The sequence below is a fragment of the Babylonia areolata genome, chromosome 25 (genome assembly GCF_041734735.1).
Source record: "Babylonia areolata isolate BAREFJ2019XMU chromosome 25, ASM4173473v1, whole genome shotgun sequence".
NCBI classification, from domain to species: Eukaryota; Metazoa; Mollusca; class Gastropoda; order Neogastropoda; family Buccinidae; genus Babylonia; species Babylonia areolata.
In genome coordinates this window covers 17,527,841-17,599,929 of record NC_134900.1, presented here as the reverse complement: position 1 = coordinate 17,599,929, position 72,089 = coordinate 17,527,841, and the positions used below count along the sequence as shown (strand labels likewise).

The 72,089-nt window shown below is 42.7% G+C and overlaps 3 protein-coding genes across 3 annotated transcripts in view; 2 read left to right on the top strand and 1 right to left on the bottom strand.

Annotated features, from left to right (window-relative positions):
- Positions 1-5,433, top strand: part of LOC143299548 (acylamino-acid-releasing enzyme-like) — a 37,187-nt gene extending 31,754 nt beyond the window's left edge. Inside the window, 2 exon segments of the mRNA XM_076612832.1 lie at positions 1,579-1,685; positions 2,784-5,433. Of these exon segments, the coding sequence (XP_076468947.1) occupies positions 1,579-1,685; positions 2,784-2,892 (216 nt within the window). The 3' untranslated portion in view covers positions 2,893-5,433.
- A 20,358-nt stretch (positions 5,434-25,791) lies between these two features.
- On the top strand, positions 25,792-39,456 carry LOC143299547 (uncharacterized). Its single transcript, XM_076612831.1, has 6 exons — positions 25,792-25,896; positions 27,234-27,336; positions 28,646-28,806; positions 29,275-29,462; positions 38,237-38,372; positions 39,293-39,456. The coding sequence occupies exons 1-6, from the start codon at positions 25,836-25,838 to the stop codon at positions 39,454-39,456; spliced, it is 813 nt and encodes a 270-aa protein (XP_076468946.1). The 5' UTR covers positions 25,792-25,835.
- On the bottom strand, positions 33,623-69,057 carry LOC143299924 (ubiquitin carboxyl-terminal hydrolase 4-like). The gene is made up of 22 exons (XM_076613460.1): positions 68,908-69,057; positions 63,929-64,056; positions 63,312-63,454; positions 61,538-61,682; positions 60,784-60,929; positions 60,159-60,214; positions 59,678-59,716; positions 58,865-59,081; positions 57,581-57,754; positions 56,750-56,908; positions 54,761-54,985; positions 53,876-53,959; positions 52,175-52,269; positions 51,800-51,871; positions 50,806-50,925; positions 49,596-49,792; positions 48,552-48,881; positions 47,178-47,248; positions 43,313-43,581; positions 42,454-42,560; positions 41,326-41,414; positions 33,623-40,534 (listed from the first exon to the last, which is right to left on the bottom strand). The coding sequence occupies exons 1-22, from the start codon at positions 68,994-68,996 to the stop codon at positions 40,361-40,363; spliced, it is 3,129 nt and encodes a 1,042-aa protein (XP_076469575.1). The 5' UTR covers positions 68,997-69,057; the 3' UTR covers positions 33,623-40,360.
- Positions 69,058-72,089: the final 3,032 nt, after the last annotated feature.

Genomic DNA, 72,089 nt, shown 5'->3' with positions numbered 1-72,089 from the left:
GTGGGGGTGGGAGGGGATCACTAATGTGTGACGTACTCTTGTTTGCCATACAGATTAGCTGGTTGTTGAAGTGGGTGCGGGGTGGGAGGGGATCACTAATGTGTGGGGTATTTGTGTTGGCTGTGCAGAGTAGATGGGTGTCTCAGGAGGGGCGGGGTGGATGAACAATGTGTGGAGTACTCCTGTTTGCCATGCTGAGTAGCTGGTTGTCAAAGTGGGGGGTGGGAAAGAGGGGTCACTAACATGTAGTAAACTGCTGTTTGCTATGCTGAGAAGCTGGTTGTCAGAGTGGGGGGTGGGAAGGGGGGGTCACTAACGTGTGGCGTACTGCTGTTTGCCGTGCAGAGTAGATGGTTGTCACAGTGGGGGGGGGAGAAAGGGAGGAAATATTATAAATTTCTTTCAGCCATTTTGCATCGTCAGTTATTTGCTGAGGAAGATAGCGGTCCTTTGGCACCTTGGTGTTGGACTTTTGACCCAGTGATCACTAAGTGATCAGGGTTCAGCACGGTATTGTGTCCTTGGGAAAGGTACTTTACTCCTGATTTCCCTCACACCACCCAAGTGTGAATGGATACCCGACTGGTGAGGGAATGTTTAAAAGCGACTGGAGAGGATTTGACCCACCTTTCCTATGTCAAGCCCTAGACACAGTGCAGGCAAATTCACTGTGTTATATGTGTGTGTGTGTGTACAGACTTTGACAATCACATGTACATCAATCTTTTTCTCTTTTAAGTATGTATGCAGTCATGTCAGTATCTGTGGTTGGTAGTATTTACTATGCTCTCATTGTTTTGTCCACAACATGAACAGCCACATCAATTTTTTTTTTTTTTTTTTTTTTTAATATCACTGGTTATCATAAGTAAGAACTGTGATAATTAAACTTCTTTTCAACAAAATTGCTAACTTTTATGACCAGCCATAGATACTGATAACTGCTAAGCTTACGCGAAAAACCAAGCAAATTGAATGCAAATGGACAAACATATTAAGTCAGATGCCCATAGCCATGTGAACTTTTGCCGGACTTTTGTCAACAGGAATTCTAAATCTTAAAAGTAAAATCAAAATAAGAAGAAAACATAACAGTGATCTTCAACCTTCCATCTGGAAAAAAAAAAAAAAAAGCAAACCAATGACCTCATTTAATAAGGAGTCAGACCTACCCAAATTTTGTTTTGTGTGTTTTTTCTTTTTTTTTAATGAAATTACACTGTCTTAATTTTGTAAGATAATCACTCTTATTTTCGTGAGCAAGTTTTGAAGATACAGGGACCTGACAAGGTAGGAAAAGTATGTTAGAAGGAGAAGACTGGTCCTGGCCTTCCTGTGCTGAGCCCTGTGAACAGTGAAGTTAGTGTCCCAGCAGTTGTAAAAGACTATGGAACCTTTCACCTTTCAAAAAACACTTTTTTTTTTTAATCAGTAACAGACATCGAGACATGCGAGAGCGATGCATGGAGCCTTTAACCCCTTTTTTTTTTTCTTTCTTTTTCTTTTTTTTTTAAATCAATGACAAACATTCTGACATGTGAGAGTGATGCATTTTTCTTCCTGGCTGTGTGTGACCAGGTGAAGACCCCAGTGATGCTTCACATTGGACTGAAGGACCTCAGGGTGCCGCCCTCACAAGGCCTGGAGTATTACAAGATGCTGAAAGCCCGCAACGTTCCTGTACAGTAAGTGACCTGCCGTGTAAAGCTGACAGAGGTACTGACAACAATGCAGAACGGACAGGGAAAACAGCTTGCAGAGAGACCCAGGCTCTGACACACAACCAACAGACCTGGAGGAAACTGGTGAACAGTTCTCCAGTGCAGCCCCCCAGTGACTGTTCACAGAGTTGAGGGAGGAGGAGAAGAAGAAGCATAAGCTGAGTTAATGCAGGGGCCAGGAGGGTTAAACAGTTCAAAGATTTGAAAGAGAACCTGACGGCTTAACATCCAAGCAGTTAAAGCATTAGACTATAAGTCTGAGGGTCCCGGGTTTGAATTTCGGTCGTAGTGCTTTGTGGGCTTTGGGTAGAGATTTTTTTCCAGTCTCTCAGGTCAACAGATGTGCAGATCTGCCAGTGCCTGTATATTGTTCATGTGTATACGCATGCATATGAATTGCACTTGTTAAAGATACTGTTGTCCATGTCAGCATTTAGGTGAGTTCTGGAAACAAGAACATGGGGAGGGGGTGAAGTCGAGAGTGTGTGTGACATTCTTTCCAAAAAAAAATCAGTGGAATCTAAAACGTCATGAAACCCACATCCAGTACAATGTGATAAGAGTTAAAAAGAGACACCAGACTTATTTTGTGATTAACATAAGACCGTTTGTTAAAAAGTTAAGAGCTAAAAGTGATATCAGGCTTATTTTCTAATTAACTTAAGACTGTTAGTGTTGCTAAACGGAAGAGTTAAAAAGTGGTATCAAGACTTATTATATGATTGACATGAAACAAAATCAGACATGTTTTGTGATTAACTTAAGACTATTTGTTAATGTTCCTGAAGTGATCAAGTTCAAAGTAATATAGGACTTATTTTTTGATGAATGTAAAACTGTCTGTTAGTATTACTAAAGTGACAGAGTTTAAAATTCAAAAGTGTTATCAGAATTATTTTGTGATTAAAGTGAGACCTTTGTTAGTTTTACGAAAGTGACAGAATTAAAATTGATATAAAACTTATTTTGTGAACAATGTAAGACCATTTGTTAGTGTTACCATTGTGCTAGTGATAGACCTCACAAAGCTGCAAGTACAGGGATTTGTTGTTGTTGTTACAGATGCCACACCTATCCAGACAGCAACCATTCCTTGGCGGAAGTGGAGGTGGAGGCAGACAGTCTGGTTCACTCCATCTTGTGGTTTGTCAAACACCTCCCCCATCAGTGAATCTGGATCACTACAGTTACCAAAGTCACCAAAGTTCATGCTTTTCATTCGTCCATTTGCACTTGAACATTTTATGTCAGAAAGAAACGTTCAGAAACAGCTGATACACATATCATATGAGTGTTAATCATGCCTGTCAGATTTTGCTGCAAGGAGGTCGTGGGATTTTTCGAGTCTTGGAAAACATGTATGAATCATGTCTCTGTGTCACAGCACAACTTTACAAATCCACATGGAAATCTTGAAACATATACATTCATTATTCACACTAGGTTACGCTAGATGTGTACAAAATAATGCCTTTGTCATCCAGGTTTATGTTGTGGGTGCTTATGGTTTGGGTGGAGGGTGGGTTGGCAAGCTTCTCTGGTGAGTGTGGGTTGGGGGGAGGGGGTTGTTACTGCTTTTTGTTGTTATTTTCAAAGACTCTCTGTGGTACAATTTTAGATTCTTTCAGCAGGAACAGGGGATGCCAGGACTCTCAGTATGAATAGTGCCCCCACCTTTTGGAAATAATGTGCTAGAAATGTCTGTCTTTTTTCTGATGCTGTGTTTGTTTCTGGCTGTGTCTTTTTTTCCTGTCATCTCTTTCTTTCTTAATTTCTGCTTTGCTGATATATTGTTTTGTGCGCAAGTCTTCCTACTTGTAGAGTGTGTGAGTTGCTGGGCGGCTTTTTTTATGCATTATATATATATAATTCTGTGTATTGTATATGTTTGTGTTAAGGTTTTTGAAATCCTCCTTCAAAAAATTGATGGAAGGGTCAATGCCAGGGGCATTTCCTAGGTTTATTTGTATGGGTACCACTGTGCTTGTGCCTGATTTTATTTTCAAGTTGTTATTTTTGTGTGTTTGGTATTTTTTCACATTGTGTGGTATGAACATATAGTTTTTCAGCCTGCTATGGCCCTGTGTGGTGAGCTTGGCTTTAAGCAATAATGATATACACAACAGGTCATGTTGTTCCACATGTGGGATATCTTCATAGTCTCTAATTTTAGTGCCAAGTGCTTTCTGAGACTCAATGCAGAGTAAACAGTATCTCTGTTTCTACTGATCCATGTGCATACACATCAACTGTAATATTATGTTCCGACATTTTTTGTGAAAACGCACTCACTCACACACACACACCTGCACACGCCCTTTAACCTTTCCCGTACGTCGTGGGTGTGAAATCACCCAGACAAGTGTTTTTGCTCTGTAACTCAAGTAATATTGAAGCCACTTCCACATAATTTCATGACTTTGTCCATAATATAGTTTACTACATATCCACTGAACATTATTTTCTTTTATACATAAACAAAGAAGTTATTAATCAATTAATGTCCCAGTACGTCGTGGGTGTGACGACACCCATACTCCCAAAGAATAAACCTTGCACGCCGTACGTCGTGGGTGTGGAGCCACCCATGCAAAGCTTGCGCGCCACGCATTGTCGACGTGACGTCACTTGGGCTCGCTACAGAGAGAGATCAGAGTGACCTTGTCTTTTGTTGATCGTATCCCGGTTCAAGTCTGCGGCAAGTTTTACTCTAAAGTTGTAACTAATTTCAGAAAACAATATTTATTGCACTAGATATCTTCAACAATATTGAATGAACTGTTTTTCTTGTAGAGAATGATCGGGAGCAACTGATTGATAGCTTTTTATCTAGTTGGAATTAAAGTGCCTTTCTAAGAACTGGATATTTTTGTAAGTCTGAAATCAATTGATCTAAAATCTAGTTGATATAGAAATTTTATTCTTATCCTAATCTGTTCAAAGTAGAGAAAACCCGACTATGGCTAAAAAAAGAAAGATAGTTGATATAGAAATTTTATTCTTATCCTAATCTGTTCAAAGTAGAGAAAACCCGACTATGGCTAAAAAAAAGAAAGAAAAAAAAATGCCAGCCAGCCAGCCAGGAATGCCGAGATCTAGGCCAAGGGAAGGGGGGGACTGATACCAGGCTGTTGCTGCTATGTTAGGGCATCTGCCTTGACCGAAAGAGGATGGGCGTGTAGCCGCTAAAAACAAAACAAAACCAACAACAAAAACAACACACACACACACACACACACAAAAAAACAAAAAAAAAAACAAAACCGTTTTTTGTAAGTAACAACACTCTCTTCTCACGGGCAAAACTTATTCACAATGCGCCTGGTCAAGCACTGGAGTAAATAGCCTACACGCACAAGTGGAAACTGCGCATGCAAGTCTGCTGAAGAAAAGTCAAATTTGCTTTACGGACAGGTGTGGGTTACTGTGCACCCACGACGTACGGCAAGGTCTTATTTCTTCAGTGAAACCATGGGTGCCTACACACCCACGACGTACAGCGAAGGGTTAGTTCGTACACAGAAACCATGGGTGCCTGCACACCCACGACGTACAGCGAAGGGTTAGTTCGTACACAGAAACCATGGGTGCCTGCACACCCACGACGTACAGCGAGGGGTCATTCCTTCTTAGAAACCATGGGTTTCTGCACACCCACGACGTACGGCGCGCAAAATTTTAGGCGACGTACGGGAAAGGTTAAGAGAGGAGAGAGCAGAATGGAGAGTGAAAGAAATGGAGAATGTGGTAAGGAAAGAAAACAAGTTGAAGCATTGATGGAATTCATAACAAAGTACAAGTGTTGCAGAAGTGATGTCATATTATTTGTTATCTCAGTCAGATACAGTATGTTTCTTGTATCAGTTTCTCGTTTTCTGGTGTATGAAATATGTATTATCCTCCTTAAGAACTAAAGTAAGCAGAAGAGATTAAAAGTATTGATTTTTTTCTATTTATTCAGTCAGAAATTACAAAACAGTAAATAGCCAGTTGCTCCATGTGTGATTAACTGGAGAGAGTGTGTGGAGGTGGAGGATTTGAGGGAAGGAGTGAAAATTGAATGAAATTTGCTGTTGTATTGTCACCTTGAAAATCTGTATTTAATTACACATACTTAACCGTGACCCAACTAGTGCAGACTCCGGCAGGGGTCTGACATTCCTGTCCTGTGCAAACTACTATCCGCCTATGCGGAGAAAACGAAACTACGGCCGATAACCCCCCAGAAGTAGGTAACCTCCCCTTTGTCCTGCTGGCTAGCGCCCTCTTTTGTATTTTACAGAGCTGTAGCTGTTTGATGGAATGAATCGATGATTAGAATTGAAGATAGATTAGTAGAAACTGATGATAATAATTTCTGGACCATTTCTACAACAAAATGATGATCATTCGGATATCATATGCACTCAAGCATGTGCATGGACACACACACGGACACACACACACACACACAGAGTTTCATCATTGTCATAATGCAGCCTCAATCAGTAGCTTTTGTATAGTCTGCCAATTTATGTTGGTGACATTCAACAACATAATCAAAGAAAGAACTTACATATCAATGCACTTACTAACATGATGTTCTACTGGTTTTTAAACAGTCAACTGAAATGAAATGGGTCTGCAATTTGATGGACGAGCAATGCTTCCTGATTAGTAAAAAAATAAATAAATAAATAAATAAAATGAAAAGTAAAGAAGCATAGCTGATACTAGATTGAATGAATAAAAGAATGTATTTTCCAGCATGCAAGTAAACATATATTCTTCATTTTTCTTGAATGATACATAATAGTATAATCAGTTTAATCTAGAAGCATCATTTTTGGTTAGGCTTTCTAAATATTTAGATTTTCTGAATATTTTGATGAAGATGAATCATAATCAACATTATTGTTGATCTTAGAACATTATCATTATGATTTGTTAACTGCTTTTTTTTTTCTTTAGTACAAACATTCTGAATAATGTTTTGAGGTGTTTTTTGTGGGTTTTTTGCCTTGCATGGTCTTCTTTTCTTCTTTTTTTCTTTCTTTCTTTTCTTTTTTTTTCTGGATGAAGAGCCATATGGTAATGATACAGACACCAACTCAGCTCACAAACTCAAGATTATAAAAAAAAATAATTAAAAAAAAAATAGTGCTGAGGATTTCCATGAAATATTTAGTAGAATTATTTAAGAAGCCATTAGTCCAGTGGTTGGTAAAATGACCCTACAATATGGTGATCCGTACAGGAAGAAGCTGGACACAAAATGTTGACCCCACAAAAACTCAGTTCTGGTGGGAACAAAGGTTACCCAAGATGCTTGCTGAGGGCATACCATCACAAAGAAACTGGATAAGAGACACAAAAGAACTAATACTATACTTTCAATACTAAGAGAAAGACTAAAAAAAAAAAATGATGACATTTAATGATGACAGTTATTGCAGCAGTATATCTCCAAAAGCAGTATATCTCCAAAAGTGTATCTGGTAGAATACCAGCCTGTTCACCCCGAGAACCTCACGCCTCGAACAACACCACCTTCCACTGAACAAAGACCTCAGCCCTGAACAACTTGACCTTATGGGTGTCACACCAAAAGGTTATTAACCTCAACCTGTTGCCCATAATTCCAATTCAAGAATGTCTGCGAGAGTGACACATGAAAGCCCTGCTGGCATGACCATCAATAAGTGAAGAAGACAACAGAGGCTGATGCAAGATAATGGTGTGAGCTCTAAAACAGCGTGAAGAAAGTGGGTGGGGAGGTAAAGGGAGAGGCGGGAGACAGCACACCCTGGAGGAGAGTCGAGCAGACAACCCTCGGATGATAACACGCACAGAAACGGCAGATGTAAAAGGGCCTTCACTCGCGAATCGGCCACAGATCGAGCTCTGCATAATATTCCATTGTCGCCAGACGATGACTGACGGATGCCAACAACTCTGAAGCACACACCTGGTACATCTCCAAAAGCTGTAGACGTTTTGTGGCGAAACGTTAACAAGGAGGTATCCCAAAGCACACACAAGACTTAGATCTTGACATTAAAAAAAAAAAAAAAGTAAAATGAAATAACCAAAAAAACAATAGTAAAAAGAAGAAACTAAATACTCATGCACACAGACGTAACTGCAACAAAAAGCGACGTTACGTCATGCTACTCTGCATCATCTTGTCGCTCGTGTTATCCTCAACAGAGCTTTTCCATGTAGAAAGTCGGTGCAGATTCAGATCCAAATAAATCCATGAAAAGATGCCCTGGAATGCTGGAAGGGGGAAAATGCTGATGTTGACAATTTACGATAGCTTTTTTCCCTTCTTCTTCTTCATTTTGTCACGTAAGAAGAGTTGGTCTCTTCAAGATGTCCAGGTAGAAATAGCTCATATCCGTAGATCTTTGAAGGTAAACAAAAGAATCCATTTATTTTTCGGGACTTCTTGCCGATAAGGGAGAGCACCAAAATCATTTCAGGCTTACCTCCCCTCCAAAGCTGATCGGCAGTTTCCAGAAGAGATGGTGGTAACGGGTATAAAGTGTCAATTCATGTGTCGATGACCGCAGTCGACAGGTAAATCAATAATCCCGCGCATGGCCATTTTTTTCACTCTATTTTTTTCTTCACTCTTGACTATCCCAGTACAAGACATTACATACTTTTTGCGTTCCTTTCTCTCTCTCTATTTGTAATTATCTTTTTTATTTAATAATAATTTAATTTGAGACTCAACATTGTGGAAATCAAGATTTCAGTTGTCCGCACATTCGCGTACACACAGACGCAGACACGGCACTTAAACGCACGCGCGCACACACACACACACACACACACACACACACCACCAACAACAACAACAAAAACTCTCTCTCTCTCTCTCTCTCTCTCTCTCTCTCTCTCTCTCACACACACACACACACACACACAACAACAACAACAACAAAAACTCACACACACACACACACACACACACACACACAACAACAACAACAACAAAAACTCACACACACACACACACACACACACACACACACGCATGCATGCACGGGCACACACAACACACGCGCGCGCATACTAATGAGCAAATTGGATGGGATGGACGGGCGGATAAAACAGCGAACAGGAAACTTCCGAGAGAAAGAACGCGTCGCTGATGAATGAAAGCGAAAAGGGCAAGGCGGCAGAATGGCTAAGACGCTCATCGTCCAATACAGTGTCCGTGAGGGGCTGGGTTCGATTCCCGCTTTAGTTCGCCCTTTCTCCTAAGTTTATCAGGAAAATATAGTGACATGTGTGAATTATTATGCAAAATTCTGTCAAACATGGTGATGTTTCAATGAGAGAAATATAACCTTCAATGCAACAGAGAGGGGAAAAAAAGTGGTGGAATGATAATTGGTTTGGTTCTGTACCAACTTGTAAAAAATATTTAAGAATTAAGAAAAACAAAAAGTTAAACAGGAAAAAATAAAACTGGTCGTCTAGTCATTCGGGTGAGACGATAAACCGAGGTCCCTGCCCTGTGGGTTGGGCACTGATAGAATAGACCCACTGCCCTGCCATGCATGTCGTAAGAGGCGACTAAGGCAGGACCACCTCACCCGGAGGATAAAGGGGTTTGCGTAGGGTTAAATACCCTGCCTGTAAAAAAAAAAAAAAAAAAAAAAAAAAAACAGTTACAGAAGCATCGACGACAAAGAACCAAAACATTCACCTGGGCAAGGAAGGGTCTCCATCCCGGAGACTTATGACGCGGTGCAGTGAAAGCCGAAAGGAAGCTGCAAGGCTGACTCCCCTTCTGACACCCAGGACAACAACACGAGTAGCCACATGGAACATCAGGACGATGTATGAAGCAGGAAGAACCATCCAAGTAGCGAGAGAGATGAAAAATTACAAGATCGGAGTGCTAGGATTTAGTGAGACAAGGTGGCTACAGTCGGGACGGATGGGACTTTCATCTGGAGAGCAACTGCTGTATTCAGGACACAAAGAGGATGGAGCCCCCCACACTGATGGTGTGGCCTTGATGCTGGCACCGGAGGCACAGGGGGCACTCATCGGCTGGGAACCTGTCAACTCCCGCATCATCACAGCCAAGTTTACCACCAAGAAGAATGACATCAGGCTGAACATCATCCAGTGCTATGCTCCCACCAGTGATGCGGAAGAAGAGAAGAAAGATTACTTCTACCAACAACTACAGACAGTGATAGACAGAAGAGGAGCCAAAGACATAACCATACTGATGGGAGATTTCAACGCCAAGATCGGAAGGGACAACACCGGCTACGAGGACACCATGGGGACACACGGACTGGGACAGATGAATGAGAATGGTGAGCGCTTTGCAGACCTGTGCGCCCTGAACCAGCTGGTGATAGGAGGAAGTATCTTCCCGCATCCACAAGGCCACATGGAGATCCCCGAACCACGTCACGGAGAACCAGATCGACCACATATGCATTAGCCGCAAGTTCAGGAGTTCATGGCAGGATGTACGAGTGATGAGAGGAGCCGATGTGTCATCAGACCTCCACCTTCTTACGACGACAGTGAGACTTCGCCTCAAGAGATTCACCAACGCCAACAACACACGGACAAGGTACAATGTTAGACTGCTCAGAAACAAGGACACACAAGCAGCATTCCAGATCAGCCTTTCCAACAGGTTCCAGCCACTACAAGAGCTGATAGAAGACGGTGAGATGGACATCGAGACACAGTGGGAACACAGCAAGAAGCTCTGGCACGACACATGTGAAGAGGTCCTTGGCAAGAAGAAAACTCGGCACAAGGAATGGTTCTCTGCCGACACCATCCACAAGCTGGAAACAAGGAAAGAGAAGAAAACTTTGCTGAACACGAGCAGAACAAGAGCAACTAAGGCAAAGGCACAGGAAGAGTACACAGCAGTGGACAGAGATGTAAAGAGGAGCATCAAGAAGGACAAGAGGGACTACATCGACGACCTGGTCAGTCAAGCAGAGGCAGCAGCCGGACAGGGGAACCTGAAGGACCTGTACCTGGTGATCAAGAAGCTGACGGGCAAGTTCCAGCAGACAGACAAGCCAGTGAAGGATAAGAATGGGAAACCACTGACAACAACCGAGGAACAGCTGAAACGAGGAACAGCTGAACACTTCAGGGAGCTGCTGAACCGCCCCGCCCCTGACGCACCACCAGACATTCCACCCGCAGAGACAGAGCTGCCCATGAGCTGCGACAAACCCTCGAAGGTAGAGATCAAGAAGGCCATCATGACTCTGAGAAATGGGAAGGCTGCAGGGCCGGACGAGATACCAGCAGAAGCCATCAAAGCAGACATGGAAAAAGCTGTCAACATGCTATACAGCCTCTTCAGCAAGATCTGGGAGAAGGAGGAGGTACCGGCCCAGTGGAAAGAAGGAATCATCATCAAGCTGCCGAAGAAAGAAGGGACTGCAGCAACTACCGAGGGATCATGCTCCTGTCAACGCCAGGCAAGGTTCTCAACAGGGTTCTACTGGAAAGGATGAAAGAGGCCGTCGACCCCAAGCTCCAAGACCAGCAGGCAGGCTTCCGCGAAACAAATCCTGTGCCGACCAGATCGCCAACCTGCGCATCATCGTGGAGCAGTCGCTGGAGTGGAACTCCCCTCTCTACATTAACTTCATATATTATGAGAAGGCCTTCGACAGTGTGGACAGAGAGACGCTGTGGAAGCTGCTGAGGCACTACGGAGTCCCAGAGAAGATCATCTCCCTCATCTGGTGCACCTACCAGGGCATGAGCTGCAGGATTGCCCACGCAGGCCAGCTGTCCGAAAGTTTCGAGGTGAAGACCGGAGTTCGACAGGGGTGCCTGCTGTCACCTTTCCTCTTCCTCCTGGTCATCGTCTGGATCATGAAGACCACTACAACAGGCAGGAACAACGGTATACAGTGGACACTCTGGACACAGCTGGACGACCTCGACTTCGCTGACGACCTGGCGCTCCTGTCACACAACCACAGCCAGATGCAGGACAAGACCACTCGCCTGGAGACCACGTCAGCCAGGACAGGGCTCAAGATCAACAAGAAGAAGACCGAGCTGATGAAGATCAACACCACTGCCAACACACCAATCACAGTCGGTGGAGAACCCATCAGGGAGGTGGAGTCTTTCGTCTACTTGGAAAGCGTGGTTGACCGACAGGGAGGCACGGACCGAGACATCACAGCCAGAATCGGCAAGGCAAGAACAGCTTTCATCATGCTCAAGAACATCTGGGCATCTGGAGCAATCAGTATGAAAACCAAACTCCGCATCTTCAACTCTAATGTGAAGTCAATTCTGCTCTACGGATGTGAGACATGGCGGACAACACAGACGATGCAGCAGAAGATTCAGACATTCTTCAACACCTGTCTGAGGTGCATCTACAAGATCCGATGGCAGGAGAAGATCCGAAACGAAGATCTGTGGGAGCGAGCGGGGCAGGAACCAGTGGCCAAGCAGATACTGCGGAGGAAGTGGGGCTGGATCGGACACACCCTCAGGAAGCCAGCGTCCAGCATCACACGCCAAGCCCTGACCTGGAACCCGCAGGGAAAGAGGAAGAGAGGCCGGCCTCGCAACAGCTGGAGGCGAGATACCGAGGCAGAGCTGAAGCAGCGAGGGACCAGCTGGACTGGAATGGCCAGAGCAGCCCAGGACAGAGTGCGATGGCGAGGGGTCGTCGGTGGCCTATGCTCCACCAGGAGCGATGGGCATAATGAATGATAAACGGCCGAGGTCCAGTGCACAGCAAGCACTTGGCGCACTGAAAAAGAACCCATGGCAACAAAAGTGTTATCATCTGGCAAAATTCCGTAGAAGAAATCCACCCTGTTATGCACACACGCACACACACACACACACACACACACACACACACACACACACACACATATATATATATATATATATATATATATATATATATATTATGCACGCACTCAAGGCCTAACCAAGCGAGTCGGGTTATTATGCATAGAGCTTCAAGAATATGCGTTACAGCAAGATGTGTCAGCAAACAGATCAGTGCTGCTGGTCAGCGGTATCTTCCTGTGGCACTGTAGCGTATACCTGTGTACGAACGCAGTGCGTGACGCCTCCTTGAGAAAGTGAAGCTGAAGTAATCTGAAAGCAATTCCGTTGAAACTCACCCCCACGATCCGTCTGATATCCTGGTTCAGTCGCTCGACCCCCCACCCCCCTGGTCCCCCTCTCCCCTCCCCCCTACCCACTCCCCCGCCCATCCCCCCCCCCCCAAAAAAAAAAAAATAAATAATAAATAAATAAATAATGATAATAATAATAATAACGATAATATAATGATAATAATAATAATATCTTTAAAAAAACATTTTTTTTATATCACCCATTCACTGCTTGTTTAACCCCAAATATTCCCATCTATCCTCCCCCCACCCCCACTCCCCGCCCCCATTCACCATCACTTCTCACCCCACCTACCACCGCCCTCTCCACTTAGGCTCGTCGGTTCACTTATTTCATGAGGAAAATGTCTGTGTACCAAATTTGTACAACTCAAAAGAATCCAAGGCTTTTTTTTTTCTTTTTTTTTTTTTTTTTTTTTTAGTTGTTGTCGTTATCATCAATGGTTAGTATGTTCGCCATACATGTCATAAGATCTTTTTTGCCCCCCCCCCCCCCCCCCCCCCCCCCATTTGGATTTGATGTCATGTTTCATGAGTGTGTGTGTGTGTGTTGGGATTTTTTTTTTTTTTTTTAAAGCTGTGGTTATCGTTATCATCAAAGGTTAGAATCTTTTTTAGTTTCCCCATTTAGATTTGATGTCGAACATGACAGTTTAATAAGCGTGTGTGTGTGTGTGTTTGTGTGTGTGCGTGTGTGTGTGTGTGTTTTGGGATTTTTTTTGATTTTTTTATTTTTTTACACGTATTACCCCTGTAACATCTAGACATACATTGGACAGAAGACAATCGGAGAAAACTGCATGGCAGCCATCAGCTAGCACGTATATACAACAGTGAGTCCGTGCAGCGTTGACAGACGCAGATATGTGTTCATTTGCCCCAGCAGTCTGTATCTCTCTGCAGCACAGAGACTGGTTTTGTTAACGTACAGTTTGTAATGCTTTCTTACCAAAGCTGACACGTACTGCCACGACAATGTTGTGTGTATCTATTCCTGCATGTGGCAGGGTTCTATATACATCAGAGAAGTCATGCAAGCTGGTTGTGCAGAGACTGTCAAACTGGGTTAGTGATGACAACGCAGGCAATTCAGAGAATCAAGAAGCCCTGACCGTCCACGATCAACGAGAAAAATAAAAAGACACAAACAAATAGATATATAGATAAATGAAATAAATAATAACGGTTCGTCGACTTCACTCCGCACTGAAGCATGAAATAAAATTATGTAGCATTTTCATGTGTCCCCACGGGGTTTCCTGAAATAAACGCGTCTTGTCTGGTCTTGTCTTGTTTCGTATGACGCAGCTATCGCAAACAGAGAGCAGCTGAACAACGTTGGTGACCTAACTCCGGAGTCACGAACGTTTCGTGTAGCTTATTCCAAAGGCTGAGAACATCAAGTCCAAATGCCCAGCAGTTCCACTGACCTCAACCCATACAGACCCAGCACATCACATCACTGGCTCCTTTTGTCCACAGGGTAAGTGTGGCGTGGACAAGACAGAATGATCCGGGAGATATGTGACAATCATATGCCTGGCGAGAATAGATGCCGCAACAGACGCTATACCTACCTACCTACAAGAGAGTCACGTACACCTGGGTTTCCATCGACGGACGGGAAAAGATATACCTATGAAGATGTCCAGAAGAACCTTGACTCAGTGACATCACTGCGAGAAAACACGTTGCTCTGGTGATGAGACCGCCCCGGTCACGTGACAGGGCAAGTTGAAGATACTTGACACAACTCGTCTCCCTCGCGACACCTGACAGAACTTGTTAACAGGGACGAGTGAGATGTTACATCCGGACGCACTCCCCGGCAGACACGCACATGTCCAGAGCACCACACGCCAAAGGAACCAGGCCTGCCTTCCAGGACTGCCCCTCACCCTGTTCACAAACCCCGTGTTGCCATGCAGCCATGCACTCACTTCCTGCATAAGCGGCCACATGATCCGAGGTTCGTGGATGTGGCAACATGGAGATGTTCCCGCGCTGAAACCTCTTCCAAAGCCTGCATCTTTTAGGGGAGCCTCTTGAGACGGCGATACAGAACCACCATTCCGCAAGAACTGGACCTGTCAGAATCACACGTTTCTGATTTTGCAGCGGCAGTTAAAAGTCGAAACGGCACAAGCTGAACTGTGGAAAACGGTGGAGAGAGGCCGCAGATTTGTCGTCAATATACTGGCTGAGGATCGCAGAGAATGGAGCGCTTGTCTTCATGCGTACAGCGACACGGGGGCTGAAGTTACCCTTAGTCCATCTATGGGCACTCATTTCTATCATGTTTGTCGGATCCACAAGCCCAAACATAAATCATTCCGATACCGGAGCTGGACCCACATCTTGCCGATTCGCGTTATTTGATTTACCAGCATGAGCACTTATTTTACATGCAGAGATATATCTACGCTTTTGTTGTTACCTAAAACGTCAAGCAATAACAACCATCTGTCGCTTTCTACTGTTTGATCACTACAGATTAAAGGATGCTTTGATTTTGTGTTGCATTTCGTGATTATGTCGTCTCTTATTGCACACTGCGTGATTCATCTTTGAAAATTGTTACTGAATTATCATTAATTGGAGAAGTTGTTGCTGATGAATCACGAGTCCAAAGTATAACTGCTTTTATCATTTTCTTTGTTTTTGTTTTACCTTTTTTTTTTCTTTTTTCTTTTTTTTTCTTCTTTTTTTTTAATGATTTGTATCGGGGCCTTTGGATTCTTTCTGAGTTGTAACCTAAGTTAACGCAAGCGATGCCATGTTAAAGTTATTGACTGAACAAGTCCTGGTGGTTTGGTCTTGTTTTTGTTTGGGGGGGTTGTTTTGTTGTTGTTTTGTTTTGTTTTGTTGTTTTTGTTTTTGTTGTTTTTTGTTGTTGTTTTTTTGTTTATTTTCGTTTTGTTTTTGTATTTTGTTTTTTTTGTTTTTTGGTAATCTTTTTATCATTCTTCTTTGTTCCTGTCCCAAAACGGACTCGATCAGAGATGCATGCAGAACCACGCATCATGTGCTTGTGTGCGACCTTCTGTAGGCGAGGGAGAGGGGAGGCTGAGGGAAGGGAGTGGGTATTCAGCCGAGACAAGGGATGTGGAATCTGTGTCAGAACTCAAGGCGATGCTTCGGGATTCGAGAAAATATAATCATGCGACTTTGTTTGATTAAAAAAAAAAACAACCATATATATATATATATATATGACAAGTCTATGGGGAAATAGGCCTAATTGTATGACATCTTTCTTTTCTCTTTTCTTCCTTTCTTTTGATTCCGTTCTGTTGGTTGTTGCCGGTGGACTGTTTGTTTGTTTTCTTTGTTTGTTTGTTTCCTCTGTCCTAAAGAGAAGCAAAAACAAAACAAAACGCAAAGACACTAGCAGGCGCACAAGTAAACCAATCAACCCACTCATACAGGTAAGCGAACATTCATGGGCAGAATACTCTCGAACAACACAAACACGTTATTATATACACAATAACACAGTTCACACACTCACGTACACGCGCGCGCGCTTGCGTCCGCACAAACAAACATACGACCATACGAGCACAAACATACAAGTATAAATACAAACACACACACACACACACAGAGTGCGCGTGCTTGTGTCTTGCAAATGGCTGTGAAAAATAGTGATTCGATCAACATTTAAAAGACTTTTTAGTGTGCAAACAGGGTTTTGGAAGGGGTGTGTGTGTGTGTGTGGTCTTTCTGTTATGAGGTTAATTTTGTTTCATTTCATTTTCATTTTACAGACTGACGGTTGGTCAGTTGTTGACTCGTATGTATGGCGACTGGTCACTGGTGGTCCAGTATGTTTTAACTGGTCTTTGATTGGCTTATATTTTTTGTCTTTTTATTTTCTCATTCGTGATTGGCTGACGATATAGTATTGCGTCTACTCTTCTTTTACCTTTTGGCCAACGAATCGCCAATGTACGTATTTTGGGGATGTTTGATCAGTGGTTGTTTTGTTTTTTTTAGCACGTTTTCTCTTTGTTTGCTGATTGGCTAATGGTTGAGCAACACCTCGCCTTCTCGTTGGGGTGTGTGAAAAATGGTCAGCCAGTATGACTTTAATGATTGGTCTATGCTTGAGTGATGCCACGCCTTTTTGTCGGTTTTTTAACCAATGGTTGATCAGTATGTTGTTTTCTCTCTCTCTCTCTCTCTCTCTCTCTCTCTCTCTCTCTTTGCTGAGTGGTCAATAGTTTACGAATGCATGTTCTCTTAGAACTTTTGATACCAGACAGATATGGCCGACACGGTATCTTCTGTTTTCTTTGATGATTCGTCGAGGCTGACTGGTTGGTTATATCCCGAAGTTTTCTCCGTTTCTTCAATTTAAAAAAAAAAAAATTCTATTTATTTTATGAACTTATTAACTGACTAGCTATTGGATCGTGGGTGCCTTGTATTTCATTTGTTGCCGGTACTGCTTCCCCCATCGCTCTCTCGCTCTCTCTCTCTCTCTCTCTCTCTCTCTCTCAAGGACAGGTTGGAAGAATGGGCCATGCCTAAAATCTTAATACTTGAATAAAAAAAACGTTTTGAGTTCTGAGTTCTCTGTGTGTGTGTGTGTGTGTGTGTGTGTGTGTGTCTGTGTGTGTGTAACGATCAGTTAACGGTTTGGATGTGCGTTGAATCTTACTATGCTTGTGTTTCGATGTTGTCTCCGTTTTTTTCTTTCTTTCTTTTTTTTTTTTTTTTTTTTTTTAATTTGTTTTGGGTTTTTTGGGGGTTTTTTTTCTTTTTTAACCAGGGGACTGACTACCATTTGGAATGCCTTCTCTTTCTTTCCAAAGTGGAACTTATTTTTCCTCAAGGGATGCGGGTGGGGGTTCTCTATTTTAAGGGGTTGGGGTGTATGGGGGGGGGCGAGGGAGTAAACACAATCTATTCTGTGGGCATGTGTCCCCGGTTGTCGTTCCTTGGCTCTCTCTCTCTCTGTCTCTGTCTCTCTCTGTCTTCACCTGTAAAGTCTCACACAGATGCACGATTAAAAGGAAACAAATGTTAGACATAATTTTGAAATAATAGGGCTAAAAAGATAGTTATCAAAGTACCAGAAGACGTTTACAAACAAACTGGTAATAATCGGATAACAATCAATGATTCTATAAGAGAGAGATTATATAAGAAAGGACATAAACAGAGAACTCACTTCCACTCCCACCCCTCCCCCACCACCAATTGTACCCCTCTCAACCAGTGTGTGTGTGTGTGTGTGCGCGCGCGTGTGTGTGTGCATGTGTGCGTGCTTTTTTATTTGTGTGTGTGTGTGTGTGTGTGTGTAATATCTACATTTGTTTCATTTGCGTAAATTTTCATTTTTCTTTTCCATAGCTAATAAGACACAAGACATAGAAAACATGTCAGTGATTATGAAGAAGAAAAAAACACACCTCGATATATCTCTCAGCTGTCTTCTACGATCATGGAAAACACACTGTTTCAGAAAAAAAAAATGAGGATGTATGTCTTTCAACAATGAAATGGATTTATATAGAAAAAATAGAAAGAAAGAAATGCTATATGCCTTCATATATGTAAAAGTGCATACTTTCATTCATACGTAGATTAATTGTTACAATGTCAGCTTTCTTACCATTATGATTTTGTTTGGTCCATCATAATTTTGTCTAGTGGCGGTTAATTAATTCACTTCCATTATGACTTTGACACTCTGCCCGCATTGCTACTAGATAAAATCGCAATTTGAATGTTTCATCTCAACATATCTTAATTAATTCGCATCCTCTGCGTGCGTGTGTGAGTGCATGCGCGCGCGCGCGTAAGAGAGAGAGACAGACAGACAGAGGGTGGGAGAGTTTTCCCTTGTTCTTTTAGTGGGGGCGGGGAGAGGGCATGAGGGGTGCTGTGGTGGTGGTGGTGGGGGGGGGGGCGTGGGGGACTGAGATCCAACTGGTATGTTGCCCGAGTTTTCCTCTCATTTTAACACACACACACACACACACACACACACACACACACACACACACACACCAACCTTACAGGCTACATGCTAACCTATTTCTGAACTATAACGGCTAATCAGAAGTAATACCAATGACGTAGGTATAGTATAATTATATACGTACCAACAATTACCAGATGGATGACACGACGTCGACATCAGGTCAGGGAACAATCATGCTGACTAAAGCTGCTTGCTGCGTGGCAGAACAAGAAATAAAATAAAATAATAATTATAAGATAAAATAAATGAAATAAAATGGAATAAAACAAAAATAAAACAAGAATAATGAAAATATAAAGTAAAGAACTAAAAGCGTTGACTCACGATTGGTCAGAGTTCCAGAATCACAGCACTGTTTGATCAAAGAATATCAAGTATAAATAAATAAATAAATAAAAACATAGAAACAAATAAATAAATAAATGAATAAACAAACAAATAAATAAATGAAATAAATAAATGAATAGATAAATAAGAACATACAAACAAACAAATAAATGAATAAATAAACAAACAAATAAATAGATTATTAAATAAATAAAAGGAAATCACAGCTCAAGTCGGACGTGTATTTCTTGAGCAAACTTGACCGATGGAAAGTTTTTGATTACTTTTTGTGCGCCAGTATTAAAAGGAAAAGAAATCACAGTTTAGTTGGATTTGTGTTCACGGCGCTAACTTGACTCATCGACTGAATGCTTATTGACTTTCTTGTGTGTCAATCAAAAAGAAGAAAGCAATCACACTTATTGGACAATGAAATTAATGTCTGATACAAAGTCATCTTCCGCTAGCGGCCAAGGAAGGATGCTACCAAATCACTATAACGCAAGGCAAGAAGTTTATGCATAACCTTTCAAGTGCCCGTCTGGAACGATCCAGAACTGTTTAGTTAACAAAGACAGTCACCATGGTAAAGGAATACAGCACAAAAGCACACTTTCCACGTCCGAATTTTACCCAATGTGAACTTAATCAAGCTCTTTAAAAAAAAAAAAAAGTATCAGTTATCAAATATATTAAAAATCCAGTCAGTGTAAAATAAACACGAACAACGCCAACAAATGAAGTATAAAATGAAAGTTTTCGTCCGTCGCTGACCTGGACACTAAAATAAACAACGAAGTGAATAATTAAACGAAGCACAAAAATGCACCACAAAACTGCAAACCCGTCACCGCCGAAGTAAACATTAAATCGCTACCAAAAAGAAATAATAAATAAATAAATAAATAAATAAATAAATCCCCTTCGCCCGATCTTAATTTCAAACGTATGCACCAGTCAGTCAAACTCTTACTGAAAGATTCGAAGCTACGGACCATCACAATGGGGGGGGGGGGGGGGGGGGGGGGGGATTCACCCCAACACTGAAAAACATTTATAAAATAAATAAATAAATTTAAAAAAACTAAACTTCACCGACACTGTAACAACAGTGAAAAAGTCATGGTTCCAACATAAAACAACAGCCTTCCACAGTCATTCCAACAGCCCCACTGAACTGGCGCAACTTCAGTGTGTAAAATGTACAGCTCCAGCACTTCCCAACCCTTCACGTTCTGCAAGGAGGTATCTATCTACCCGACGTTTGCTGCCGGCTGCCGCGGGTAGATATCTAGAGAGGAAACGGGGTGGGTTGGTGGGTTGGGCCTGGGATGGAATTGGAAGAGCTGGGACAGAAATGACGCACGGGTTGGGTCTTTGTCGCCTGCAGAAGGTTAAAATTAACATGATCTCTTCTGTGGGCTTCTCAAGTTTCACAGGTTTTTGTCGTGGTGTTTGGGTTTTTTGGGTTTTTTTCTGAATTAACGGGCGGTTTTTGTGTGATTTTGCACGGTTTTTTTTGTTTTTTTTTTTTTTTCGCCGTGAATTATATACATACAGTGACGCCCGTTTACGTCTGGTTTTGCTTTCTGGTGTTTGTTTATTCATCAGTGACAGCTGTTGGGGACTTCTTTTTCGTTGTTAGTTTTGTTGTTGTTGTTGTTGCTGCTGTTTTTTATAAGCCTATTCACACAATAATTATTTGTTTGTGATACAAACAGTATCGCTGTTCATCTAATCTTATTCATCTTTTTTTTTTAATAGTTATTTATTTACTTATTTATTTGGTTGTTTGTTTGTATATCTATTTGTCTGAGGAAAACAATAATTATTACTCTCTCTCTCTCTCTCTCTCTCTCTCTCTCTCTCTCTCTCTCTCTCTCTCTCTCTCTTCCTTCACGTGTGTGTGTGTGTGTGTGTGTGTGTGCGTGCATGTGCGTGCTTGCGCGCGTGTGTGTGTTTGTGCGTATTGACTACGCGTGTACGTGTACGCGCGCGATAGCCAGTGTACACGTGCGCGGGCGTGTGCATGTTTCTCTTTTTAGTCAAAAAAAAAGGAAAAAAAGCCCTTCTACCCTTTTTTAAGACCACAGGTTAACCTGATTAGCATGTTCCGCAGTATATAGCAGCATCGCGCAATGAATCTGTCTTCCTTTCTTTCTTTCTCTCCCCCCCCCCCCAGCCCCCTGCCCTCCACCCCCCCCACCCCACCCCGCCCTTCACCCCCCACCCCCGATCTCTCCGTCATCCGCTTGCAGTACCAGCCATCCGTGCAGGCTGACAGACACACAGACAGACAGACAGATGAAGAGATCAGATCAGCAACAATCCGCCGTTGATGCCAAACCTGTGTGATTCTTTCAACGGCTGTGACGTTGCCACGTCAGCCAACCAAAAGCTGCTTACAACTTGGGCGGGGGTGGGGGTGGGGGGTGGGGGGACGGGGGGGGGGAATTGATGAGTGAGGAGGGGGGGGGAGAGAGCGGGTTGGTGTTGATGTGAGAGGGGGAGGGGGAGGTGTGGGGGTGTGGAGAGAGAGGGGGGGGGCAGCTTTGCTGAATGCAGCTGAAGGAGGATTTTAAAAAAAAGAAAAAGAAAAAGAAAAAAAAATAAGGATAAATGAAAAACGTATCGGTTATGCCATGCTAATTTTGTGACTGTTTCTGAATGTGTGTGTGAGTGTGTTGGGGGGTGGGGGGGAAGGAGGATTGCGGGGGGGGGGGGAAGGAGAGGAGTGGGGGAAGGGGGGTCTGTCTCTCTTTCTTCTGTCCTTGTTCTTACCTCCCTCTCTGCTTCTCTGTGTGTGTGTGTGTGTGTGTGTGTGTGAGAGAGAGAGAGAGAGAGAGAGAGAGAGAGAATTAGCCTCGCACGCGTGTGAGTGTGTATATGCGCGCGCGCGTGTGTCACGGTGTGTGTGCGTGTGTGTGTCTATGTGTGTGTGTGTGTGTGTGTGTGTGTGTGTGTGTGTGTGTGTGTGTGTGTGTGTTTACATAAAAGGACAGAGGCATTCAGTCACATCGAGAAACGGGCAGGCAGACAGACAGCAATACACACAGACATACACACAGAAAGACGGATAGTCTTGTGCTGATCTGAATCTCATTCTGCTCTGATATAATCGTATGGAGGTCTGTGCGCAGGCGCGTGCGCGCGCGCACGCACACACACACACACACACACACACACACACACACACACACACACACACAGAGCGTTTCAGGGCACGTGACTCGCATGGGTGTGGTCGTTCTTTGTCAGTGTCGATTGCCTTTCTCAGTTCTCTCTGTCTCTGTTTCTGTCTCTTTCTCTGTCTCTCTCTGTCTGTCTGTCTGTCTGTCTCTCTTTCTCTCTGTCTCTCTGTCTGTGTATCTGTTGTTGACTGCGTTAAGCTCGTGATAATGACATCACTCCCTCTTTCCTGACGTTGGTTAGTTTCATTGTCTTAATTGGTGCAGCCCACTGTAATCGCGCGGCGTGGTAATACAACTCAGTGTGCTGTGAAATCCGGCTTGTTATATTAATTTTGATGTCGATTTTCATGCCGTCATTGGCTGTGAAATAGGCTTCATTCTGCTGTCGTCGTTGTTGCTGTTGTTCACTCTCTCTCTCTGTCTCTGTATCTGTCTGTCCCTGTGTGTCTGTCTGCCCCCCCCCACCCCCCTCTCTCTCTCTCTCTCTCTCTCTCTGTCTATCCCTGTCTCTCTATCTCTCTGTGTGTCTCTCTCACTCTCTGTTTATCCCTGTCTCTCTATCTCTGTCTGTCTGTCTGTCTGTCTGTCTATCCCTCAGTGTCTCTCTATCTCTGTCTGTCTGTCTGTCTGTCTGTCTCTATCTATCTATCTATCTATCTCTCCAGAAGTGACCTTGAAGAGAAAGGCAGATACATTCCATCACATGTGAGATCAATAACGTAGCTGAAATCACGAGTTCGAAATGAGCCTAGACACACCGGCAGACACACAGACAGAGAAAGATACATGGAGAGACAGAGAAGAGAAGAGAGACAGAGACAGATAGAAACACACAGAAACAGGGACACACACACACACACACACACACACACACAGAGAGAGAGAGAGAGAGAGAGAGAGAGAGAGAGAGAGAGAGAGAAACATCACTGGTTTTGCTTCTTCTTTTTTTCTTTTCACATACTTCGAAAAAATTTTTTACTCGCACACTTATTAACTAACCAATGTCTGTTGTTGTTGTTGTTTTTTCATGCTGTTTTGCTTTTTAAGATGTTTAACTGTAGATTCTGTGGGCTGCAATATTTGAAGAAACTCTGTCTCAGTTAATTACAATCACTCCGGATTAAGTGGGATATGACAAGACCACCCCCCCACCCCTCACCGTCTCTAAGGCTCTCTCTGTCCCTTCTCTTTTCTTATATAAGCCGTGGAATATGACCTGTGAACGCCTTTATTTGTAATGTGTTTTTTCTTTCTTTCTTTCTTTCTTTCTCTTTATCCCAGGACTGGGATTACCATATTCCAAACAGTGAAAGATTTAGCTTCTATAGAACTTTTGGACATACGCATGATGTTAAACAGTACTTGGTATGTAACATGGACATGTATTTGAAGTATGTAACAACAAGATTTAGGTTAGGCGTGTCAGACTTAGCTACACATTACTATAGATACAGAGATTTTACTGACAATGATTTAATTTGCCCACTATGTAAAGAAGACAAAGAAGACGAGGTACATTTTGTTTTTCGTTGTCCAGCTCTTTGTAGAATTAGAGAAAAATATATACCACCTAAGTACTATCGACAGCCATGTTTATTCAAACTGAGTTTATTATTGTCATCCACGAGACATGCTGATATATGGAATCTGGCACTGTTTTTACACCAGGCATTTAAATTTCGGGATATCGTGACATCTTAAGATGCTGTACTTCATTGCAGCGTTTATGTAATATGTGTACTTATTATGGTTGGTTATATATTTTCATTTTGTTTGTTATTACTTATATTGTCACTTACCCCTTCATAAGGGGCCTAGGCCTATTAATGAATAAATAATCTGAATCTGAATCTGAATCTCTGTCCCTTCTCTTTTCTTATATAAGCCGTGGAATATGACCTGTGAACGCCTTTATTTGTAATGTGTTTTTTCTTTCTTTCTTTCTTTCTTTCTCTTTATCCAAAGGGGCTGGATGTGGGGGGAAAAAAATCAAACTATCCTCTTAAAACAAAGTTCGTTTCTTTTTTGTTGTTGTTGTTGTCGTTTCTGTCTGTCTGTCTGTCTATCGATTTGCCTGTTTCTGTCTCTCTCTCTCTCTCTCTCTCTCTCTCTCTCTCTCTCATTTCATCTTTCTTTTCTCTCTCCCCTCTCGCCCCCCCCCTCCCCTCCCCCTGTCTCTTTTCCTCTCTTCTGATATGAATTTTCTCTATTTATGCTTGTGTGTTTCTTTTCTTCTTTTTTTTCTTATTCAGTGATTTATTTATTCAATTTTGTACGCCAGGGCTGGGTGGACTTGAAAAAGCATTCTTGTCATTATGCTTATCTCAATACCCTGGAAAAATAAAATTTCGTTCGTTCGTTCGTTCGTTCTCTCTCTCTCGATTACTTTATATCATTTAGTTTTCTTTCTCAGTGCGGGGAAGGGCCATATCTCACCAGTTGTCACGTGCACAGAGAGAGAGAGAGAGAGAGAGAGAGAGAGAAATCTGATCCTCGTGTCGACGACACAGGCTGCGGAGGGACACAAGAAAATAGTGCGCTTCGCGTGCGCATGTGCCATTTGTCAATCATAAACACACGCGCGCGCGCGCGCGCAAGCACGCACACACACACCCTCACACACACACACACACACACACACACACACACACACACACACACACACACACACGCTTGGTACACACACATGAGCCAAAGGCTTGTTGAACTGGCGACCGAACACAGCTTGACACAACACATGCCAATTTCTCTACTACTGACAGGTTGGGAGAGAACAACAGTCAACTCTTGTCTACCACATAAACTTCGGCCTTCTTTTTCTCTCATCATCGCTGCAGTTCTGTTTTTGTTGTTGTTGTTTTTTAACTGAAGAAGAAGAAAAATCATTACGTTTGGTTCGATTAGTTTGACTTTTTTTTTTTTTTTTTCTTTTTTTTTTTTCAATTGTTTTTGTCAGTTTCATATTCTTTCATTTTTATAGCACCCGGGGCAACGAAGTAGGTCTACTGACTGATGAGTGTTTATCTTCATTATCAGGTTAATGTTTGCTGAGCTCTCTCTCTCTCTCTCTCTCTCTCTCTCTCAGTCTCTCTCTGTCTTTTAATTTCGCTATTGATTGATTTGTCATAGACGGAGTGTTTTAGTGAGAGAAAAATTCCTCGACTACTGACGCCGCCCGCCTTGCTTTTCAAGTTCACCAGCTAGCTAAACTGTCGCCGCGGCAGAAATCGAATCATTCGTGTGTTGAGCTTGTGCTTTTCTACTGCATACAAAAAGAACGTGGAATGAAGAAAAAGTTCAATGTTGGATGTGCGAGTTGATGAACTGGAGAATAATAATATTATTATTATCGACAACTGAGCGGCCCAGACAACAGGTTGGAGAGCAGGGGAGATAATAACCATAATATCGTGGTTCCAGGTTAATTATGATGCCGTTGCATAGCCACTACATGATGTACGGTTACGAGTTCGGCAGTTATCATCCAGGTGAGATATAACATGTACTGGATTGGATTGTTGTTCGTCCTGTGGTTTTTGTTGTTGTTGTTGTTTGTTTGTTTGTTGTTTTTTGGTGGGGTGTTTTTTTTGTTTGTTTGTTGTTGTTTGGTTGGTTGTTTTTTTTACGTTTGTTTGTATGTGGGGGGGGGGGGAGGAGGGGGGGAGGGCGTGGAGGTGTGAGAGGGGGAAGCGGCACAGAGGAGGTGATGTGTGTGTGTGTGTGTGTGCGCGCGTGCGTGCGTGTGTCTGTGTGCCTGTATCTGTATGTCTGTCTGTGTCGCTCTGTGTGTCTGTGACTGTGCGCGCATATTCGTGTTCTCGGCTGCATTTATTTTGTGTTTTTATAGTGGAGCCGAGTGGGATGTATGTGTGTGTGTGTGTGCGCGCGCGCGCGTATATGTGTGTGTGTTTGTGTCCGTCTGTGTCTGTGTCTTGTGTGTGTGTGTGCGCGCGCGCATGAGTGTATGTACTCTCTACGTTTTTCGTTTGCCTTGGCAGCGAGGGGGGGGGGGGGGTGTATGTGTGTGTGTGTGTGTGTGTGTGTGTAAGTGCATAATTTATATGTATCAAAGAGAGAGAGAGAGTCCACGTGCCAAGACCACCACCATTAGAATTAGCTTAGATTTTTTTTTTGGACACATATAAACACCCCCTAAACACACACAGACACACACACACACACACACACACACACACACACACACACATATATATATATATATATATATATATATATATATATGCCCGTCGATGATATACATATATATATATATATCCATATAATCGAAACAAATCTTCTACTACAAACAGATATGATTTTAAAACAAGGGTCCAAGAGTTAAAGCGTTTCTAAAATCACAGCCAAATGAAAGAAAGACAAAAAAACCACCCAACTAATTAACTGTTCCAACACTAAGGAAAAAAAAAAAAAGAACTGATAGAAAAATAAAACATGCGGCAAGCGACATGAGTGAAGGGGTACAATGTCAATACTATGTTTTTTTTCAAGAAATCAGAAATGTCGATCAGCACAGTCAATAATATGGAAATTAATCTGAATTGTCGATCTGTTATCGATATGTTCGACCATCGCCTTTCACCCAACGCTTTGATCAACTAACTTTTGGCCACAAACCACTTTTTGCCCAGAGGACTAGTCCGGCGGATCGTTATGTTGATGTTCTTGTTGCGTGTTTTTTGGTATGTTGTTGTTCTTGTTGTTGTTGTTGATTATCTATTCTAGCTGGTGTGTGTGTGTGTGTGTGTGTGTGTGTGTGTGTGTGTGTGTGTGTGTGTGTGTGTGTGTGTGTGTTCTCTGCCTTCAGGGAGCAATGGGGGGGACTTCTGCTTTGACCCGACACGGAACAACACACGATGGTGTTCACATGGCTGCTGTGGTGCCCGGGATACCCAGTGCTGTCATGCCAAGTGAGTCTGTGTGTGTCAGTGTGTCAGTGTGTGTGTGTGTGTGTGTGTTGTGTTGTGTTGTTTGTGTTGTGTGTGTTGTGTTGTGCGTTCTGGTGTGTGTGTGTGGTGTGGTGTGGTGTGGTGTGTTGTGGTGTGTGTTGTGGTGTGGTGTGTGTTGTGTTGAGTGTTGTGGTGTGGGTGTGTGTTGTGTTGTGTTGTGTTGTGTGTGTTGTGTGTTGTGTTGTGGTGTGTGTTGTGTTGTGTTGTGGTGTGTGTGTGTGTGTGTGCAGTGTGTGTGTGTGTGTGTCAGTGTGTGTGTGTGTGGTGTGGTGTGTGTGTGTGTTGTGGTGTGTGTGTGTGTTGTGGTGTGTGTGTGTTTTGTTGTGTTGTGTGTGTGTGTGTGTGTTGTGGTGTGTGCGTGTTGTGTTGTATCAGTTGTGGTTGTGTGTGTGTGTGTGTGTGTGTGTGTGTGTGTGTGTCTGTGCCCAGGATACCCGGTGCTCTCATGCCAACTGTAACAACGATTAGACGCTCACGGAATTTGATTTTTCCAGTCAAATTTGGGAGAAAGGGTGAGTGCCCGGTGATATTCGAACCCAGACCCTCAGGGACTCTCCGGCTGCAGTGGCGTTGGCAGATGAGCGTCTTCCCCCCATTCTGACCCCCTCCCCTCCCCCTCGCCGCGGCCCCCCTCTCCCCCTCTCCCTCCCCCCCCCCTCGCCCCCCCACCCCACCCCCCACCCCCACACACACAAACACACACTACCACTACTACCCCTAGAACTGCTGCTGCTATTATTACGACCTTACTGTTTACTGATTAGCTTGTTTAGTTGGCGCAGGCTACTAGTATTTGCTTTATTTACTACTACTACTGCTGCTGCTGCTCAGTCTACTGCTGCTGCTTCCATTACTGCTGTTGCTGCTACTACTACTACTACTACTACTACTACTTTTGTTGTAGCTTGTTTTGTGGGTAGATTTACTACTACTCAGTACAACTATTACCACTACTGTACCACGACGATGACTGCTGCTGATCATGTACTCTTTACTGGTTGCTCAGCTGCTTAAAATTGATCGCTCCGGGCGATCGAATGATTGACTACCTTTACTACTGCTTACTACTACTGACTACCACTACAACCACCCTCACCACAACTGATGACTATGATTGCCTCAAAGCATGTACAAATTGACCGATTGCTTGCTTAGAATTGATCGCTCCGGCGCGGGCGATCGTCGGATTCTGTGATTGATTCCGACTAATCGATCAGTCGATGACTGTACTAACGATGGACGGACGTCTTTTTGTGTGCTGCTCCCACAGCATGGCGCTAATCGTGGGCGTGTCTGTGCTGACTCTGCTCTTCATCTGCTCCGTGGTGGCTGCCTGTTGCTGCTGCTGCCTGCGTCGGCACCTCTCCGCCGCCAAGCCCGACCCGGTGCTGGACCTGCAGCAGCCTCCTCCCCCGTATATTCCTCCTCCCGGTAAGTTCTGTGGCGGTCACGGTCCCAGGCCAGGCCCCTCAAGTTGTGGCCCTGAACTGAATTGGTGGGACAATTTGACCCCAAAATAATTGGTCGTTAAACTCAACTGTGTGTGTGTGTGTGTGTGTGTGTGTGTGTGTGTGTGTGTGTGTGTGTGTGTGTGTGTGTGTGTGTGTGTGTGTGTGTGATTATATTCTAATCAAGTTTACATTCTTTCTTAACTACACCGCAACTGATCTCTGCAGTGTGCTGGTGTGCCAGTGCCACGCACGTGTGTCACGGTAAGTGTGTGCGCGCTCACGGTATCTATCTGACGGTCTATCTTAATGCATCTATCTGTCTATCTATCTGTCTGTCTACATTTGTTTGTTTGTGCTGCACATCATCAGTCATAGACGAATAGTCAATTTCTGTACCTGTGTATTGAATACAAACCACTCTCCAATCTTATCATTCTAATCCACACAGGGGAGGCAACCGGAGGAATCATCACAGATAGTTGCAGCGAAGTCCACCACCACCCTCACCACCACCACCACCATCACCACAGCACCCCCACCACCACGGACCAGTCCCCACCCCCACCCCTACCCCCACCCCAGTACCCCAATCAGAGTTATCCCCCTGGATGCTACGCTCCGCCGGCCTACAGCGAGGTGCAACAACACAACTGCTCCACTTCATCTTCCTCCAATTCCTCTTCCTCCTCCTCCTCCTCCTCCTCTTCCTCCTCCACTTGCTGCCCGGCCTATTCCATTCCCATGCCCCCGCCCCCTTACTACAGCCGTGAAGAAGAACGTGGGGGGCACGACAACAAGGCGTTTGACGCTCCTGTCTGAAGTTGAACCATCCCGGCCCGTCCGTCTGGAACTCCCTGCCTGCAACAGCAGCAGAGGCTCCCTCCTTGGTAGCTTTCAAGAGGGAGCTGAACAAGATCACAGTTTAGTCCCCCTCCCCCCCCCCCCCCAACCCTACCCCCCCCCCCCCCCCCCCCCCCCCCCCCCCCCCTTTTTTTTTTTTTTTTTTTTTTCCTCCGGAGGGACGCTGCTAGTGACGGTGGGAGGGAATATGTATACATGTTCTTTCTCATTGTCACCCCCTCCGGTAGGAAGATAGGTCTACTTAGGTTATGACTAGGTTTTTACGCCTCTGCGCACACAGGTCATTAATAGTCAGTAATGACGGCTGACCTTCCAATTTGAAGAAGATTGAAGATTGAAGACTGACCAGACTCCGTGTTTTGCAAGTAAAGCGCTTAGGGTTTGGGGTGGGGGTGGGCCGGGGTGGGGTGGGGATGGCGGTAGGTTGTCCGAGGACGGATAGGCGCTATGTATCAATGATGATGATAATGATAGGCTAATAACGATCAAGAACAAACAATAAATATGTTCACCAATGCGCTTACATTTGAAATTACGCGTCTGACCGAGGATTGCCAGTGGCGCTACTGATGTATGTACCCACACCAATAATGAGGATAATTATATGATTATGATAGCAACAACAACAGCAGCAGCAACTGACAACAATGATAACAAATGGAGCACTTCAGAAGCTGAGTGATATAGTAACAGGGCATCAGAGGGAAGGACTGGTACTGAGATAAGTAAGTATGAGTTCATCTTCTCTATATCGTCGTCGGTGGAAGTTAAGCCTCGCACTTGAGGTTTTGTTCATCAGTGGAGCGGGCAGTACATGTAAGGTTTCGACACTACGTACAGGAAAGAAGCTAGAGAAACAAGTATATATATATATATATATATATATATATATATATGTATTGTATTGTATTGCTCTTTATTGTCACAACACATTTGTCTGTGTGAAAATCGGGCTGCTCTCCCCAGGGAGAGCGCGTCGCTACACTGAGAGCGCCACCCATTTTTCAGTGTTGTTGTTGTTGCTGTATTTTTCCTGCCTGCAGATTTTCATTTGTTTTTACTTTCGATATCTATATATATATATATATATATATATATATATATACCGGGCGCAGCACAATCTTGGTCAAAACATTCAGTGTGTCTGTGTTGTGTGTGTTTACGGCTCATCACCGCAACTGCTCTTTATTCATCCGCCCATAACAAAGGGACGTAACCCAAAGTTGGACCCTCACTCACTAATATTTCGCCGACATAATAAGGCAAGGGTGTGCATCTTTTTTTTTTTTTTAAATGATATATGGTGGACACATTTATTCGCTAATTATGAGTTGATCAATTCATTTGTTTATGATTTGTTTACTAATTTATTTACATACGATGTTTGTTGTTTCTACATTGAAATGTGAATGCCACAAGGGTGGGCTTCTTTCAACATCAAGTGGTGGACACTTTTGTTTATTAGTTGTTTATTTATTTCTTTATGATGCTTTTTTTTTTTTTTTTTTTTTCACTGTCACATGAACACAAGGATGAGCATCTTTTCTCAACAATGTCTGGTGGAAATTTATGTGTGTGACAAGTCTTTTTTTTTTTTTATTCATTCATTATTTCAATATTTGTTTATCTATTTACTTTTTAATTCACTTATGTGTGTGTGTGTTGTTTTTTTTCTGTTGTTTTTTTTTCCACAGACACATGAACTCAATAGTGGACATATTCTGTCATCAATAGTGTACACATTTTGTTTGTGTATCTTCTTATCTGCCTGGTCTAAGTGACTGAACGAATGCATTTCTTTTTAAAGAAAATTACACAACAGGAGGAAGGCCAACGTGAAGCTCTGGATTTGCAATATGTTGTACACAAATTATATCTAAATTATGATGCCATATGTGAGAAAGCTTGGGGGAGGTAATGGGGATGGAGATGGTGGTGGGAGAGGGAGGGTGGCGGTGGTGGTGGATCCAAAATGGAATTTGACGTTGTATTCGTGATTTCCATTACTGCAACCAACCAAACGCACAATGTGGATGACTTTTTCTCTTTTCTCAAGCCTTCATTTAATTTTTTTTTTTAAACAATGATTAACCTCTGCAATTAAATGAGGCAGTGAGTTCTTGTGGCTTTGGATGGATTGTTTTGAAGTTGTTGGGGTTTTTTTGTTTGTTTGTTTGTTTTTTTGTTGTTGTTTTTTGTCCTAGCGATTTCTGCCACTTCAGAAAGATTATCTGTACATTTGGAGCTGTAAGGGAACATTCTTCAGAATCAAACAGTGGGGAAAATGGGTTTATGGAAGTGTGATAAAAATGTAGCACAGTATCTGTTTTAATGGTTTTCTGCCCAAACTGTCCTATTTTGAGATTGCAATGCTTTTCTTGCTCGTCTTCCACAATGCTCCTGTACTTCTAGTAATTTTCCATTTCTGTGAAAATGTACATCAGGATATTTGTATGAATCAGTAGCATCTATTGATCTAGAGTGCTCTGTCCATATTTGAAATAACCTATAATGATAATAACCCATAATCCCTGGGTCTTTTTTTTTTTTTTTTTTTTTTTTTTTTTTTTTTTTGCAATGATATATACTTTTGTTTTTTGTTTTGCAATGATATATACTTTTGTTTTTTGTTTTGCAATGATATATACTTTTGTTTTTTGTTTTGCAATGATATATACTTTTGTTTTTCTCTTTGTTGAAATGCAGTCCTCATTTCTGCAATGTGGTACACACCAAAGTTTTGACATTTCAAGTTTTGGATGTCAGCCAGTGTGTCAGTCTTCATACAACAAACATGGTATTTCAGTCTTACTTTTAGCATTAATCAAGCAAGGAGAATGAGTGCCTTTTAGTTCTTCTACATCATTGATGAAGCTTTTAGTTCTTCTACATCATTGATGAAGATTTTGGAAGGTGTCGGGCTAAGAATGTCCCCTTAGTGGGCACCCTTTTTAATGAAAAAAGAAAAAAAAGTGAGAACATATATCATTTTGCCTACTGCAAACAGTTGCCTGAGTGTACATAATGATGATACATGTAATGGCATTTTCCTCAAACCCCAATTTGCCCTATTTTTCCGAAAATATTGCTTCGTGACACAAATTGTTTAAAGCCTTTGGGGAATCAACAAAACAATAATCTCATGTGTTTTTGTTTTAATGTAGCATATGCTAAGTTTGGTTTGAATCTGATTTTGTTTTGTTTTGTTTATTTGTTGTTTTTCTCCTGAAACCGACTTGTTCTTTGGCCAGAAAGTTGCTGAACTGGAAGTAGAAAAGCAAGTCTCTGTGGAGCGAAGTATGGACAAAAAAGTGTGTATATTTGTATTATTCTTAGTTGGAATTTGATTCTTTCATCATTAAACAGGACAACATTCCTATGGAACTTGTGTGAGTGTCGTTCCTCTTTCATGTGATGGATTTGTGGGGCATCCACTCAAATATACTGGTACACTGACTCCTTCTTCCCACATCTCTGGACATGTAACTTGTTCACAATGACGATCGCAGTGGATGTGGATAAAACCATTCATGGATGAAAATATTGTGGATCAGATCATTTTTCCTTTTTTGTATGTGTATGTGTGTGTGCAGGTTACACACACACACACACACACACACACATGTACCCCTAAATGCCCCCAAATAAACTTTTATTCAGAAAACCCCCACAAAACACTACTTAAAAAAATAACTGATGTTTATTCTCACACATGCACACACTCACAGAGGTGCAGCCCTAAAGTTCAAGAATAAGTATATAAATAAATAGATAAAAAAAAAAAAAAATTTTAAACCACTACTTCATGAGACAGCTGAAGTTAATTCACATATGCACACACACACACACACACACACACACACACACAGATGTACCCCTGAAAGGCAAAGAATAATTCACGTTCATTCAGGAAAAAAACACACACCATGAAACACTTTATGAGATAACTGATGTTTATTCACACCCACACACAAACACCCCCACACAGAGAAGTTCTCCAGAAAGCCAACAGAATAATTCACTTTTACTCTGAACAAAAAGAAAACACTACTTCAAGAGATATCTGAAGCTTATTCACATGCACCAACACACACACACCCACCAATGCAAACAGTCACACACACACACTCACTCATACACCACAGGGATAAAGAAGAGGTTAACAAGATACCTTGTCCAGACTTGATCATAATCCAAATACATTTAGAAGCATACTACAAATCTGAGTTCACTTTACAAAGTTGTCATGAGCCCCCACACACAAATATTCACACTCACCCATTCACATGCACATGCTCACAGTATAGAAAAAATGACAGTACTTTTACACAAAATAAATTACACCAACATACAGATTTCTTCAATGAAGTTAATATTTACAACTAGTCATCCAGATCCTTAGAAATACACGTATGGATATAAACACCACATCAGTTAATAGTTTGTTTTTAGCACAGAAGGATCCAATGAATTCAAATATAACATGTATAGGGCTGATCAACAACATTTGCAGGCTGCTCCACAACTCGCACTCTACAAAAAATAAAAACCTGATAAGTTTCTGAATTTACAATTATATTTTCTGACAAATGTCTCCCTCTGAATGAGCCACAGTGAGCACAGCAACCCAGTTCAACAAATAAACAAATGAGGAAAGAAACACACACACACACACACACACACACACACGTCAGAGATCACAATAAATGGTAATTATCAATACGAAATATCAGTGTTGCTGGCAAATAAAACTGGAAACTTTGAAAAACCGCTAAACACAGGGACTGTTTTCTTCTTCTTCTACATTTGTGGTCTGCAACTCCCATGTTCACTCGTTTACCCTGCCATTTAGGCAGCCATACTCTGTTTAAAGGGGTGTGCAAGCTGGGTGTGTTCTGGTTTCCATAACCCATCCAACTGTGGCATGGATTCAGGGATCTTTAACATGCGTATTTGGTCTTCTGCATGCATATGCAAATGAAGGGGGTACAAGCACTAGCATGTCTGCACATATGTGGACCTGGGAGATCAGAAGTCTCCACCCTTAACCCACCAGATGTGGCAAAACTGGGGACTGAACTCAGGAAACTGGTGAGAATCCAGCACTGTAACCATTCAGCCACCGCAGGGACCGGTTTCATTTTGCTCTATAATTCACAGATCTGTTGCTAAGAAATTTTTTTTTTTTTTTAAGTATGATAGTTTTCCTGCTTCAATGCCCTCCCCCTAATCATCTGTTCACTGCCTGGATACAGCAGTCAGGGTTGACAAAAAGGAATCAAGACTTGCAAACTTTGCAAAGTTAATACTGCCACTGACTCTCATCAACAGTCTAATGAGAATCGTTTCACAGCGTGCAGAATTTCCGGTCAGTTTTTGTGCTGCACTTATCAAGCCTGCATACCGTAAATTTGGTTTCATCTGGTCTTTTTTTTTTTTTTAACGACGGCAACAAGACAAGTCTTTTTTTTCTCTTTTTCTTCCCTTTCTGTCTTAAAATTGTGACACAAATCGTCCAGCTGGACAATCAATACCTACAATGAATGATGACTCACTGGACAGCCAAAACAACTATTAGGAACCCACCCTATGAGGACAGTGTGTCTGGACTCATCATGCTTTAAAATTCACAAGAGAGATGTGGATGATTTCATCATGATCGCCCGCTACCAGCGATTGTTTCTTTGCTCTGAAGAAAGGCAGAAAGTAAATCATGCTTTCTATAAGCAAATAATCTAGATCTCTTCAAACAAAAATTGAATTTCAAATATTTTTTTCTGCTTTATTTATTTTTTATTTATTTTTTTGTTGTTGTTGCTGGGACTGTTTGTTGAGGGTCATTGAGAGAAAAATGAAAAGACCAGTTCTCAAAATCTTTAATGTGATCAGACACGTGTACATAACCAACATGGTGTCAAATGATTTTATTTTTGTTACACATAATACACAATCAATCCAAGGGTCTCCAATCTTGCTCCATGCCTCGGTCAGTGTCTTCCTGTGGAAACCACCTCTCAAAGGTCCAGTGGTTAATGCTAAATGATATTGTCAATGGTGGTGTGCAACTGAAGGTTATCCACCCTAGCCAATTATCTCCATCTTCTGCCTTCATGTGCTGCTGCTCACAAGTGCATTCTCCAAAGCCAATTATCTACATCTGCTTTTATGTGCTGTAGCTCACTTGTGCATTCTCCACCCAAACCGATCATCTTCATCTTCTGCCTTCATGTGCAGTCACAAGTACAGCTGTTTACACTACTCAGGATCATTTACCAAAGCTGTCAGGCAGCCATGCTCCGTGGTCAGAGTGCTGCATGCTAGGCATTTTCATTCATCCACTTCCCACCAATCTGTGGCAAGGACCAAGGGATGTTTGAATGAATCATGTTCTGATCTGATGCGGGTATTGATCAGGGTCAAGGCCACAGAAGATCTGCACCAAAGTTGACCTAAAAGACTGTAAACATTTCTGCCCATGATCCACCAAACATTTCTGGGATTCAAACCCTGGATGCAAGTCAAATGCACTAGGCGCTTGTTTACTGCACCAGTCAAACAAAGGATGAATCAGTATATCTCCAAGCTGACAACAGCATTTTCACTCTACATACCACCATTCCACCACAAGCATGAGAACAGTGGATACCATTGTGTCACTGTGGAGATTTAAATTAATTAAAAGAAATCCTCCCTCCAATCGACAGTGACCAATATTTATTTGTGAGTAAAAATAACAGAAATAACTATGCCAGAAACACAGAATGAAAGAGAATTAATCTACTTGATTCATAAGAGATACAAAATGAATAAACTGAACCATGAGATACAAAATAATTATATCATTTTTTCAAACTCTACCAGTGAAAGAAAAATATGCAATACTTATGTTTTACTATTACATCAGAGAAATGACTTTAAAAAAAATTCTAATCTGAATGATTTCCGGGCATATGGAAACAATACCCATGCTCCAGTAGTTGCCATCAGGCAGAAATGGAAGACACTTTTTAATCTGACCATAGAATTTTATAAATATATATATTTTTTCTTTATAATATAATCAGTTTATTGACAAAGAAATATATTTTGCAAATGTTCATGTTCTCTTCCACCCAAAATACTTTTCTGCATCTTCCAGATCTACTTCAGTGAGTAATGCTTAATGTGCCACAGCCACCGTGTGTGTGACCTCTGCTACGAATAATGCTGCAGGAGGCAAAAGGCCACAAACATGAGCTCAGTGTTTCACCCCTGGCTTAAAGAAACTGCCAGAAACTAAAATCAACGTAGCTGACAGGCATAAGCATTATACCATCAGCAACAACGTGCTACCAAGTCTCTGAAACAAAAGCCTCTTCTCATCCCTTTTCTTCTTGCTTTCGTTCATGACAAAGACTGCCATTTGGTTTTTATGCGTACTGGCAGTTTTCAACCACTTCATCCAGACAATCACATTATATTTTGGGGGGTGGGGGGAGAGGAGTGAGGGGATAGGGAACAGAAGCTTTTATATCTAAAACCTTATGCTGACTTTTGACTTCATGGTTCCAAACCAACCACATCTGTTCTGTTCAGTCTCAGATTTCTAACTGCTCTTATCGCACTACAAATGGCATGTCTGTACATGAATGCACTGCATGAAACCTCTCCTGGTTTGTTCACATTTTTCAGAGAAAAATGATCAATGTATACTACAGTTTCCTTCATGTTCTGACTACAGATTCTAAACTGGCCACAACAACAACAAAAAAAAGAAGAAAAAAAAGAGGAAATGGTATGACATGACTAAAAATCCCAAGAACGAACACACCCACATTGATGACATTTTAATTTCAAGGTATTAAATAACAAACGACTGGCAGGCAAACACACCCACATTAACTTATGACATTTGGAGAAAAGGCTTTTAAATAAATTACCATCAGACTTGGACAATAACTACAAATGTAATGCATAGATTGCAATTACAAGGCAAAAAAACAAAAAACAAAAAAACCCACAAACACACACACACTCACAAAAACAAACCCCTGATCATTACACTGTCTTCATATCATTTATTACCCACACTTTCAGCCCAAACACACTCTCGATCTCACAGAGAATGTAAAGATCCTCACTCGCTCACTCATGAATTAACCCCTTGACTGCTGCTGACGAGGCTGTCTGTCAGTGAAGAGTGGTCACCTCAGGGCACCAGTCTCTCTACAGGGACTACCCCTCTAGGGATTACACTACCTCTGTCCAGCACACTTCACCACACCACTTCAACAACAACAACAACAACAAAAGTGCGCAAAAACAAACAACTGTGCTTCAAAAATTCAAGCAACACTGGTCTTGTTTTGTTCATGTTCAGCAGTCAAGGGGTTACGCCTCAAACCATACTAAAAAAATCCTTTTTAAAAGAAACATGACACATTTTTTCTTTTTTTACAAACTAACAAATACATCAGGATAAACAATTCAGTCCCACTTCTCCCTTTTTTTTTTTTTTTTTTTTTTTTTTGTAGCTGCAGCTATAAGAAAGGTCCAGGTCGTCAAACCAGCCGTGCAGAAGAGACGAAGGAGAACCCAGCCGCCCAGAACAGTCAAAGGAGAACCCAGCCGCCCAGAACAGTCAAAGGAGAACCCAGCCGCCCAGAACAGTCAAAGGAGAACCCAACACCCTGAATTCACCTGGAGGTACCCTTCGGAGACTGGCCCAACAGAGTGGCGTTTCTTCCTTGCAGCCCGACGTGCCAGTCGGCACATGAACGAGCAGGAAGTAAGTAATCCAGTGGAACCAGCCCCTCTTCTCCCCAAACCACAACCTCTGTTCCCTGTAATCAACAGCTCTGTTTTTCTTCTCTTCTTTTTTTTTTTTTTTTTTCTTTTTTTTTTTTTTTTAAATTATCATCAGCACGACCCCCAACAACAACAGTGTACACTCCTCACATATCAGACGTCAACAGTTAAAGATGCTGCTACAACAACCAGTGGTATTTTTTTCCCCCATGAGGTGGTGTTCTGATACAGAGCAAACCTGAAAGGGAATTAGGAATAATAACAGCTGTTTACTTTCCCTGTTTACTAGCTACTAGCAGCCATAAGCCAAAGTCATATGTACATACATATATATTTATTCATATATACATATATAACAATCATCACTTGCGAAGCATGCAACTTCTATTTTTCATTAAACTCATGGTATACAAGATGCAAAATAACATTCCTGGGTTGACAGAAGTCTTGAAAAACAATAGATACCATAAAAAACACACAACAACAGCAACAGAATTTCCGATACTGACAAGTCCTTGAGAAAAAGAAAAAAACAACAAAAAAACACACACACTGGCGTATCCACTGGCATAACACTGAGAAACTGGAGAGAATATATATAACAAACTAAGTGAAAATAACAGCTATACTTATCAAAAATAATAATGAATACAAAATTTATTCATCATGAAAATGCACACACACAAACATACATACACACTCACACATATGCAGAAACGCATCTACACACAGACATACCGCACACACACACACCCCCTCATACATGCATGTAGAAACAGAAAGGACCCATTGTGGGACTTGCTGCATGGACTCCCAAGACGTGGAAACCATCACTTGGGTGGTGTCCTGCTCTCCACACGAAGCTCCCACGTCAGGTGTCAAGGTCAAGGGCACCAACCATTCACTTCGTCAGGTGTCAAGGTCAAGGGCACACCAACCAATCAGCAACACTGTGCCCAGCATGCAAGAGGCTTGGGGGTAGAGGGGGGGGGGGCAGGTGGGGGAAGGTATCTTCCTAGGAAGAGAGATGGAGAAAAGGAGGGACCGACACAGAGAGATGAGAGATCTTTTTCCAAGAGCTGCTCATGTGGAGGTTGGGCAACTCTTTCAGAAAGCATCCTCCTCCTCCTCAGTTTTTTTGTTGTTGTTTTAACCACTGATCCACACCTCCTCCCTCCCTCCCTCCCTCTCGGTGGAACGTCTGCGCCTCCGGAAAGCAAACACCAACACTCTCAGACTGCTCGCTTGCAACTTAGGACTTGGCACAAACGTTGAAGACATATCAACAGACCATCAACCACCCTATCCACCCCCTCCCCAAAACAAGAGATTATTTATCACATCGTCTCACCATCCCTCCGAGACCCAATCACAAAAATCTTTGCCACACAACTTCAAACCCCCTCCCCCTCCAAACTCCCAATACTCCTCAAGAACAGAAAAGGACCAACAAAAACAGCACCGTCCCATGATATCCCCCCAACACAGCAACTGACAACAGAGAAGAAGCTTGGTCAACACAAAATTGGGGGGGAGGGTAGGGCAGGTTGTGGAAGGAAGGAGAAGGTAAGCAACCAGACCCCGAAAGAGAGAGAGAGAGAGAGAGAGGGAGAGGGAGAGGGGGAAGGGAAGGGAAGGGAAGGGGAGGAGAGGAGGAGAAGAGGGAAAGGGGAGTAGGGTGTGGAGGTGGGAACTTGAAAACACTGTCACTCATCACGCTGTAGCTGCTGTCCCCAATGACTCCCCCCCCCCCCCCCTTCACCCCCCACAACTTCAATCCTTCCTCCACCCCCTCCTCTCTCCCCCCTCCGACACCCCGCCCTCCCTCCACACCCCCCTCCACACACACCCCTCCCCTTCATCCCCTCCCCCCCGGAACTCCGTCATCAATTGACGTCCATCTCGTCTTCGCTGTGACCGTAGCCGTTGACCTCGCTGCCCTGGGTGGAGCTGGCTGCTTGGCTGTTGCTCTCCGGGGTCTGCCGTACCCTCTTGGGCATCACCCGGGATGGGGAGTCCACCCCGCGTCGCTTGTACACCAGCACGTAGGCCGCTTTGGTCTGCAGGGCAGAGCGAAGGAACAAAGGTGTCATTGTTTCAGCTTCAAGAGGAGTCACAGCGTGCGGACAGATCCATATAAGCTGATATGATAGTCGTCAGTTCTGTCCCACTATGACCATCAGTGGGATGACTCACTATCATACAGGTTATATATGGATCTGTCCATATAAGCTACACCGTCACATATACACAAAGCTGTAACACTGAAACTGAAGTGCAATGTACGAGCACGCTGTAAGCTTTAAGCTTGTTGATGCTCTTTTTGTCGTTGCTTATATTTGTGGTTCATGTACACTGTTAAACCAATGAAAGAGGAGGGCAACGAGTTTCAGCAAACAGATATTCACAACAAAAACACAGGATAAAGAACAGCAACTCTCTTGTATCACCAGGAATGTTTTTACAGATCCATAAAATGGCCTACGTGATGTTTTTACAAAAAAAGACACACAAAGACATGAGAATGGGAACGCAGATAAGTAAATGACTGCCACAGCCCACAAATGTGTGGGAAAGCTCTGCAGACAATATGAGCACATAATATGAATGGTAGCATGTGCGTAGTAGCCAAACCAGGAATGAAAACTGCTAGCCTTGCATCCATGATCCAAAAATCCTGAACCACATAATCATGAAGTCCTCAGCAAACAAGCATTGTACGAAGTATGACCAGATAGATGGTCCGATGTAAAGAAAGAGTTCAAACTTGCTCTGACGCACACACACACACACACACACACACAACCTCTGAGGAAAAAACAACCTTGAAATAACTGATACTTATGCTTACCACAACAGCTTCTTCTGAAGCTGACGAGACACTGGAGTCATCAAAGTAGTACCACTCTCCAGAGTCGCAGTTCTGTGCATAGGCAGTGTCTGAAAGAACACACCACCACAATAAACCTCTTTGGTAAAACGACACACAAAGGCACAAATTTGACGGAAATAAACCCTTTCTTGGTAAAATGACACAAAAAGGCACAAATTTGACGGAAATTAACCCCTTCTTGGTAAAATGACACAAAAAGGCACAAATTTGACGGAAATAAACCCTTTATTGGTAAAACGACACACAAAGGCACAAATTTGACGGAAATAAACCCTTTCTTGGTAAAATGACACAAAAAGGCACAAATTTGACGGAAATTAACCCCTTCTTGGTAAAACGACACACAAAGGCACAAATTTGACGGAAATTAACCCCTTCTTGGTAAAACGACACACAAAGGCACAAATTTTGACAGAAGCATACCCCTTTTCCTACGTAAAACGACACAAAGATACAGACTTGAAATAAACCCCTTCTCTTGGGTAAACCAACACACAAAGACACAACAGACTGAGAAATAAACCCCTTCTCTTGGGTAAACCAACACCCAAAGACACAACGGACTTTGAGAAATAAACCCCTTCTCTTGGGTAAACCAACAAACCAACACACAAAGACACAACAGACTTTGAGAAATAAACCCCTTCTCTTGGGTAAACCAACACACAAAGACACAACAGACTTTGAGAAATAAACCCCTTCTCTTGGGTAAACCAACACCCAAAGACACAACAGATTTGACAGGAATAAAACCCTTCTCTTGGGTAAACCAACACCCAAAGACACAACAGACTTGACAGGAATAAACCCCTTCTCTTGGGTAAACCAACACCCAAAGACACAACAGACTGAGAAATAAACCCCTTCTCTTGGGTAAACCAACACACAAAGACACAACAGACTGAGAAATAAACCCCTTCTCTTGGGTAAACCAACACACAAAGACACAACAGACTGAGAAATAAACCCCTTCTCTTGGGTAAACCAACACCCAAAGACACAACAGACTTGACAGGAATAAACCCCTTCTCTTGGGTAAACCAACACATCAAGACACTTAGGCGGGGGGAGAATGAGAGGACTCACAGTGGCCACCTCCCAGCCCCCCATAGTGGTTGGTAACGGCAATCAGGTCGTACATGTTGATGTCGTGGTTCTCAGAGTTCAGGATGTACTTCCGCAGGTCCAGACCCCTGCACACATTGATCACCATGTTGTTAAAACACACACACACACACAAACACAGTCTCTGGCAAAATTCTGTTAAAAAATCCACTTTGATCATAAAACAAATACACTTGCAGACAGAAGAAAGACAAAAAAAACAAACCCTGTCCTGCACGGTAGTGATGCACTCACCCCACCCACCCACACACATGGCCTCTGGCAAAATTCTGCTGAAAAATCGACTTTGTCATAAGTACACCTGCAGACTGACAAAAGATAAAAGCAAAGAGTGACTCTGCACTGTGGTGGCACACTACCCCCCTCCTCCCCCTTCCCTCCTTCCCCCTCCCTCCACCCCCACACACCACCTCTGTCCAAATTCTGTTGAAAAATCCGCTTTGATCATACAAGCAGACAGAAGAAAGGTTTAAAAAAAAAAAAAAGAAAAAAAAAAGGGAAAAATCTGCAATGTTGCGATGTGCTCTCTCCTGCCCCACACAGAAAACAAAAAAAAGACAAACAAAACAAACAAAAAAAAACAATTCAAAAAGGTGGCTCTACACTGCAGCAACGTGCTCCCTCCCCCTTCCCACCCCACCCCGCATCCTGAACACAATATAAAACCCACTCCCACCCATCCTATCCCCACAACTACCCTAACCCCCCCCCCCCCCCCCCTGACCCTCCCACCCACCACACCCCCCAAAAAAAGCCCCCAACCCCCCCCCCCACCCCCATCCCCACCCACCACACCCTAAAAAAAAAGTCCCCAGCTCACCGAGTGGGGAACTCGACAAGGGCGTCGATCTTGTCGCGCCAGTAGCGGTTGTAGGAGAAGCGCTTGAGGTGGATGATGAGGTAGCTGGGCAGGGACCAGAGGTCGAACTTCTTGGTGGCCTGCTGGTGCTTCTGGCACTGGGGGCAGTACCAGGGGTCCTGCTCGCTCAGCTGCTCCGCCTCCGTGAACAGCCGCAGGCAGTCCTCCAGCTGCAGCACCGTGGCCTTCTGGGCATTGCGCTGGCGCACCGTCTGGTGCTGCTCCATGTCCTGGGCAGACAGTTTTCATCAGTCATTCAGTCAGTCATTCAGTCAGTCAATCAGTCAGTCAATCAATCATATCAGTGCTGCATCACGTCCTGGAGCCAACAGTTCCCATCTATCAGTCAATCCATCGACTGGGCACAATAGCCAAGTGGTTAAAGGTTTGGACTTTCTTCTTCTTCTTCTTCTGCGTTCGTGGGCTTCAACTCCCACGTTCACTCGTATATACGCGAGTGGGCTTTTTACGTGTATGACCGTTTTTTTACCCCGCCATGTAGGCAGCCATACTCCGCTTTCGGGGGTGTGCATGTTGGGTATGTTCTTGTTTCCATAACCCACCGAATGCTGACATGGATTACAGAATCTTTAACGTGCGTATCTGATCTTATGCTTGCGTATACACACAAAGGGGGTTCAGGCACTGGCAGGTCTGCACATATGTTGACCTGGGAGATCGTAAAAATCTCCACCCTTTACCCACCAGGCGCCGTCACCATGATTCGAACCCGGGACCCTCAGATCGAAAGTCCAACGCTTTAACCATTCGGCTATGGCGCCCGTCGGTTTGGACTTTCAATCAGAGGGTCCTGGGTTTCAATCTCGGTAAACGGTCACACACGCAAAAGCCCACTCTTGTACATATGAGTGAACATGAGGAGCGGCAGCCCATGAACCAAGATGAAGAAGAAATATCTCTGTAACAGGGGTGGAGATTTTTTCCCCCGATCTCCCAGGTCAACATTATGTGCAGACCTGCTTAATGCCTAAACACCCCTTCGTGTGCATACATGTATACGCAGAGGATCAAATACGCATGTTAACCCCTAGGCTGCCTGCATGACGAGATAACTCGTCATGGCAAGCATGTATGCTTCGCTGCCTGCATGACGAGATAACTCGTCATCGAAATATTCTGACTTTTCCCTGCTTTGCATTCAGTTCGTTGACAAAAATGCTGGTAGCTTTAGCTTGGGGAATCTTTCTGGATTCTATTCATAGCTAGAAACACCATCTGCGTCATAAGGCAGTCCTTTATTTGAACGTTTTGGTTGGGTTACTGGCCGCAGTCTTTGCCTGGCTCCTCTCCTCGCTCGCTCAACAAAATGTCGGACTGACTCCGTGCTCAAGACATGCGCTCGTGGCGAACTAAATCAACCAAGATTACTTTCTTCAGCTAATGCTCAGAAAGAATTGGAGCATTAATTCGAAGGAGAAGACAGTGGTGAACATTTATAGGACGATTTGATAGAAAATAAAGGGAGCAATCAAGAGAGTGGCCAAGATACAACTATCAGTGAGTGTTGCAGGCTGTTCAACTCTAGCAGACGAATTTTTAGCAGGGCACCGTATAAGCTATTTTCTTGGCACTCAGCCAACGCGGTCAGATGAAGTGACGGTGTGAGAGGGGTGAAGAGGAGGGGGGTGGAGACTGAGGGGGCGTGGCCTCACATCCATATTATCACTTGCAGAAGTCACAATGCATCTATTTCTTTTTCAGTTTTTTTATATTGTGGTTGTTCTAGTATGATTTTGTGTGTGCAGATATCCATTTGTCCAGAAAATGATATTTTTGTGCAAATTACCAGACTAATGTTTGTAATGAACAAGTTGAAAATGTGACAAAAAACAAAACACTGATTTCAAAACAACAGCATGTCACTTAAAATGCATAAAATGGGAAAACATCATGTGTTTTGTATTCTTTATTCATTTCCCTTTCATAAAATATATACTTTTATGGGTCTTTCTCCAATAACAAAGAGCACAGAATTTTTTGAAAATTTATACCCGTTTTTTGTGAAAAAACCCTGGCAAATAGATTTCACTTAAATCTTATTTTCCTGGCAGCGAAAGGGTTAAAGATCCTGCTGCCCATGCCATGGAAACAAGAACAAGCACACCCCTGAAAACAGAGTATGGCTGCCTACATGGCAGGGATAAATAAACAAAATGATCAAGTATGTAAAATGTTAAATGTCTGTCTGTGTGTGTATGTGTGCCTGACTAAAATCCGATTGAATGACACAGGAAATGAATGATGAGCTCCCAATGGCAGCCATCATTTGGTTTTACCCAGGTAGGCAGCCTGTTGTTCAAATGACCCCAAGTTTGTCAAGAGCTTAGAGCTTGGTCTCAAACCGAGGATAGGCGCTATGTAAGTATCAATCAACTCAGTAATTAGCTCCAGCCAGAAACGGCGTTTGATTGGCTAGCAGACGGCAGTGGACTATTAGCGAGGCATCTTATCACAGAGCTGCTGCGAAATTTTGGCCAAGAGGAGGAAACAGATAGGCCTGGTTTAATCCTTTACTCTCCAAGCCTCTGTTCTTTAACTTTTCCAGCACACAACTTTCAGTTCAATGACGTTGAGCAAAAAAAAAAAAGAAGCAACCAGCCACCGTGGCGAAGTGGTTAGCGTCGCGGACTGACGGCTGGGAGGACGCGGGTTCGAATCCCAGTGGAGGTGGGTTTTTCGGCCCGTGGCTGGCTCCTACCCAGAGTTGAGTGTGCTGTGGGCTTAAATGGGGAGACTGGGACCACACAGTCCAGTGTCATCCACTTCAAGGATGCGTCTTTGGGTGTGTTGCTCTAAGTACCTGACCAACACTGCAAGTGTCTGTATCTCTCGGGCCTGGTTAACGCCGGGATATCATTATGACAGGAAGCGTAGAGTACAGCCTTGTCATGCAGTCCCAAACCAAAATGGACCTCCATAGCAACATCGTCATCATCATCGTCATCCTCCTCCTCCTTCATCGTCATCAATATAAAACAAAATAGTCTCAAAGTCTGTGGCCTTTCATGCCCTGCTCTCATGGTGACCTCAGTTTTGATACCCCTCCACTTCCGTGCTTGGGGTGAGTCCTGTCAATGTCGTCAGCGTCGGCGGATTCATGGGGGGCTGTTGTTTGAGGGACGTGGTGGCGGTCTCCACTCTGGGAGAGACGCTCACTCAGTCTGGCTCCGCGACTAAGCCATTATTGTCGTTAGTAGGGGGCTTAGTAGGTGGTGTCCTAAGCACATTAAAACAGAACAGGCACCACTGAACACCACCGAAGTGACTCAGCAGCAGTGCAGGGTCTCCTCTGGTGTGTGGCCTCCAGGCGACCTAACACCAATGGCTCCCTGTGGACTGCCGACGCTGGAACTGCGACGGACAAACCCGGGTGTGGCCGTGTATGGGGGAATCTAAATGAGCGGCGTGGGAGTAATGCCACTGAAACGGCGCAGATGATGGGGCAGCAAAAAAAAAAAAAAAAAAAGAAACAAGCACTGTCCCCCCCAATACCCTACCCTCTCCTTCCCATTCCCTTCCCTGCAAAAATCCCTCCCCCTGCCACTTTTGTTGTTCAGCAGGAATTACACATGAGCCATGAAAACTTAGCCTCTTGCTTACAATTAAATGAAAAAAAACCAAGGAGCTGTCAGTTAGCTCTACCCATGTAGGTAGCCTGTTGTGTAAATGACTCCATGTTTGTAAAAGCGCTTAGAACTTGGTCTTCAACCGAGGACAGGCGTTATATACATTACCATATCATAACATAAAAAAAAACAACTTTTCCAAACTTGTATGATGAACCCCGTGAAAGTTCTCTTCTCACCTCTGCCGCCTTCTCATCGTAGAACTTGGTCTTGGCCACAGGGTTCCAGTCCACAGACACGTATGTGTGGGCTGAAGGACAAAGGCACAGGTCACTGTGAATATCAACCAATCCTGCTACAAGGGTAAAACAAAAACAACAGAAAAGACAAAAAACCCACAAAACAACAACAACAAAAAACACAGAAAAAAAGCATACACTATGGGAGTGGAAGCGTAAGTTACTGCTACAACTCCGCTTGCTTTCATTGTAACTTTGTACCGACATGTTCTGAAAGTGTCTTCTAATCCAAAATCTGATTTCCAACCAGAACCGTTAACCAGTTCAGAGCAGTGTAAAACAGGCATATATGCTGTGTATAAAAGAAAGATAATGTTTCAAAAATTGTGGGAGAAAAATCATGAATGGCTGTCCTTTACATCTTTCAATGCCAGTGCTTTTCAGAATATATATGTATACAATTCATATGATGAATAATGCCTGCTGACTTGACATTGTACGACTGGTAGTTACACACCCACAACACCAACACAAATACACACACTCACACACACACACTCATACATACACACAGACATACACAAACACTCACCCACTCACAAACACACACACACGCACACACCAACATCCATCCACCACCATCACCCCACACTCCTGACACACACACCCACCCACCACACCAACACTCAACACCCACACACCCACACCAACACTGAACACCCACACCAACACTCCACACACACACCCAACATACACACACACACACACACACACACACACTCAACACACCCACACCAACACTCAACACACAAACACCCACACAACACTCAACACAAACACCCACACCAACACTCAACACACACACCAGCAATCAACACCAACACACACACCCTCACCAACACTCAACACACACCCACAATAACACTCAAAACACACACACACACACCAACGCTCAACACACACACACACACACCACACCAACACACCCCACACTCAACACACCCCCACACCAACACTTAACACACACACACACCAACACTCAACACACACACACACACCAACACTCAACACACACACACACACGAACACTCAACACACCCACACTCAACACACACCCCCTCACACCAACACTCAACACACACACACACACCAACACTCAACACACACAGACACACCAACACTCAACACACACACAACAACACTCAACACACAACCCCACACCAACACTCAACACACACACAACCCCACACCAACACTCAACAATACACACACACACACCCCCCCCAACACTCAACACACACACCCCCACACCAACACTTAACACACACACCTCCACACCAACACTCAACACACACACAAGAAAAACAGCCTCACCGTTCAGCGCCAGTGGCTTCCCGTTATCCTGCAGCTCCGGCATGTTGTCGGAGCTGCCATAGGAGTTGACGTAGGAGAGGGTGAAGATCCTCCTCCCCTTCTCCCCCTTCCCTCCACCACTCTCCTGCTGCTGCGTCCCCTCCTTCTTGGCGGCAGTGCCTGTCTCCTCCGGCTGCGGCCCGTTGGTCTCCATCGTTTTGCTCGACGTGGAGGCGGAGGCAGAGGTGGAAGCAGAAGTGGAGGTGGAGGTGGGGGAGGTGGAGGTGGAGGGCTCTCCCTCATTCTTCCCCTCCCCGTCTCCCCCTGCACTCTCCGTCTCCATCTTCAAGTCTGTTCAGAAGGGAGAGACACTGTCAGTTCTTTATAATAATCGTAATAACGATAACGACAAATACTTATGTCACATTCAATCCAGAAACCTGCCCAAGGTAGCTTCAGGAGTAAAAACACATATCACACATATGATATATAACATAGATAACATCTGATATTGTACATGACACATTACATCACTGTTGTAGCACATTCACACCAAAATGTACCTGGCAAACAAATTGTATTACTGACACACTGTAATACAGGTAATCAATGCTTATGTGTTGTCCAATTTTGGCGTTCATATTCTCATGTTTATGTGCTTATGTGCTTAATTTACTCATTTTCTTCCCATTCTCAAAGCCAGATGATTGTGTTGGACTTCTAATCCAGTGTTCACCAGTAATCAGAGTTCAAGGTCCGGTTTCGGCATGGTGTTGTGTCCTTGTGAAAGGCACTTTTCTCCGATTTTCCTTACTCCACCCGGGTAGTGAGTGGGAACCTGACTTCAGGGAGGATAGAGCTCCACCTTCCTATGCTGAGCTCTAGACACAGTGGATATGGATTCACTCCCCTCCTCCCCCACCCCCCAATGGCCGTAAAAGGCTTTAACCTTTTTATCCTTGGGTGGACCAGACAAAAATCAACTGACTGCAGTGACAGCAGTCCACCCCCCCCCCTACCCCCTGCCCCCTCCACAACCCCCCCATGGGAGAGCACTCAACTCACCACTGGTGCTCTGACCCTCCCCCACCTCCCCGCTGTGCTGTGCGGAGGTGCGAGTGCTGGAGGACTGCTGGCCAGTGGTGGTGCTGGTAGTGGTGGTGCTGCTGCTAGTGCCTTCCTCCGGCGCCTTGTCCTCCTCCGCCTCCTTCTTCTCCGTCTTCCACCACGCCTCTCCTGGCTGCGGGGCCTGCACGTAGCGTCTGTTACACACACACACACACACACACACATGGAAAACAGCTGCTGTCATTCTGTCAGTGAAGTGCCATAACGAAGGGTCATGAATCACTGTGGAATCAACTTTCATAAATCTCTGAGGCACAAAGTCTTTTCTTCTGTACCACATCTTGCAGTTTGCTACAGATAAACTTATATTTGTCGGCTGTATTTTGTTTCAAGAAATCTCTTTGTTCAAACATATCTACAGCATTAACACTGATGGATTCAACACTAAAACATTTACTCTGATTTTACATCTCTTCATTAATACAAACAGAATGATTAAAAATGAACAAACAAACAAACAAAAACAAAAAAAGCACCTCTTCACGAAAACAAGGAGTAAGACTGAATGTTTACTGTAATTTTGATCAGGCAGTCAACATGACAACATTCTGTCAATGAAATCCAAAAACAACTTCTAGCCACAGGCCTTCCATGGATGACTGAACGGAACGCATTGACAAACTGTGGAGTGGTGGCCTAGTGGTAACATGTCCATCTAGGCAGTGAGAAAATCGGAGCATTCGGGACTGAATCCCACACTTGTGAGATTCTTCTCCCTTCCACACGACCTAAAGAGGTGGTGTGGTCTCACTGTCATTCAGAATTATAAACCAAGATCCCATGTGTAGCATGCACTTGGCAAAACTTAGTAGTAAAATCCCTCTAATATATATGTGTGTGTGTGTGTGTGTGTGTGTGTGTAAAGGCAGCTGTCAGTCTGTACTACCCAGGTACACAGTCTGTTGTGCAACTTTGTAAAGCACTTAGTCAGCCGGCATATAAGTATCCGTATCAATCAATGATGTTTGTAAAGCGCTTAGAGCTTGGACAAGCATTACGTAAGTATCCATACCAATCAATGTAAAGCACTTAGAGCTCAGCTAGGCACTACATAAAAAAATCTTTATCGATAAATCATGTTCGCAAAGCACTAAAAGCTCGAACAGGAACTACATAAGCATCCATGTCACTCTAAAAATAAACTCACGCCATGCGGGCCAGGATGAGGTTGTAGAGAGCATCATAGGTGCAGCCCCGCGGCACAGGCACGACCAGGGGCTGGCCAAACAGCTGGGTACTGGCGATGTAGCTGGAGGGCTGCCGTCTCCTGAAACCAGCACACACACACACACACCTCACAGTGCTGCACACATCACCCTGTCTCCCATCCAGCATCATTCTTTTCCTCCCTAGCAGAGGTCTACAAAGAACATATCGTCTTTTGCTGCTGTGGTCTGTCATCATTGACTGTCATTGCTTTTGTAATTTAAGAGAGGTTTGTCCACAAATGGTTTTACCCACAAAAGGTTTTACACAGTCTCATCCACAAATTGTTTATTCTACAAATTGTTGGATCCACAAAAAGTCTTATCCATAAATGGTAAATTCAACTACAAAATGTTCATCCACAAATGGTTCTATTCACACACACCCTACCACCTAATGAACAGCGGTGTTTTTTGTTTGTTTTTGTTTTTTCATCAAGCATACTAGATATTAATTGAATAAAAGGCAATATTAAAAAAGTACTAACATAAATTCCATGTTATGAAACTTGAGAAAAACATATACAATAACAAAATAATAATAATAATAAATAAAACAATCTCAGTGGAAATTCCTCATTATGAAAGGTAAAATGCTGTTATCTGATACCATTTTTAATCTTTTTTATTAGAGCACTTGCCCCCAGTCAAAAGAAATATCTAAACAGCAAAGTTCAGCAATATAATCTGGCATGACATACGTTTATATGTGTGTGTAGGTGTATGTGAGTGTGTGTGTGAGAGAGAGAGAGACAGAGAGAGAGAGAGAGAGAGAAAGAGAGAGAGAGAGAATATCAACAAATGAGAGCACAAACGGAAACACAAAGTAAAGAATACTTTCTTTCCACCTGAAGAAGTACACATGAGTGGGAAGAAGGCCACAGAAAGCAGTTTACAGAATGTACATGAATGCAGTTTTCACACACAGGTACTCACTTCAAATGCCTGAAGTAAATGGGAACAAGGAAAGGTTCCTCCTCTTCAGGCTGCCTCACTGGCACTTCATATCTGAAAGGCAACACACACACACACACACACACACACACACACACACACACACACACACACATGCACACACACAGAGAAAATTATCAAGCAAAGTAATCATTGCAAAGTCCAAAACATTCAAATAATAATCCATTATTTCTAGAGTCCCACATTCAGTTTCAAGGAAGCCTCAACAGAGGCAAACAAGAAAAGACAAGACTTGTTTCAGGAAACCCTGTGGAGGTACATGAAAACACTATCATTCATACACACATACACACACAACCAAGTCGCTCCAGACAAAACCAACCAACTCAAACTTACATAAAAATGTCGTCTCTGTCCAGAATGTGGTTAAGGCCCTCGTCAAAGCTGAACACTTTGTGGAACCGGTGGTTGTAGACGTCAGTGACCACCATCTGAAAGCACAGTTAAGACAGTCGGCATCCAAGACAGAAACAAGATGGACTGATTGGTATGGCTACCTATATCGGTCCTATCCTCAGTCAGAGACGATGCTCTGAGCGCTTTACAAACATGTGGTCATTTGCACAACAGGATACCATCCTGGAGAGAGCTGACTAAGAGCTGCCTTTATTTTGTATTTTGTATTTCTTTTCATCACAACAGATTTCTCTGTGTGAAATTCAGGCTGCTCTCCCCAGGGAGAGCGCGTCGCTATACTACAGCGCCAGCCTTTTTTTTTTTCCTGCGTGCAGTTTTATTTGTTTTTCCTATCGAAGTGGATTTTCCTACAGAATTTTGCTAGGAACAGCCCTTTTGTTGCCGCAGGTTCTTTTACGTGCGCTAAGTGCATGCTGCAAATGGAACCTCGGTTTATCATCTCATCCGAAAGACTAGCGTCCAGACCACCACTCAAGGTCTAGTGGAGGGGGAGAAAATATCGGCGGCTGAGCCGTGATTCGAACCAGCGCGCTCAGATTCTCTCGCTTCCTAGGTGGACGCGTTACCTCTAGGTCATCACTCCACCATAAAAATGGTCATTGGTCGCTCCAAATTTTTTCCTGTTGTCATTCAGTAAGGCTTCAATTGCACTCACACAGACACATGTACGCACAAATACACACACATAATGTATGTGTACTAGAGGCAAGGTCTTCAAAACCCACATGTGATTCCTATTTCATCAAGCACAGGAAAACAAAAATTAGAAATTTTCTATTAAAAAAAAAAAGAAAAGAAAAAGACATAGTATATAATCCTGCAACATGTCATCTTTCATGTAGTGACTTTGACTTTTGGCCTCTTACCTTGACATTTGAAATCAATTTGTTTCAGCCTGTGTAATGTTTTGAAGAAGATTGTAAACAAGACCTGTAATTCTTCCATGCCAACACACTGTTTCCTTTCCCCCCCCCCCTTATATCATGTTGTGACTTTGACTGACCTTTAACACTGAATCTCAACTGGAATCATACTGTTACGATGGTCAGCCATCATACCAAGCTTGATGAAAATCGGATGGAAGACATGAGCTCTATTGAATATTTTCCATTCTGCCAAAAATGACATTGGTCTTTGACCGCTCACCCTGCTTGCTATATCATAATGAAGGCGATGACTGGAAGGCCTTATTAATATCTATCAACCTACCAAGCTTGGTTCCTATACAGCTTGCAGTTGTGGAGAAAATGACAATGTAAAAGTTGACCATGGGCACACATGCACTAGCACAAATACATACATACATTTGTTGCTCACTTCTGTTAAACCACTTGCACATTTTTATCCCTCGAACTTACGTGGAACCAACATACATTAAAACATATTGAACTTTTTTTTTTTTAAAGATAGAGAGAATGAGACAGTGAGTGATGTAATGTGCATGCATGCATGTGTGTGTGCATGTGTATGTGTATGTGTGTGTGTGAAATGCCTGTATGTGTGCATGTACATTTATATGCATGCAAGAATGTCTGTGTTTATCCGTGTGAATGAGACAGACACATAGAGGAACAGTGGAAGCCAGACAGACAGAGAACAACAGCTACACATGTTATCTACCCTTTCTGGTGGCGTGTTGACATAGTGACTGAGGGAGGTACACAGGTCCCGAACACAGCCCCCTTTCGGCACCGTCACCTTGTACTGCACACAGCACACCACCACATATATACAAGTCTGTATATGCATATTTCTTTATTACATTTTTTCCTGTCTGCGAGTGTATTTGCTTTTTTAAATCAAGGCGGTTCTTTTAAATCTTTTTCTTTTACCGAATTTTTCCAGCGACAACTGTTTTGTTGTCTCCGTGGGTTCCTTCACATGTGTGAAGACAGATGAAAGAAGTACCTTACCCGCGCAGGATTTGCCATTGGAGACAACAGCATTCAGTGCAGTGTCAACCATATTTTTGTTCTTTTTTTCTGTCTGCAAGGGTATTTGTTTTTTCTAAATCAGTGATTTCTTTTTTTCATATACAGAATTTTGATAGCGACAACTCTCGTCGTCGCAATGGGTTCTTTCACATGTGCTGCAATGCCGGCTTTGCCATTAGAAATGATAGCACTCAGCGCAGTAACACACTCCTTTTCTGTCTATCTGCAAGTGTATTTGTTTTTATCATCAGTGTTTTTTGTTGTTTGTTGTTGTTGTTCAGATATTTGCCAACAACAACTGTTTTGACATCGACATGAGTTCTTTCATGCTTGCAATCATGGATGAGAGAATTATCCTATCCGCACAGGTTTTGCTGTCAGTGGCGACATCATCACCCATACCTTTTATTCTTTTTTTTTCTGTCTACAAATACCAAATATCCAAGTAGATGTTTGTTCTTAAAGAGTTTTTCCCAGCGACAAACACCTCTCTCATCACCGTGGGTTCTTTCACCTGCGTGAACACATGAGGAGAGAGAGAAAAAAAAGAAAAAGAAAAAAAGGCCCCTACCTGCACAGGCTTGGCCGTGGGTGACGCCATCACCCAGAACACCTCTAGCTGGCGCTCCTTCTTCACCGGCATGGGCAGCGAGAGGTAGCAGAAGGGGTCGAAGGTGACGGAGATCTTGTGGCAGTCGGGGCACTCCACGGTGGACTTGAGGAGGCCGTGGAAGGTGTCCACAATGATGGAGTCGTTGCGCTTCTTGTAGTTCTCCCATGCCTCCCTCGCCACCAGCTGTGGAATAACGATAACGATTTTTAATGATGATGATTTCTTTTATTCAGATGAAGGCCAAAGGCCCTTACTGAAGAGGGGCACCATCAAAGAAGGATAAACAGAATTAACATGACACACGATGAATCCACAATACAAGCCAACCAAAAATAGCTAACACAAATGTTCAAGAACATTCATGACGCAACATTTTGCAATCTCTTCAATGATTCATAAAAATAAATAGCCAAATTACACAGAGTAGACTCGTGTCTTGACAACATGAGCAAATTAAACCTAAAGTTAGATGGATCTTTGTAATATTTTGGTTGAATTCGTTTTTGCCTGAGGTCACTCAAGGCACAGGAACATAACACAAAATGTAGCTTGTCTTCCTTACCCAGGTTACATAAACGACAAGCATACACAGGTTCCCTTAAAGTACTGTATCTGAAACAATAAGAAGCAATATAAGAAACACCAAATCTAAATTTCGTCAATGCACATTTTAGATATCTGTTCAATACCAACACAACGTGATGTGGGAAAGAGAGAGAGACACACTAACATACAGCGTCTGACACTTGGCAGTTTCTGTTTCAGTTTCATGGAGGTGTCAAAGCATGTGCACTGATCCACATATATCCCTGAATACAAGTTAGGCAGATAGACTGGTAAATAGGTAGGTACGCAGGTACATAACTAAAAGCATTCCCAAAGTGGTATGTGAGGCATTTGATTGTTTCTTGTCATTTCTATATCTCTGCACGTGTTTGCATGTGGTGCTGTGAATATGCAACTTATGCATGGAAATTTTTTACACACCCTGCAATCATAAAGTTAATTCATTCATTCATTTTAACAGGAAGTACAACAGTATCGTCCCTGGCATACACAAGTTCCAGTTCACCATCCCTCTATTTTTCTAAGCAAAAGTACAATGGGCGCAATGGCCGAGTGGCTGAAGTTTTGGACTTTCTATCTGGGGTTCCAGGGTTCAAATCTTGGTAACGGGCGCCTGGTGGGTAAAGGGTGGAGATTTTTCCTTTCTCCCAGGTCCAACATATGTGCAGACCTGCTTATGCCTGAACCAACTTTGCATGTATAAGCAAGCAAAAGATCAAACACACACTAACGAACCTGTAATCCATGTCGGTGTTCGGTGGGTTATGGAAACAAGAGCATACCCAGCATGTACACCCTGAAAACGGTGTATGGCTACCTACATGGCGGGGTAAAAATGGTCATACACATAAAAGCCCACTCATGTACATACAAGCGAACTTGGGAATTGCAGCCCATGAACAAAGAAGAAGAAGAAGAAGCACAAGTACAACAGCATCGCCCCTGGCATACTCAAGTTCCAGTTTCTTCTTCTTCTTCTTCGTTCATGGGCTGCAACTCCCACATTCACTCATATGCACACAAGTGGGCTTTTACATGTATGACTGTTTTTACCCCGCCATGTAGACAGCCATATTCCGTTTTCGGAGGTGTGCATGCTGGGTATGTTCTTGTTTCCATAACCCACTGAACACCTTCAACACGCGTTTTTGATCTGCTGCTTGCGTACACACATGAAGGGGGTTCAGGCACAAAGCAGGCCTGTACATATTTTGACCTGGGAGATCAGAAACATCTCCAACCTTTACCCACCAGATGCCTTTACCAAGATTCAAACCCAGGACCCTCAGATTGAAAGTCCAAAGCTTTATCCACTTGGCTATTGCACCCATCAAGTTCCTGTTTAACCATCCCTCCGTTCGTTAAGGCACAGGTACGTACAGCGTCCTCCCTGCCCGAGGCGTCCTTCAGCTCAATGTAGGGCTTCTTGCGGATGCGGTTGAGGTCCTCGTGCAGGCCGTCCAGCAGGAAGGCCATCAGCTCCTGCGAGTCCTGCTGCTGGTAGCCAGAGAACTGTGGGGCGAAGCGACCCACCGCCACCTGCACACCCACACACACACGCCCACACACACACACACACAATCACACACACACGCAACCAAACACACTTGCACACACACACACACACACACAATCACACGACCAAACACATGGCCACAGACACACACACACACACACACAAACAGTCCCTCACATTACCAATACTGGCTTTACATGGTAAAGGTGCCCCCCAAAATGGAGTAAAGCTTCCTCTAAATAAGCTCTTAGCTTGTCGTTGCTCTGCTGTTTACATGTAGATGTTGTTGTTTTTTTAATCAAAATTAGTTTAAATCATAGGCAGGGTTAAAAGCTGGCCAAACATATAAAAGTCAACACTCAAAGATACCAGTGACATGTGGAAGAAGCATTCCACAAATAAAAATAAATCAAATAACATGAAAACTCCACCACCAGCTACCTTACAAATACAAATGGACGAATTAAACACACACACACACACACACATCAAAAACACACTAATCTAGCCTAAAACTGTCTTCTCCATCACTCAGAAATCACTTTCAAAAAACCTCTCCACAAGCAAAAAAGCCAGGACCCTTCCCTGGGACCCAACTGCACGCCCCCACCCCCCACTCCGCTCCTCACACTACTACGCCAGACCTTTAACCAAGTAGAAGAATCCCTGGCTGCAGTGGCGGCAGCAGTACTGACCTTGAAGTTTCTGGGCACGGTGTAGTTGCGCATGCCGGACCACATCTCGCGGATGAGCTCGGCGAAGGAGATGGCGATCTCGCCCCTCATGCCCAGGGGGTTCTCCTTGTTCAGCTCCTTCTCCCACTGGCCGCTCAGCATGTAGCTGGTCAGCCCCGGCACATTGCTCATGCACTGTGTCACCACAACACACGCAACACATCACAGATTGATAAACACGTTGCTAATGCACTGCATCACCACGACACACACAACATGTCACAGATTGATAAACACGTTGCTCATGCACTGCGTCACCACAACACACACAACACATCACAGAATGATAAACACGCCGCTCATACACTGCGTCACCACGACACACACAACACATCACAGACTGATAAACACGTTGCTCATGCACTGCATCACCACAACACACACAACAAGTCACAGATTGATAAACACGTTGCTCATGCACTGCGTCACCACAACACACACAACACATCACAGAATGATAAACACGTTGCTCATGCACTGCATCACCACAGCACACAACATGTCACAGAATGATAAACACGTTGCTCATGCGCTGCGTCACCACAACACACAACACCTCACAGAAAGATAAACGTGTTGCTCATGCACTGCATCACCACAACACAAAACACATCACGGAATGATAAACATGCTGCTCATACTCCGTCAAAACACACACACGAAATCCACAGCACACAACATGGAAATAAAACAGAATAACACACTGTCACAACACACAACAGGAAATAAAAGATGATAATAAACAGATAAAAACAAATTTATCATACAAAAAAATAAAACAAAAACAAAAAACTTGAAAAAATATAAAAACTCCCCATATCTCTGTCTCTCTCTCTTTCTTCTTCAACACACACACACACACACTCTCTCTCTCTCTCTCATCCACTCCCACCCCCACCCCACCCACCCTGCACATCTCAGAACCCCCACTTCTCCTCCTCCTCACCCTCCCCTCCACCTTCACCACATAGGCCCCCATTCCTAATCAATAATTTTTTTTTTTAACTCACGCTCAATTACAATCACATGAACACTCCCAACTCTCACAGCACAAGCCACTCCCCCCACTGACCCCCCATTCCTAATCAATAATATTTATTATAAAAAAAAAAACCCACTCAATTACAATCACACAAACACTACCAACCTTCCACTCCACCCACCCACCCATACACAGACACACAACCCCCCCCCCCCCCCCCCACCCCCCGCACCCCCCCCTCCAAGGGGGGTCCATCTCCCCACCTGCAGTGCGGAGTTCATGAAGCAGGTGTTGCCCAGGTTGGACAGGCCGCACAGCCCTGGCTTGGAGCCCCCCCCACCCCGGTCGTAGTAACTGCTGTTGTAATAGCTGCCACCGCTGCTGCTGGTGCTGCCGTAGCCACTGTCATAGTTGTTGTAGCTGCTGCTACTGCTGCTGCTGCTGCTGGTGCTTGACCCCATGATCCCCGTGCCTCCAGATCTGCCGGAGAGATATAGAGAGACTGGGTTAAAATCAAGTTTGGGTCTAGATTTGGAGCAGATGAACAGGTTTGGCAGAGGCATCTTTTTACTCGGAAAGCAGCAGAATCTGGCCAACACTTGAGCAAAACGATAGGCCTAGTCAGCATCAGTTTGACACAGTACAGGATATGACATCAAACTTAGACCCCAGCTGACCACACAAGGTCTGTCAGATTTGAAAACATGTCAGTGCAGTTTCATTCTAATTCGCCCTTACTCCAACTGACCAAATGGTGATATATGTGGAAATTTCCAAACATGTATGGACACTACAAGGACTACCGATTTATAGTAGATGCTTCTAGCATTTTGCCCTTGTCCATAAATGGATGATTTCAGTGCTGTGCCCAACAAAGGGTTGATGCATCAAACATGTCACCTGCATACATGCATGGACATCAAAACATGTTTACGTTTGCCCAATAGATTGCTCCTTTTTTAGAAGGACTTGCACAAATACAATTCATACACGTGCATGCAAACACACACACACACACACACAAACTACCAATGACACAATCAATCACCTAACACCACTAGGTAAACAAGACTAACCTGGTCGAGTAAGAGCTCTCAGTGCTGTAAGTACCAGTGCTGTAACCACAGAAAAAGCAGGCACAAAAATCAGGGCATTTGTAACCTTACAACACTCAGTCACAAAACAATTCATGCTTGTGCTTTTTTCTTTTCTTCTTAATTGAACAATCCCTCTAGATATTCCTTCTGACCCTGATATACTTTATAAAAAAGATATACATAGAATTTAACACTCAGCAGCTAGCACACTGTGTGTGTGTTTAGGGGGTGGGTAACCTTTCATAATGACAATGCACTTTCCATAGTCAAGGTTACTGTAAGTGTTACATTTTTATTTAGTCATCTTATCATTTTTATTTTAAATAGGAACTTCTGCTTTGTATGGAAGTTACACTGGTGCATACATATATCTGCAAGAGCAGCATTATTTTGCCAAGAAATGGAACATCAATCCTAATATACAATGGTAATCAATTTATAGGAACATACAGCTACTCACCCTTTGGCTTGTCTTGGCCACGTGCCATCTTCATTCTTTTTTTCCACCACTATGACCTGTTCACAAACCAAGAGACATCAATATTAAATATATATATATATATATGAAATTAATAATCATCCATTGTTTTTCTTTAAGTGTTTGTGGGGTGCTACTTCCACATTCTCTCACATGCATGAGTGCGCTTTTTCGTATGAGACCATTTTTACCCCACAACCAATACTCTGTGTTTATGCTGGGTATGTTTGTATACATGCAAAAGGGGATCAGAGCAATGGCACGTCTGCTGCACACATCATGTTGTTGACCAAGGGGGAAAAAACATTTCCACTCTTTATCTACCAGATGCAAGACTGAGGTCACAGTTTTCGAAAGTTTAAGACGCAAGGATTATTTCTAACACTTTTAAGTGAAAAAGTATTTACATTCTGCTTAAAAATGAACTTGCTGATCTGAAGTCTACACACAATAAAACACACACAAAAAAAACCAGAAAAGACAAACAGAACAAGGATCTTCGGTGTGTGCACTGCAACACCAGTTGAAAAGAACACATACACACAAAAAAAAAAACCCAAAGAACACAGAGAACATAAGTCCAGAGCAAAGGGCAGTGCACTCCCACCTGTCCCTGATAAAGCCCTGCGTCTTGCAGAGTGTTGTCCTTCTTGCTAAGGTGTTCGTAGGTGTTGCTCATGTAACGGTTCCACAACCGCACCTCTTTCTTCTCGTCTATGTGGAACACATTTCTCATCTCTTGCTCCAGTTGTTCTGCAAATACATTTCAAGTCAAGTCAAATCCTTTATTTACAAGGGTAATAAGAGAGCAAATAGTGTGCTTTTTTTTACATGTAGCTCTCATTCTGAAGAGGGACTACAGAAAAGAAGCAAACTGAAAATGAAAAGAATAAAGATCAGAATGAAATCACACGCTTCACTACAATCACTTTCCCTTCTTCCAAACTATCACACCCTTCACTGCCCTCCCACCCAGAGCAGAGCAAAAGAAAGAACACACACAAGAGCAAACAAAAAGAAAAAATACAAACACCACATCTAAATTATACAAAGTCCTCCCTAAAGCACCACCTTACACACACAAACAGACAAGCATGTGGACAGACAGACAGAGAAAGGAGAGCAACGTGTGTATAAAATACCATGTATAGCATTGTGTGTATGATATATCTTGTGTGTAAATGTGCACAGACCTCATTGACAATTGTGTTTTGGAATGTGTATGTGTGTGATCAGCCAGTTGATTAACTACCTAATATACTTTCTTTAACAGTACTAGCAGTATTAATAGTAGTAAAAAGGGCATTTTTTTAACAACCAAGGGACACCCCACCCCAACACCCCCCAACCCCGAAACTGACCGATGGTGGAGGCCCGAGAGAACTGCTTGGTGATGACGGTGCTGATGTCAGAGTTGTCGCACAGCTTGAGGTCCATGAGATACACCTCCACCTTGCAGTGCTTCACAAACATGCCCTGCTCTATCACGTGACGCTCTATCGGCTCCTGGCAACAACAACAAAGGCAAGAGAAAAATATACATAAATAAACAACAATAACAATACTCATATTAGTAATAATTAGCATTTAAGAGAAAAATATACATAAGTAAATAATAATGATTATTATAATAATGATAATAATAATTAGTATTAAAGAGAAAAATATACATAATAAATAATAATAATGATAATAATTAGCATTCATATAGAGCTGAATCTTGCGCAAAAACAAATTAAAGCGCTTTCACACCAGTCATTCACACACATAAATCATAAGTCTGAACCTGAAAAACTGAAAACAAAGAAGAGGCAAGGGAGGGAGGCTATCTTGAGAAGAGGTGAGTTTTAAGAGCTGAATGTGGAGACCTCACATAGCAAAAGAGGAACTTCATTCCAAAAGCAAGGTCCAGAGACAGAGAAAGAATGAAATCAATGAAGAAGGAAGGAAAAAATAAACAAATTGGGGAAGGATTGTGGAGGTGATCGTTACCTGTTGTCCTTTATCCTGAAAAGTGAGACACATGAAAAAGTCAGCCAAGTAAGAATACCTGCTGATGACAAATGAGAATTTTTGTTGTTGTTGTTGTCAGTCTTCCCCCTACAGAGAATGAAGTTGAAACAAAAGAAATTCAAGGAAAGTTCCCCAGTCCGCACCCCCTCAGGTAATCAATGACTTGCTCTTCCCAGCACACAAGGATCTTATCACAACATCAAACAAAAAACAAAACCTTTGTGATTCAGCAGCAGAGGTGGTCCATCAGTTGACTATGGAAAGTAACCAGTAAAGAGGCACACCAGAGCACAGCTGACCATGCCACCCCCAACTTCTTCTATCCTCCCCTTAACACCAGTTTACTCTGACGGTTTTTACCCTCCATGAGCACTCAGTCACTACACATGCTTACACATACATCTGGGTCAAAAGCAAAGTGAGAACTGTGTGATCAATAGTTCCTCCACTGCAATGGGGATTCATTAATAACTTAGGTCCTTTGTGAAGGACTATGACTCTCAAACTTGGAGACATGATTGCATGGGCTCTTAGTGCCGCAGCCTTGGAACCTAGTTGGCCTTTGGGAACCATCCAAACGCCAACTTTCCTAAAGCCCTCTTGGCCGAGAGAGTGGGGATGTAACTGGGCAAGACACTCTCCGCTCTTTACCATCAAAGTCTAGCCCAGACAGTTAGGACAGTGGTTGCCTCCTCTGCTGTTCTGATGGTCAGTCTGACACCAGTGACACAGTTGGATACAAGAGACTATCATAAGGTCACAGTTGGATACAAGTGACAATCGTAAGGTCACAGATGGATACAAGTGACTATCATAAGGTCACAGTCAGATACATGTGACAACTGTAAGGTCACAGTTGGATACAAGTGACTCATCAGGTCACAGTCAGTACAAGTGACAATCGTAAGGTCACAGTTGGATACAAGTGACAATCATGAGGTCACAGTCGGATGCAAATTACTATCATAAGGGCACTGTCAGATACAAGTGACAATGGTAAGGTCACAGTCAGAAACAAGTGACAATCATAAGCTCACAGTCAGATACAAATGACAATCATAAGGTCACAGTCGGATACAAGTTGATACAATCAGACATCCACAGTCTGTCAGTGCAGCTCACCTGTTCAGGTACAATCCCGTACCAGGCCACCAGCTTGTTCCAGGCCTCGGCTGGCACCAGCACATAGTCCAGTTCGTCCACCATGTGCTCCTTCAGTCGCTGCACCCCATGTGCACTTTGCTCCTGGTCATCTCCCGAGGTTTCTGCAGTGTGGGGGATCAGGTGATGGTTGGTTAGTATGACAGCCAGGGTGCATAGTGAGGATAGTTTAGGTGACAGTGAGAGTAACAGAAGTGAGAGAGTGTTTGTGAGTGAGTGAGAGAGAAAGAAAGAGAGAGAGTGAGAGTGAGAGACAGACTGAATGAGAGAGAGAGACTGTGAGTGAGTGAGAGAGAGACAGACAGAGAGAAAGAGAGACACAATCTGTCACTCTGTGTAAGAGTGACAGTAAAGTCTAAGAGTGAGAATAAGTCTGAGTGAATGAATTTATAACCAAAACAAGCTACGTTCCCCACAGGTGAGATAGATAACAAACCCGACCATAAAGTTCCTGATTGGGGAGTTAGCTAATCAACCTGTGTCATAACAAATCAAACATGTTTTGTTGTTGTTGTTTTATAAGCCAAATACAGAGATGCTGCTGATGTTTGTGAAGATGACCACGTGGGCAGACTGACCTCTGAACAGTGGACTGTTGTCGATGGGGCCAGGGTTGTAGGTCTCCTCCCCAGCATTGACGGTGTCCCAGGTGTCATAGCCCACATACTTCTTCCACTGCTTGAACCAGCGCAGGTCCAGCAGATACCTGTCACAGCAAAACACAACATTTTACTAATCATAAAGCACGTGTGAGTGTGAGTGTGTGTGCGTGCACGCGTACGCATGCATGTGTGTGTGTGTGTGAGTGTGTGTGCGCGTGCATGCGACACTTAAAAATCACTGATCCCCCTTCTCCCACTCAAAATCAGTGACAATCCCTCTATCCTCACCCCAAACAGATCAACTGAAAATAATCTTCACTTAAAATCAGTGAATTTGTCTCCCCCCCCCCCCCCCCCCCATCCCACCCCACCCTACCTGCCATCCCCAGACAGATCAATTGAAAATAACTATCATTTATATACAGACCCCCTCCCCCCTCCATCCCCCCCAACATCGCCCCCCTCGTCCCACCCACACACACATACCCACCCCCAGACAAATCAATCAAAAAGAATTGTCACTTAAAATCAGTGACACCCGTCTAGCCCGTCGACTGATCAATTAAAAATAACTGTCAGTTAAGATCAGTGACACCCCTACAGCCCCACAGTGACAGATGAATTAAAAATCAGTGACCTCCACCTCCACCCCCCCACCCCCCTCCACCCCCCAACCTCTTTCAGCCTTACCCTGTACCGCCAGACAGATTAGTTACCGAGTTAAAAATAACTTGCGTAAAATCTGTGGACCCCAGATGTATCAATTTCAAACAGTTGTCATTAAACATCAATTCAATGACTTCCAGATAGATGAATCAAAAATAAATGCCACTTAAAATCACTATCAAAGTTTCAGTGACCACTCTTCCTCATAGACATTTTTTTTATTTTTTAAGCTATTCTCCACTTGTAAAAAAAAAAAAAAAATTTGTATGAAGGCAATAATTTTTATTTCATTTGTAACAAACAAAAACTGGAAAATAAAGGATCATCTGAACTTCTGAACCTGCTAAACTCTTGAAATAACGGATCTGTTCAGACTGTACAAGAGTATAGTTCAATCTTTTCTAATCTACATTTACAATACATGTAATGCATGGAGAAATCACCACCACCCTTTTCTTTTTCAACCCTCCCCCTCTTTAGATTAGAAAAGATTGAACTACAAATCAACTACACTGAAAACGAAGAAGGATGCACTGTCGATTGTGCTCAAGATTTTACAAATTCCAAAATAAAAGGCATCCTGGTCTGAATCTGCCAAGGGGGAAAAAATCATGTTTTCAACAGTTTGAGTAACCTGAAAATTACAATATAGTACAGTTCAATCTTTTCTAATCTACATTTACATGCAATGCATGGAGAAATCACCACCACCCTTTTCTTTTTCAACCCTCCCCCCCTTTTCATTAATGTCATTAATTCATTGACATACTCTCATGATGTGAGATGTGCAGACACAATGTTTTTTTTTAATTTTTTTTTTTTTTTTTTACAATGTCAACGAACCCTGATTGATTTTTTACTAATTTAGGTCAGGTGTATTGTGTATTCATGAGTATCATAATTCAAAAGGAAGTCAAATCAACTACACTGAAAACTAAGCAGGATGCATTGTAGATTGTGCTCAAGATTTTACAAATTCCAAAATAAAAGGCATCCTGGTCTGAATCTGCCAAGGGGGAAAAATCAAGTTTTCAACAGTTTGAGTAACCTGAAAATTACAATATAATATATAGGGACAGAAACACACACTGCGTTAAGACCAGAGATTTCAGCACATAGTGCTAGCCATTTGAAATCATCTACATTATGAAAAAAAAAACCATTCACACCCCCCCCCCCCCCCAAAAAAAAAGAAATCAACTCAAAACACATACTCATTTGCATTCAGAAACATGAACACTGATAATGATATAATATGATAATCAATGCATCAACACACACACACACACACACACACACACACAAATTGGCTGCAAAAGCAACAACAATAAATAAAACTACCCCACCAAATTCCTTGACCCCCCCGAATCCCCACCACAGTGCCTTGTTCTCCAAAGCATCTAATCTGCAAATGCAATTAATATTAACATAACCTTAACTACCCCACCATTCCCCTACCCCTAAACCACCCTACACAAAGGAAACTGGTAAGTGTTTGGTTGTTTGTTTCTTTTGTTTAACTTTTAAAACTCACTGCTATTACTACTGTATTACAAAATTCAAACTGATTACATAAAGAGTCCAACACTGTAAATAAAATGATTTAATAATATTGCCAATTATTTAAAAAGAAAAATAAAGGGAAAAATGGGTCAATAACACACATACAGTGACACAGTTTTTGTCTTCAAGGAAATTTTTTTTTAAAAAAAAAAAAACAGTGTCACTGTCAGTTCAGAGAAGTCCAGGAGTTTGCAGTCTTTAGAAAGATCATTGAGCTGAGGTTACTCAGTAGTGTTACCTGGTGAAAAATGAGTGCTCTTTGTGAACAATTTAGGAAAAGCAGATACTGCAATTATGACAGGTACTTCATTACAACAACCCACTGCCTGCCCTGAACAGTCCACTGACAATGTTCACAACATGTCATCACCTTCATCACAGACCTCGAACATGATCTTCAGCTTTACCATGAGAAAAAAAACTGCTTGCGCTTGTTCTTCCTCTGTGTGTGTGTGGGGGGGGGGGGGGGAGGGTGCGTGTGTGCGTGCAAGTGTGTGTGCATGTGTGTGTGTGCAAGTAAGAGTGTGTGTGTGTGTGTGTGTGTGTGTGTGTACTTGTACATATGCGTATATACATTTCACTATTTGCCTCTTAAAACAGTTGTACCTTTAGTAGTACAGTACTCATACTCCAGTAATAAAAGCAGTAAAACACTCACAGAATTTTTTTTTTTTTTTTTAATTCTACAGTCCAACAAGTGCAACAGAAAATGTACAGCCAAGTGCGGCAAAACATAGCTAATCTTCATAATTATACTATAGTAAACTTTCTCACAGTTTGGTTGATCTTTTTCAGGAAAAAAGTTTTTTGTTTTTGTTTGTTTTTTTGGTGTTGTTTTTTTTTTAAGGTAAACACACACACACACACACACACACACACACACACACACACACACACACACACACACATACTTATCATTAATTGTCACTTAAACAAACACAAATGATTAACCAAGAACTGGTGGCAAATCTCAGCAAATCTACTGCCCAACTCAAATTGGAAAAACCTCCTTGCTGGCTTCCACATCACAGGAAACACAAACTCACACAATGGTCTATCAGGAAGACATATTTCCCCAAGAACACTTACTGCCAACACCTTTTACATCAAACTCAAAGTTCGTTTCCTTCATTGTGTCCAAACACTATTTGCAATTCATAGAAGGATGTGCGTTACATATCCTGTGATGGGTGTGTACATATTTTATATTGTAATACTTTGTATTGTAATTTGTACTGTACATAGAATAGTACTACTACCATTATATTGTATGATAATGTGCTGTCATTTGTATTGTGTTGTATTGTACTGTATTACTACTATTAGTACTATTACACTTCTGTCACAACAGATTTTCTCTGAGTGAAATACAGGCTGCTCTCTCCAGGGATAGCGGGATGTCAGTCTATCATTACTCGTATCCAAACCACCACCACTCAAGCTCTAGTGGAAGGAGAGAAAATACTGGCATGTGGGATTTGATCCAGTGTGTTCAGATTCTCTTTACTTCCTTACCACTATGCCACCACTCATATTTGGAATTCAGACAGGAAAACAGGATTTTTAGAATGGATGTGTGTGTGTGTGTGTGGTGTGTGTGTGTGTGTGTGTGTGTGTGTGTGTGTGTGTGTGTGTGTGTGTGTGTGTCACTCTGTATGAGAAAGAGAGAAAGAGACAGAGACAGTGTGTAATTTTCCATGATCTAGAACAGTGCAACTATTTGCACACATGTATGCATGCTTCAACTGGAAACATTTCCTATAAAGCCTTCAGCATTAGCAAGAAGACACCCCCCACCCCTACCACACACACACACACACAAGTGTTTCACATGCATATCTCTATATTATATATACAAAAGAGTGTGACAATGTACAAATAAAAATGTATAATACACATTGTGTGGTGGGTGAGGGGGCATAGAGGACTGCCAATGGCTGAATGGGGGAGGAAGTAAATGCTGTTATTACTGTTTATATTCATGATATCTTATAATCAAACATAGATGATTAATACTACATAAAGATTATTAACTTTCACTTTCATTCTATGGCGTTTTACTAAGTTCAATGGTTGTGATGTTCAGCATATAAACCAGTGGATTTAATCGAGGAATCTTTTCTTTTTTTTCAGAGGGGGAAGGGGTGGGGACAAAATGCAATATCAAATGACGAATAACCCGCCCCTTTTCAGAAAGTCACTCTGTTTTCCCAAACACATGATGATCTATTCCTCATTCAAACACAGAAACCAGTCTTTGACTTCTTGTCAAGCAACTTAAACCTGCCGGACGGGGCTATCAGACTGAATGAAACCTGCTGTGTACATGCTTGTCTTTGCAGTCATGTTGCTAGGCCAGTGTGTGACACCGAATAATGCAGAAGTTTGCCTTATGCAACCGAAAACGACCCTTTCCATCCTTGTCTCAACTAGATTATCTGTTAATAATCACACGTGAACAACTTTCAGTCGTGTATTTCATTTTATTCTGTTCAATTTGAATATGGTAGCACATCAGTTGTGGATCGCTAATGACATTATTCTTAACTGTGATTGTACGAGTTAATGAACTTACCGTATGAACAGTTTGGACTGATTCTTAATCTCGGAAATGGTCAACGTTTGACTCATCACATTTCATACTGTGGATCCGCTAATAACAAATACAAATATTACACACCTATTCAGTACCGATGATAAAAACTTTGAAGGTAGTGTCTACTCACCAGGCATCGCCTTTCTTCAAAGGACTTTTCAGCAAATTTCCTATTTCACTCTTCTGAGAGTCCAGCCTGGGAGGCCCACCTTCCGCCATGTTTGATCAACACCGGAAGTTGAGAAATTACATGGACACGACGGATCCTTCATTGTAATGCCTTTACGCTAAATATAGACCTGGGTTGGGCAGTTTAATAATTTTGTTCAGTCCTGCTCCGATCATTCGAGAGTGTTCCAGGTTTTTACTGGCCATGAGTCCAGAATAATGGTCGTGTGGGAGAGGGTAGCTAAACCACATGTCATTTCAAAGTAATGAAAGAAGAAACTGGTTCTAGTTTCAGTTTCAGTTTCAAGGAAGCATGACAACATCATACATTAATAGCCATACAAAATGCTTACACACACACACACACACACACACACACACACACACACACACACACACACACACACTTGCGTGAATACAAACATTTTTTCTTCTTTTTTTTTAACAAAAGTAAAATCATATGATCAGATCTGTGATCACACACACACACACACACACACACACACAACCACACACATTATATATATATATATATATATATATATATATATATATATATATATAAGGGCAAAGAGAAAAAACAAGAAAGAGGATCCAATTTATATGAATTAAGATGTTAACTGTATATTGGAAGTCCCATGTCAAGTAGACAGCCAAATGCAGAAAGAAAGAAAGAAAGAAAAAAAGCAACATCACTCACACACACACAAAAAAGTGACAAAGACGGAGACAGATGAAGAAACTGACATACAGACTGACAGACTTAATTTGACTGCCAAATCAGTCTTCTGCTTTGTTCATATAAAATGTGTGTGTGTGTGTGTGTGTGTGTGTGTGTGTGTGTGTGTGTGTGTGTGTGTGTGTGTCGAGTCTGTGTGTGAAAATCGCCAGAGAGAAATTCACTCAACTCAATGACTGAAATTAATATAGCACCATATTGAAACCACCCTACTGAGATATGCACCAAATAAGCGTATGATACTGTTAGATATACTGACATATGTCTCAGTGTGTGCGTGTGTGTGAGAGAGAGATTTAATGGTCTTGTAGCTTTCACTTTAGGCCGAGGCAGTAAACATCGCATTTATGACATTAATTTTGATTTACTTATCATGCTGAACTGAGGAGAAAAAAAAGAATATATATATATATATGCATATGTACACACACACACACACACACACACACACACACACACACATACACAAAAACACATACATATATATATATATATATATATATATATATATATATATATATATACAGATGGCTCACTATTAGACAATGGCCAAGCAGGTTCTGCTTTCGTTCTATCAGAACTGAAAACGGAAAGATCATACTATATTGGTAAAAATCGTTCAATATTCACTGCTGAACTTACTGCTGTTCTTATGGCTCTAAATCATATTCTTGATCTTCCAATTTGCCTTCTACAAGTCTTGTTTTGCGTTGATTCGAAATCTGTATTATGTGCTTTAAACTCGCCAAATTGTAAGAACAAATCTAAAATCATACTAGAAATCAGCCACATTTTACATCTTTTAAGCTTGAAAGGAACACATATTACGTTTTTCTGGGTTCCTTCACATCTTGGTATTCTCTACAATGAATGGGCTGACAGGGCTGCAAGAAAAGGTGCAAAGAACGAACAGGGAACCATAGAACTTTATGTGCCTCTGTCTGTACAAGAGGGTTATCGAATACTAGAAAAAACATCGTGGACAAAGTCAGAGAATTATACCAGGAAAACGGCAAAGCTTTGAACCATAGTGTAATTAATGTTCAACAACCGGGAACTATCAATCAGTCAAATACATACAGTAATTCAATAAGATTAAGGCAGATTACCTAACATCGATGTTTCCCTGTTGACTGCCGACGCTGGAACTACGACGGACAAACCCGGGTGTGGCCGTGTATGGGGGAATCTAAATGAGCGGCGTGGGAGTAATGCCACTGAAACGGTGCAGATGACGGGGCAGCAAAAAAAAAAAAAAAAAAAAAAAAAAGATTAAGGCAGATTCATACATTATCAAACAGGATAAAACTGAACGCTTTTATAACAAAGTTCAGCAAAGATGTCAGATGCATATGTGGAGAACATATTTCTAGCAACCATGTAATATTCGAATGTCAGAATCTAAAATGTTTTTTGCCAGACTTCACCAAAAGTTCTTTTGAATGTGTTATTAACAATTCCAATATGTTATTTGTTATTGCAGAAGGTTTGCTGAATAGTCCTATAGGACATTTGTTACAGATGTTATATTTGTTTGATGTTGGCGTTTATAACGTTTCCATTTTTCCTAGCGTTGTCTCTCCCTATTCACCCTCCACACATACACACACTTTTACCCCCCCCCCCTCTCACAGCCCCTACCCCCACGTTTTGTTGTTGTTGTTGTTGTTGTTTTGTTTGTTTGTTTGTTTGTTTTTTGTTGTTGTTTTTTTAATATCACTTCAAGTGGAAAGACGTTAAACTGAAGACAACAACAACATATACATATATAGAGAGAGAGAGAGAGATCAGTGGAATTAACTGACCCGGCCAAAAGCCTTGTTAGCCCTACGTCATGGCTAGCCGGCGTTTCCCGCATATCAGTTGCTGCTTAGTGACGTCACGTGATCGGATGACGACAGCAGGCCGATCGTTGGGACCCTGCGGCAGCATTGCGCGGACTGAGGCAGTGATTAATTTTAAAGATTTTTAATTTTTTTTAAAGATGTTTGGGGGAGCTGAGGGGGTTTAGGGGGGGGGGGGGTCGTGAGGGGTAAGTCAGAGCTATAGCCATATCAACTTTCCGAGTTCCTTGTAAAAGAAGAATTCGCCATGATATGATGTGTGTGTGTGTCGTGTGTGTGTCTGTGTGTAGGTGCTGGTATAACCTACATTATCGGTGAATACATCCTGAGATGCCAGTAGCTGATGCTCAAAAAATGTTGGTGTATTATCAGCTCAGTCATAAAATGTTGTATTATGAAAAATAAACAACAAACAAACAAACAAAGCTTCACTGCTGCTTGTATAGGTTTGTCCAGTAAATGTCTCCAAATAATGATGGTCTACTTCTGGTTTCTGAAGTTATAACTTCTTCTGTTCGTCAGCTGGACACCCCTGTCTCTGCGATGAAGGCATCCGTACGC

Coding starts and splice junctions, on each gene's coding strand:
- LOC143299547 (XM_076612831.1), top strand. CDS start 25,836: ATGATGCCGTTGCATAGCCACTACATGATGTACGGTTACGAGTTCGGC. Junction 25,897..27,233: donor GTTCGGCAGTTATCATCCAG/GTGAGATATAAC, acceptor CTCTGCCTTCAG/GGAGCAATGGGGGGGACTTC. Junction 28,807..29,274: donor CCCGTATATTCCTCCTCCCG/GTAAGTTCTGTG, acceptor TAATCCACACAG/GGGAGGCAACCGGAGGAATC.
- LOC143299924 (XM_076613460.1), bottom strand. CDS start 68,996: ATGGCGGAAGGTGGGCCTCCCAGGCTGGACTCTCAGAAGAGTGAAATA. Junction 59,082..59,677: donor GAGAGCTCTTACTCGACCAG/GTTAGTCTTGTT, acceptor TCTCTCCGGCAG/ATCTGGAGGCACGGGGATCA. Junction 50,926..51,799: donor ATTTACTTCAGGCATTTGAA/GTGAGTACCTGT, acceptor TGCTGGTTTCAG/GAGACGGCAGCCCTCCAGCT.